Source organism: Arachis hypogaea, chromosome 15 (genome assembly GCF_003086295.3).
Source record: "Arachis hypogaea cultivar Tifrunner chromosome 15, arahy.Tifrunner.gnm2.J5K5, whole genome shotgun sequence".
Taxonomy (NCBI): Eukaryota; Viridiplantae; Streptophyta; class Magnoliopsida; order Fabales; family Fabaceae; genus Arachis; species Arachis hypogaea.
Genome location: NC_092050.1, coordinates 122,672,428 through 122,744,516, shown reverse-complemented (window position 1 = coordinate 122,744,516; position 72,089 = coordinate 122,672,428). Strand labels below are relative to the sequence as shown.

The following is a 72,089-nucleotide window of genomic DNA, read 5'->3' as shown; positions in this document are numbered from 1 at the left end:
ATGCTAGCTCCCAAATCACAGAGAGCTCTTTCTATAGTGATTTTACCAATGGTGCATGGAATTAAGAAGCTCCCAGGATCTTTCAATTTTGGGGGTAAATTTTTTTTAATTGTTGCACTACATTCTTTTGTGAGAACCACTGTTTCATCTCCTTCCAATTCCTCTTCTTTGCTATCAATGCCTTCATAAATTTGGCATAAAGAGGTATTTATTCCAAGGCCTCATCAAAATGGATATTGATTTACAATTTTTGAAACACTTCTAAGAACTTTAAAATTTATTGTCCTTGTTCTCCTTTTGAAACCTTTGAGGAAATGGGAGTTTGGGCTCATATTCTTTCACTTTTTCCTTCTCTAGTACTTTTCCTTTTTGAGATTGAATTGGAGAATTAGAACCTTGTGCATCGTCTAGAATGGAGTCCTCCATGGCTTCCTCATATTGCTTGTTGTTAGCATCCTCCATGACTTCTTTTCCCACCACCTTTCCACTTCTCAAATTAATAACTTTGCACGCTTCCTTGGGATTTAAAATTGTGTCATTAGGAAGAGCATTTTTGGGTTTTTCAATAAATTGCTTTGCAAGTTGACCTACTTGCAGCTCTAGATTCCTGATGGAGGCCTCTTGGTTCTTAAAAGTGGCTTTGGTTTCTTGCATAAAATTGGAAGTTTCTTCTATAAAAGTGGTGCTTCTTTGGATAAATGCGGATATATGTTGGGTGAGTTTCTCTAAGGAATTTTCCAAAGGGGAGTCTTTTGTGGATTTTGTGGTGGTTGTGTGGGAGGTGTTTGTGAAGAGTGAGGGTTGTTAAAGGTATTGAAGTTGTTAGTTCTTTGATTTTGATTTTTCCAGCCAAAGTTAGGGTGATTCCTCCACCCAGGATTGTAGGTTTTAGAAAAAGGGTCGTTGTAGGTCTAGCAGAATTTTTCATGTAATTAACTTGCTCTACAAGGGCTTGATCTTGATTGAAAGGCTCAAAAACTTCACTTTGATGGCCTTCATAGGCGAGGCCTTGGGTTCCTATTGCAAAAGCTTGCAAATGTCCTAGTTTCTTGTTGATTGCACTAATTTGTTGAGACATAGCCTCCTCTCTTCATTGTTATTTAAGAGGAGTATCAATATTGATTGTTATCCACAATCTCAGTCAATTCCAAGGCTTCTTCAGTGGTCTTTATATGCATGGATCCTCCAGTTAAGGAATCTAATAAAGTTCTGGAGGCGGGGGTGAGTCCATCATAAAAGATTTGGAGTTGCACCCAATCAGTAAATATATTTTGGGGGTACTTTCTCAACATTTATTTGTACCTTTCCCAATCTTCATAAAGAGATTCTCCATCTTTCTGAATAAAAGTTTGGATATCATGTCTCAGCTTCGCCAACCTCTATGGTGGAAAAACTTTGGTTAAGAACTTATTGATCAAATCATCCCATGCTACAATGCTCTCCTTTGGTTGAGATTCAAGCCTACTTGGCTCGGTCCTTTACAGAGAATGGAAACAACATCAAATGATATGCTTCAGCAGAGACACCATTGGATTTAACGGTGTTACATATTTGGAGGAAGCTAGAGATAAACAAATTGGGATCTTCTTGAGGGCTCCCACTGAATTGGCAATTTTGTTACGCAAAAGAGATGAGTTGAGGCTTCAACTCAAAGTTGTTTGCCTCCACAGTGGGACTCACTATGCTACTCCCATAACTATTGCTTATGGGGGTAACAAAGTTGCCAAGATTTTTCCTTGCATTGGTATTGTTGTTTGCCATGACTTCATGCTCAAGTTCCTCTTGAATTTCTTTCTCCTTAATTTCCTCATCTTGAATTTTAGATTTCTTCCTTAATTGCTGAAAATTTCTCTCAATTTCTGGATCAAACAAGAGGGGTTATTTGTCTTTGTTTCTATGCATGCAAAAGCAATGAAAAGCAAAGAGAAAAGGTGAAATTTCTAACGTCACAGAAAATTTTTTTTGGGTAAGATCAAAAATTAAAAAGATAGAAAAATAAAGGTCTCATGTAGGCAATCAATTAACCGGTTTGATTTCAATTTCGGTTAATCCCGGCAACGGTGCCAAAAACTTGATGTGGAATTTTACAAAACTACAACTCGGCAAGTGCACCGAATCGTATCAAGTAATACCACAGGAGTGGGTTATCGTTTCCACGAAGATTAATGGACTGAGCACACAAGAGTTGATCGATTGTTCTAATTAGACAATTGTAAATTAGGATTTCAGTAATATCAAATGGCAAAAGCAGAAGATTAAATGAAATCAATTTATAAATTGTTGAGAAAATGGTATGAATAGAATGCTAAGGTTTTGGAGATGTTTAAAACTTCAAGAAAAATGCTTTTTACTATCTGTCTTGATCATACATAGGTGTATCTTACGATGAACTCTAATTAACCAAACCTCAATCCCTTGGTAATCCGTTTTCCCTTAACTTAACTAATTGTCAATTTCTTGATCAATCAATTATGATAAGAGATAAAGCACACTTGCTAATTCATAAGCCACATAATTCTTAAGATTTAAACCCAATTGATTCAATGTCACTAATCAAGCCAAGTTCAAAATTTTCAGAATTGAGAGAAGAGATTTTCAAGCTTAATTCTATCAAACAAAATCTTCCAAGATGCATATAGAATTCAATTTAGATTCAAGCTATTTTTCAATAAACTTAAACCCTTGTAATGAAGAACGAAAATCAAATTCATAAGAAAGCATCAATGCATAAATCAAGAATAGAAAAATAATAACATTAATCAATGGTAATAAACAGAGCTCCTAACGTTAACAAGAGGAGATTAGTTGCTCATGATAAAAGAAAAACCAAATTCTAAATTGTAAAAACGGTTGGCAAAAGCTCACGTCTGTGGCTTCTTACCTTTTTATAATAACCCTAAAACAAATTCAAATTCAAAACTAATTTAAAAAAAAAACTAAATTAAATCAAATCTCGTTAATTAAGTTTTCTCCTAGATTTTTTCCTTCAAGTGCAATGCATGGCCTTTTCTTAGCATAGTTGGCCTCTGTTTGGATCCCCAAGTACAATGCGTGGGCTCCTAAGTGTAATGCATGGTTGGATTTGGTGCAATTTGTCTTTGTTTGCTCTTCACGTTGCACACACCAAATCCCACGTTGACAGCATGGCTATATAGGACACAATGGGTCTCTGTTTGGTCTTCAAGTGCTATGCATGGGCTCCCACATTGCACGCATGGCTTGCTTTGGCATCAATTGGCTTTTGTTTTGCTTTTCACATTGCATGCATGGGTTCCCACGTGCAACGCGTAGCTTCCTTTGGTGATTCTTGTCCAGAGAGCTCTCTGTTTTGTCTAGAGAACTCTCTGTTTGATTCTCTTTCTTATGCCTCTTCTTTATCATGATTCCTAGTCACTTCTTCCTCCTTGATTTTTGCAAATTTTCCTTCAAATTTTCTTGTAACCAATGAATTCAAACTAACTCAAACTGATGCTTATTAAATCATAATATCATTGCTTTTCTAATAAGAATCATTAGCTTATTGAGTGAAATTCTAAAGAAAAATAACTAAAGATTCGAATGCATCACTCACCTTGAGGTCTAGACTTAGAGGCATTGGTAGTAGTCACGGTAAAACTTTTTCCTGGTATTGGTGCCTAGAAGTCATATTCGTAATCCTCTTGCGGAAGTCTGTCGCCAAGCATCCCTCCTTAGTCCTTACTATAGTAGTAACATATATTTGTACCAAGCCGACAGGGCTTACCATCATGATTCTTCCCACACTTTGAGTATATGAGATCGTCCTAATGTAAGACCCGGTTAATTAACGGCTAATTAACCCATAAAATGAGAATTTATTCTAGAAAGCCAAAAATATTATTTTTATGGCTAAATGTGATAGAGGAGATTGAGACGAGAATTTCGGTACCAATTTTATAGAAATCGGACCAAGATTGGGCCGAACGGGCCAAACCGGGCCAACCGGACCCAAAGTGGGCCCTTGGCCCAACTAAACTAAAACAAAACCCTAGTTTTCAGCACTCTCTCTCTCCTCACTTATCACTCAAACACGCTGAAATTGGTACGGAGGGGGGAAGAACACTCTCTCAAGTTCTAACCCTTGCTTGATCTTCAAACCACCATAACTTTTGATCTAGAGCTCCGATTGCCGCTCCGTTTGCGGCCACGCGTTCACCATGGAGAGCTCTACAAAACCCATACAATCAATCTTGAGGTAAGCCACGTTTTGCTCTTCGAAATTCCAGCCTTGATTTCGTATTTCATGAGCAAAAATGTTAAGATTGTGGGTTCTTTGATGTTAGAGGACCCAACTCTCTTGAAGGAGAAGGTTAATCTTGTCTCCTTGGACCTAGGTGTGGTAAGATTCTCAATCCTAGTGTAATTTGTTGTTCTATGATGTTTGGGTATTGAGATGTTGTGTATGGATATGATGATTGTGGCTTAGGTTGTGTATATGTGAATATTGGAGCTTGATTGGTGATTTTGGAAAGCTTGGAAGAGGGTTTTGTATGATAAAATCTGTTCTTGGAGGTGTTGATACCTTGAGAGCTTGTGGACAAGTGGTTTGGAAGTGCTCCGGTTGAGCTTGGGAAATCGGCTAAGGTATGGTTTCGGTTTCCCGTATCTAATATGTAATGTGGTAGGAAATACTTAGGCTAGAAGCCCTAAGATAGGCATTGAATTGATGATGTTATTGAATAGTTGTGATATATGATGTGATCATATATGTGATTATGAATATTGATGCCTTGATTGTGTGATATATGAGAAGTGCATGTTGTGATATATGCTTGATGGATAGTTGAGGTTGAATTGGTGGGTGGTACCATGTTGATGGTGAGTATGATGTTAATTATGTATATTGATGGTTGATTGGAAATTGGTATTATTGGAAATTGGGATGAGGAAGGATGTATGACATGATATTGTGTTTGTCCTTTAGCCATTTGATTGAGAAGTGTTAAAATGATTGGGTGTGGTTTTGGGAACCTTGGTAAATTGTCAATGTGTGAGTTGAGGATGGCTTGATGTTGATTTTGGTACATTTTGATTGATTTCAAAGAAAAGGGATGAAATTGGCATGTTTTGATTGATTTTGAAAGAGTTGAAAGTGGTTTGTTTTGAAAATGGCACTTTATGGTTTTGTTTGAAAACACGGTTTTTGGGCATACTTTGACGGGACATAACTTGGACTACGGATCTCTGATTTATGCCAAATCTGTTTAGAAATGAAATTGGATCCGGGATGTCCATGCCGTTCGATAAACGGGTGAAAAATGATTTAAAATGAGGAAGTTATGACCGTCGGAAGATTGGGGGTTGAATCTGTAAATTTTGCAGCTTTTAACTTAGAAAATTTTTAGCAGAATGACCCCTTGCGCGTAGGCGCACTTGGCGCGTACGCGCTGTTCTTCCAGAAAGCGCCATCCACGCGTGCGCGTGATGTGCACGGTCGCGCCGAATGTGCTGCACCCAATGCCCAGCCATTTTCCCGAGAGTTGTCCCAGAGTTGTGCCAGTTTTGTGCCTGGGGCGCAAGAGCACCCACGCGTACGCGTGGCTGACGCGTGCGCGCCGTTTGGCTAATTTTCAATCCGCGCGTTCGCGCGTGTGACGCTTGCGCGTCAATGAGTTTTAAGGCCATCCACGCGTGCGCGTGGAGTGCGCGTACGCGTGGCCCTGTTTAATCCCAAAGTTGATTTTTGAGTTTTAAAAGCCAAATTTCATACTTCTAAGCCTCCAATCTCACCACTTATGTCTTAAATCATTATGATATGCCTAGCATGAGAAAAAGGGCTAGTGAATGTGGTAACTTGCGAGTGAAGTAAGGGAAAAATGAATGATCATTGAGGATCAAAGATGATTATGTGAGATGCGGAGGATGGCGGTGGGAGTGCTTGTTATGCCATGGGCCAAAGGGCCGTAATTGTTAATGAATTGGCTGGTTATGGATTTAACCATGAGCCGAATGGCTAGATTATTGCCGTGTTACGGCGGAGCCATGATTATGGCTATGTATAAATGCATATATGCTGTTGAATGAATTGTGAATGTTGCACTTCCACCATCGGAGATGAGGGTTTCCCTAGGTAGTAGCAGTGGCTAGCCACCACGTGCTCCAGGTTGAGACTCGAAGCTCTATTAACCCTATGTCGTAAGTGTGGCCGGGCACTGTGAAAGGCCCGGATGAGCTCGCCCCCGTAAATATTCACCAGTAAGGGTGATGGATATGGATCATGATTATGATCAAGTTTATGATGAGTATAACTCGAGTTGGGGATGCGCGACAGAGGGATAGTCCAATGGTTAGCTACCAGGACTTGTCGGGTTGGCTCTATAACTAACAGATGATATCATCAGCCACTAGGGACAGGCATGCATCATAAGCATACTACGTGAATTGTTTGAGATTGCCTATTTGACTGCATATTACTTGCTAATTGCCTAAATGCCTTATCTGTTCCTATTTGTAAATCTCTTGTCTGATATAACTGTGTTTGCTATATTATACTCCTGCTGGTGGTTGGGAGGTCTGAAGGAATTGGAAAGGGAAGTATTATTTAGACTGAAGGATCTTTAGCCAGTTGCCACTTACGATTTAGTTTGCTTATAAGCTTTGATATTATCTGGAGGAAGTTCTAGGATTGCCTTCGGCTTTTCTCTATAATTATGTATTATATATGTGGAAGCTGTTACCGTACTAAGGACCTCTGGTTCTCACCCATGCGGATTTTGTGGTTTTCAGATGCAGGACGCGAGGCTTCTCGTTGAGGCATGCTGGAGACTTCTGGATTAGCGAAGATCCTTTGTTCTCGGAACTCTGTTTTGGTTTATATATCTTGTTTAGATACTTTTATCTCCATTAAATAATACAAACTGTGATGACTCCTCTTATGGGAGGTTTTGGAGAATAGGTTTCTGTATTTGTGTCCCTTTGGGTTTTTCTTGGGGTTTTCCTTATTTTATTATATGTATATATTGCTATGCTCGGACCGGTTATCTTCGCATCCGGATTTGAGTTTTGATATTCCTGTTTTTGACTCTCTTTTGTATATATATAATCTCGCGTTCGCTTATCCTTTGCTCATTGCGTTATCGATCGGAGTGTTGCGCGTTCGAGTTACGGTTTTTGTTTACCCCTTTTTCTATAAAGGCTCCTAGTTATAATCAATCATTCATACTACTACACGTACTAAATTTTTATTTTAGAGGTCGTAATACCTTGTCATCTCTGACTTATGACTTAAGCATAAGACTCTGTATGGTAGGGTGTTACGTTATGGTATCAGAGCAGTTCGTTCCTGTAGAGCCTGAGGAATGGACTGACTATGCTTCTGTGCATTCTCTGTATGTGTGTTATGTGCTGTTAGTATATCTGCTGGATATAATTGGCATAAACGTTCATGAGTATGCATTTGGGACTTTGAAGCACTAAACTTCCGATATTGAGACTGATCAACTTAATATCGATTGTTTGGTGTGTATAGGAACCAGATGGCGCCTCGTGGACGCGGTAGAGGCCGTGGGAGAGGACATATGAATGCTCGTGCGCCGGAGACTAACCCTAATGATCCGGTGAACTTTATGACTGCGTTGGAGAACATGGCTGCTGCCATGCAAGCCACTGCTGAGGCTCTTGGCCAACAGATGAACAACCATGGTAATGACGGAGGTGGAGTTCAGGGCCCGATGACACTGGCAAACTTTTTGAAGGTTAATCCACCGAAGTTCAAGGGAACTACTAGCCCGACTGAGGCCGATACATGGTTTCAGGCTATGGAACGAGCACTGCAAGCACAGGTGGTACCTGAAGGGCAGCGTGTGGAGTTCGCTACCTATTTGCTCACTGGTGAAGTGTCACATTGGTGGCAGGGTATCCGACGCCTCCTGCAGCAGGGTGATGATTATATCACCTGGGTTATATTCCAAGAGGAGTTCTATAAGAAGTACTTTCTGACTTCTGCTAGGACAGCCAAGGAGCTTGAATTGTTGCAGCTGAAGCAGGGTACTATGTCCGTATCTGAATATACTGACAAGTTTGAGGAGCTGTTCAGATTCTCTCGTATATGTCAGGGGACTCCGGTGGAATATGAGGAATGGAAGTGCGTTAAGTACGAAGGAGGACTCCGGAGCGATATTTTCAGTTCAGTGGGACCAATGGAGATTAGGACTTTCTCCGAATTGGTGAACAAGTGTAGGGTTGCTGAAGAGTGTGTGAAGAGGGCAGCCACTGAGAAAAGGGAGTCACAAAGGATCATTTCCACAAAACCGAGGGAAGAGCTTTGCACCTAGAGGTCCGCCCTTCAAGAGGGGAGGTTCTTTTAGGAGGTCCAACAACAACAACTCCCAAAGGAAAAGGTTTGGAAAGCAGCCTCAGAATGACCAAGCTTGTACAAGGTGTGGAAGTCACCATCCGGGTGTACCATGCAAGGCCGGATGGGGTTTGTGCTACAATTGTGGAAAGGCGGGGCATAAAGCCGCAAATTGTCCGGATAAGCAGAAACAAGGTGCTGGAAAAGCACAACAGACTGGTCGGGTATTCACCACCTCAGCTGTGGGTGCAGAGGGATCCGAGACACTCATTCGAGGTAACTGTGAAATGGCTGGTCAAATTTTAAATGCTTTATTTGATTCGGGAGCATCGCATTCATTCATTGCATTCGAGAAAGCCCATGAGTTAGGATTGAAGATCATAACCTTAGGTTATGACCTAAAAGTATATAATGCTACCCATGAAGCCATGGTAACTAGGCTAGGATGCCCGAAAGTTTCGTTTAGGTTCAAGCAGCGTGATTTTGTCCATAATTTAATCTGCTTACCAATGATCGGTCTTGATCTTATCTTGGGATTGGACTGGTTATCTGAGAACCATGTCCTGCTTGATTGTTCTACAAAGTCGGTGTACTTTATGCCGGAAGATACAGAAGGGTCGGTCGTGGTAAATAATTATTACTTGAATTCGATGATGGTGAACTATTCTGGAATCGAATGTCAGGGTATCCTGTTGTTAACCGCTGGTGTTTCGGGTGATGATCAAAGGTTGGATCAGATTCCGGTAGTGTGTGAGTTTCCGGAAGTGTTTCTCGATGATATTGAGGAATTTCCACCTAACCGAGAGGTCGAGTTTGCTATTGAATTGGTGCCTGGGGCGGGACCAATCTCAAGTGCTCCTTATAGAATGTCACCATTAGAGATGGCCGAGCTAAAGTCTCAGTTAGAGGAATTGTTGGGTAAGAATTTTATCCGACCGAGTGTTTCCCCGTGGGGTGCTCCAGTGTTACTGGTAAAGAAAAAAGATGGAAGTATGCGGCTCTGTGTGGATTACAGGCAGCTGAACAAGGTCACCATAAAGAATAAGTACCCATTGCCGAGGATTGATGATCTCATGGATCAATTACAAGGAGCTGGGGTTTTCTCCAAGATCGATTTGCGATCCGGTTATCACCAGATAAGGGTGAGGGGTGAGGATATCCCTAAGACCGCTTTTAGGACTCGTTATGGTCATTACGAGTACACTGTAATGTCCTTTGGGTTGACGAATGCCCCTGCAGTATTCATGGATTACATGAATAGAGTGTTCCACCCGTTTCTGGATAAATTTGTTGTTGTCTTCATTGAAGATATACTAATTTACTCCAAGACTGAAGAAGAGCATGCGGAACACTTGAGGACCGTGTTACAAATTCTAAAGGAGAAGAGACTTTATGCGAAATTGTCTAAGTGTGAGTTTTGGAAGAGTGAGGTGAAGTTTTTGGGTCACGTGGTGAGTAAGAAGGGAATAGCCGTAGATCCAACTAAGGTGGAGGCTGTGATGGATTGGAAGCAACCAACCACGGTAATTGAGATAAGGAGTTTTCTAGGTTTAGCTGGCTATTACCGAAGATTCATCAAAGGCTTTTCGCAATTAGCCTTGCCGTTGACAAAGTTAACCCGCAAAGACACTCCGTTTGTTTGGACTCCTGAGTGCGAAGAGAGCTTTCAGACATTGAAGAAAAAGTTGACCACTGCACCTGTGTTAGTGTTACCTGAGCCGAACGAGCCTTTTGAGGTGTACTGTGATGCCTCACTAAAGGGTCTAGGATGCGTGCTGATGCAGCATCATAATGTGGTGGCGTATACCTCACGACAGTTGAGACCCCATGAAGTTAGTTACCCTACGCACGATTTGGAACTCGTTGCGGTTGTATTTGCCTTGAAGGTGTGGAGGCATTATCTCTGTGGGGTTAAGTTCCAAGTCTTCTCCGATCACAAGAGCTTGAAATACCTCTTTGATCAGAAAGAGCTTAATATGAGGCAGAGAAGGTGGATGGAATTATTGAAGGACTACGACTTTGAGTTGAATTACCATCCGGGAAAAGCGAATATAGTGGCGGATGCATTAAGTCGGAAGTCGTTATATGCGTCTTGGATGATGCTTCAAGAGGAGAAGTTGCTCAAGGGATTCAAGAGTCTAAAAATTGGTGCTCGAGAAGTATCTGGAACCTTGTGTTTGAGCCGATTAGAAATCTCAAGTGACTTTAAGTCCGAACTCCTAAAGGCTCATGAAAATGATGAAGCATTATGGAAGGTGTTACCGGCTATCGAGCAAGGAAAACAGTGGAGAGTGTCGGAAGAAAAAGATGGGTTATGGAGATTCAAGGGTAGGATCATTGTGCCGGATGTTGGCACTTTGAGGCAAGATATCTTAAAGGAGGCACACAAAAGCGGATTCTTTATTCACCCGGGAAGTACTAAGATGTACCATGATTTAAAGGCGATGTTTTGGTGGCCGGGTATGAAGAATGATGTGGCGGAATATGTTTCAAAGTGCTTAACTTGTCAAAAGGTAAAGATTGAACATCAAAGACCTTCCGGGATGTTGCAACCTTTAGAGGTTCCGCAATGGAAGTGGAAAAGTATTGCAATGGACTTTGTGTCGGGATTGCCAAGGACTAGGACTGGTTTTGATGCTATCTGGGTGATTGTGGACCGACTGACGAAGTCAGCTCACTTTTTGCCCATTTGGATGACTTACACCCTTGAGGAGCTAGCTCGGTTATACATGATGTGTATTTTCGGAAAATGAATTCCAAACACACAAATCTAACCGTCAAGTGCACCGAGTCGCATCAAGTAATAAAAACTCACGGGAGTGAGGTCGATCCCACAGGGATTGAAGGATTGAGCAATTTCAGTTTAGTGGTTGATTTAGTCAAGCGAATCAAGATTTGGTTGAGTGGTTTGTGATTAACAGAATTTAAATTGCATGGAAAGTAAAGGGAATGGGTAAATTGCATGAAATTAAAGGGAACAGAAAAATAAGATGCTGAATCTTAAAGAACAAGAAATTAAATGGCAGAAACTTAGAACGCAAGAAATGTAAATTGCAGAATCTTAAAGTGCAAGAAATGTAAATAGCTTGAATTGTAATGGGAATTGGGAAGTGGATTTGCAGAATTTAAACAAGGAAAAGTAAAATGCAATAAACAGAAAAGTAGAAGATGACTTGAATTAAACCGGATCTAAAACAGAAATGAGAGAAAGCTTGGTGTAGCAATGAAATAAAGAAATTGAAATTTAAAACTGTAGATCTCAAGACTCAAGAGACTAGATAACCAAGTCTAGATCTCACTGCCTTCCTAGATCCAGCAAGAACAATTGCAAAGGAAATTAAGAAGTGTAAATTGCAAAGAGAATAGAATAAGAAGCAATTAACTGAAAAGGAAATTCAATTAAGCAGAAAATTAAACAAGATCTCAAGGTGAGATTGAAACAGAAGTTCTTCAATTCTCCACCCAAGATCCGAAGCAAGAAAAGTAAAGAGTGCTCAAGCAAGAACAAGGAAGAAGAGAGATCAATTCTCCTTCCCAATTCTCTAGAATTCTAAAACAACAATTCAAAAATCTAAAGGTGAGTTCTCCACTGTAAGTCTCTAACAATTCTCTTCCGAAAAGCTCTAAAAGGAAAAACTCCCCGAAAACTTAAATCCTAAGCTATTTATACACTTTCTTCAAATGGTCTTCAAGCCTTGAATTGGGCCTTTGTTCTTGATGGAATTGGGTTGATAAAGGCCTTGGTTGATTGCTCTTGAAGTTGGAGAAAGATCCATTGTAAACCGGGTTGAAAAACATAAAAGCTTGAGTAAAAGTTTGAGTAAAAGTTTGAGTCAAACTTTTACTCAAACTTTTTATACCAGATAGCTTCACTTTGCTGCTACCAACGTTTGAGCCAAAGTTTGAGGTCAAACTTTTGCTCAAACGTTGGCCCCCTTGTAATTGTGTGTGGTGCCAACGTTTGCCAAAAAGCTTGAGGCAAACGTTGGCGCAAGCTTTTCTCCTCCAGGGTGTGCAAGTGTGGCGCCAACGTTTGAGCAAAAGTTTGACCTCAAACATTGGCGCAAGCTTTTTCCTCCAGAGTATTGATTTTGTGATGCCAACGTTTGCCAAAAAGTTTGAGGCAAACGTTGGCTCAAGCTTTTCTCCCAAAAGTTTGAGCTAAAGTTTGAGGCAAACTTTTGCCAAGCTTTTTTTCCTCTGGAGTGTTTTCAATTCTTCCAAAAGTTTGAGCTAAAGTTTGAGGCAAACTTTTGCTCAAGATTTTTTCCTCTGGTATGTTTTCAACTCTTTTAAAAGTTTGAGCTAAAGTTTGAGGCAAACTTTGGCTCAAACTTTTTGTTCTCTCTTCCTCCTAGCCATTCCTTCTTTCTTCAACCTTCTTCAAAACTCTTTTCACCTATCATTAATCAACCAAACACATCAAAGCTTTGCTCAAAATCATGAGTTTGTTATTCTTTCATAATATATGACAATTATAGCATAAAATCTCATGAAATTGCATTAATTCATACATGGTTGATTGAATCAAAGGAAACATGGAAATCTACCCAATTGGCTTGCTTATGGCTTAAGAAAGTGCATAAAATCAATTGAAAACAAAAGAAAAAGGCTAGTGAAACTAGGCTAAGACGACTTGTCATCACAACACCAAACTTAAAACTTTCTTGTCCCCAAGCAAGAAAGGAATTATGATCAAAGGTTCTTTCAATTAAGATGGATTGAAGAATAACTTGTAAGGTCCTGTGAGTGAAGTGACTAAGTGACAGTGGGGTGAACTCTAAATCATATGCTCATGCAAGGGCCTCAGTGCTTACTAGTCCTTACATATTGGAAGTCTTAGGTCCTAGGACTTTTATCCAAATGATATCATGGAGATCTCTCTATAGGTAATCACCTTGAAGCAGCTTATAGTTTCTGTGCTTTGGCCTTGACTCTAAGTGTCATGTCTCAAAGCGGCTCTTTAGATAAGCTTTCAATCAATACTCCTAAACCAGTTGGTTTTAAGGTATTAGGTGTTAAAGCACCCCTTAGGATTTACTTGCTCAAGCCTCTCTCTTTGACACACTTCGACCACAAGCATTTACTAGGATAATAACTCTTTGAGTTCTTGTTTCTTTCTTCTTTTCTGCCTAGTAATTGATGCTCAGAGCATTGGGCCATGTTCTTTTTGTTTTTATATTTTCTTTATTTTCTTTTGTTTTGTTTGCTGCTTCTCGGATCAATAAATTTTTGAGAATCTCCACAACACTTCTTTGAACTCTATGTCCCGCCTATGAGCTCCCATGCAAGTTTTCATAAGCATGCAACCTCAATGCATAATCACACAACCAGAACCACCACTTCTCCTAATCTTTTGCTTGCCTCAAAATGGTTTAATTCCTCAATCCCTCTTTTCAAAGAACTGTCCTGTGGTGCCCCTTTTTTTTTTTTTGAAATCTTGAGTGTATGCAAGTTTGAAAAGTATAGGGTTGTGTCTATTCAAGCATCTCAGTTATTGAATTACAGAAAAACTATACTATACAGACAGATAGACAGGGAAACAAAATCACTCTCAATCATAGCAGTGTTTGATGTAAAATAATCACTTAACAATACAACCTTTTGGAGTTCGCTTGCTTTACTCCTCATCATCATCATCACTGATCCACACATTCATCTTTCATCTCTTTGGTTGATGATGCTTAATCCTTCCAAAAAAAACTTGTATGGACCTCTGCAATGATATTGAAAGTTGCTTGTTCCCCAAGCACTTGAAAAATGGTTAGCATGCATGATTTATTTGTGGGCCTTTGAACTTACTTTGGTGTGGGAACACCAAACTTAGTACCTTGCCAATGGTTCTCATGCATCAGATTAACCATGTGTGAAACTCTTTTTCTTTTTCAAAAGTAATAAAACTGAAAACAGCAGAATGGTTAACTAGTTTGTTTAAATGCTTGAAGCTAGCATTATGCAGAAAGTGAAAATACGTTTTATGATGAAATTTTGGTGGAACACCAAACTTAGAATCTTTCATTCTCCTTTATATTGTTTTGGTGTGTAACACCAAACTTAGCTTCTTGCAATAGAGATGAAGTTAATTAACCTTTTTATTAAAATAACTATGGAAAGAAAATTACCTCAGGTTGGGTTGCCTCCCAACAAGCGCTCTTTTATTGTCATTAGCTTGACATCCTTCATCCTCTGATCATGGAAGTTGAGGCTTCTGTTGCCTTTGGTTTCCTCCTCTCACCGTGGGCTTTTCCTTGATGATTGTTTCTTTTCCCGTAGCCTTCTCACTTTTTTCCATAACTGCTTTCCCTTTCAACCCAGCAGCTTTTTCACTGTTCTTTGAGTCATCTTCAGTGGCTCTTAGGGATATATTTGCCTCTCTCTCACCCAATTCAGCAAGGTTTTGAACCAGTTGTTCCATGTGCCTTTCAACTCTTCTGAGTGAGGTCTCTTGGTTCCTGCTTATCATCTCTTGATTTTTCCTTATTTCTTCCTGCTCTATTGTTATCATTTCTTGAACTTTCATGAATCTTTCCATCATCATTTCTAGAACATAGAGTCTTTGAGAGTTTGGAATTGATTGTGGTTGTGTCAACTGTGATGGTTGATGAGAGTCATTTTGGGCGAGTTATGAGGTAGGATGGGGTTGGAAGTGTGTGCATTGGGGTGGTGCGTGATGGTTGTTGTTGTGGGGGTGGTTTTTATGCTGGTTTTTGAAATTGGGGTTGTTGCAGTTGAAGTCCCTTGGTCTTTGATTTTGGTTTTCAACCCCCCTCCAGTTGGATTGAGTTCTCCAGGGTGGGTTGTACACATCATTCTGAGTCCTACGTTGGGACATGCTTGAGGAGCTGTTTGGAGAGTGTGATCGCTCATGACTTTGTTGCTTATAGTTAATTACTCCAAAGCCGTTTTCAAGTTGATTCCAACAATAGGGATTTTGAGGTGAGTTCTGTGCATTTGCCACAGCATGTTGCAGTTCATCTACTTTTCTGTTAATTAGCTCCAATTGTTGCTTAAGCTGTTGATGTATCTGCTCACTTTGGGCCATGATTGCATGAATACCTTCAATTTCCTTCTCTTGTGCGAATGGTTGCACTCCTGCCTCTGGTTTAACAGTTCTTTGAGGTGGCTTCAACTTGACTAGGAGTTCACTCATTAGTTCTTCCCATCCGATGATGTTTCCTTGTGGGAAAGCTTCAAACCACTGAGCAATGTCATTCATGGTGATGAGTGGTTGCTTGTCATCTAAGGTGGAGATATTACTCCCCTGCTTACTGGCATTCATCGAGTTCCCTTCCATGGTCTGCACAATCACATACAGTCCAAATGAAGATAGCATATATTTATGCCAGAATTATGATTAAAGGACTAGTTAACGCAATGTGTCAAACAATTGGTAAACTTGAGATATTACTGATCGAAAAGCACTTCTCTCGTTGATTTATCAAACTATGAGAATCATACTCAGCAAGTTAAACCAAGAAAACTTCACTCTATTGCTAAAGTGAGGTTTAAATTAGCTCAGGCAAAAATTCAAACAGTTAGTGTGTTAGTCAAAATTTGAGAAACAGAAAATAAAAATGCTAGATCTAAATCTCCACTTCACTTAATCATTGTCAATCTATTTCAATCCCCGGCAACGGTGCCAAAAACTTGATGTGTATTTTCGGAAAATGAATTCCAAACACACAAATCTAACCGTCAAGTGCACCGGGTCGCATCAAGTAATAAAAACTCACGGGAGTGAGGTCGATCCCACAGGGATTGAAGGATTGAGCAATTTTAGTTTAGTGGTTGATTTAGTCAAGCGAATCAAGATTTGGTTGAGTGGTTTGTGATTAACAGAATTTAAATTGCATGGAAAGTAAAAGGAATGGGTAAATTGCATGAAATTAAAGGGAACAGAAAAATAAGATGCTGAATCTTAAAGAACAAGAAATTAAATGGCAGAAACTTAGAACGCAAGAAATGTAAATTGCAGAATCTTAAAGTGCAAGAAATGTAAATAGCTTGAATTGTAAAGGGAATTGGGAAGTGTATTTGCAGAATTTAAACAAGGAAAAGTAAAATGCAATAAACAGAAAAGTAGAAGATGACTTGAATTAAACCGGATCTAAAACGGAAATGAGAGAAAGCTTGGTGTAGCAATGAAATAAAGAAATTGAAATTTAAAACTGTAGATCTCAGGACTCAAGAGACTAGATAACCAAGTCTAGATCTCACTGCCTTCCTAGATCCAGCAAGAACAATTGCAAAGGAAATTAAGAAGTGTAAATTGCAAAGAGAATAGAATAAGAAGCAATTAACCGAAAAGGAAATTCAATTAAGCAAAAAATTAAACAAGATCTCAAGGTGAGATTGAAACAGAAGTTCTTCAATTCTCCACCCATGATCCGAAGCAAGAAAAGTAAAGAGTGCTCAAGCAAGAACAAGGAAGAAGAGAGATCAATTCTCCTTTCCAATTCTCTAGAATTCTAAAACAACAATTCAAAAATCTAAAGGTGAGTTCTCCACTGTAAGTCTCTAACAATTCTCTTCCGAAAAGCTCTAAAAGGAAAAACTCCCCGAAAACTTAAATCATAAGCTATTTATACACTTTCTTCAAATGGTCTTCAAGCCTTGAATTGGGCCTTTGTTCTTGATGGAATTGGGTTGATAAAGGCCTTGGTTGATTGCTCTTGGAGTTGGAGAAAGATCCATTGTGAACCGGGTTGAAAAACATAAAAGCTTGAGTAAAAGTTTGAGTCAAACTTTTACTCAAACTTTTTATACCAGATAGCTTCACTTTGCTGCTACCAACGTTTGAGCCAAAGTTTGAGGTCAAACTTTTGCTCAAACGTTGGCCCCCTTGTAATTGTGTGTGGCGCCAACGTTTGCCAAAAAGCTTGAGGCAAACGTTGGCGCAAGCTTTTCTCCTCCAGGGTGTGCAAGTGTGGCGCCAACGTTTGAGCAAAAGTTTGACCTCAAACGTTGGCGCAAGCTTTTTCCTCCAGGGTATTGATTTTGTGATGCCAACGTTTGCCAAAAAGTTTGAGGCAAACGTTGGCTCAAGCTTTTCTCCCAAAAGTTTGAGCTAAAGTTTGAGGCAAACTTTTGCTCAAGCTTTTTTTCCTCTGGAGTGTTTTCAATTCTTCCAAAAGTTTGAGCTAAAGTTTGAGGCAAACTTTTGCTCAAGCTTTTTTCCTCTGGTATGTTTTCAACTCTTTTAAAAGTTTGAGCTAAAGTTTGAGGCAAACTTTGGCTCAAACTTTTTGTTCTCTCTTCCTCCTAGCCATTCCTTCTTTCTTCAACCTTCTTCAAAACTCTTTTCACCTATCATTAATCAACCAAACACATCAAAGCTTTGCTTAAAATCATGAGTTTGTTATTCTTTCATAATATATGACAATTATAGCATAAAATCTCATGAAATTGCATTAATTCATACATGGTTGATTGAATCAAAGGAAACATGGAAATCTACCCAATTGGCTTGCTTATGGCTTAAGAAAGTGCATAAAATCAATTGAAAACAAAAGAAAAAGGCTAGTGAAACTAGGCTAAGATGACTTGTCATCAATACATAAAGGAGATTGTGAGACTCCATGGTGTACCTGCTACTATAATCTCTGATAGAGATCCTCGTTTCACTTCGAGGTTCTGGGGTGCATTTCAGAAAGCTTTTGGAACCCGGTTAAGCTTGAGTATAGCTTACCATCCTCAAACAGATGGTCAATCCGAGAGGACGATCTAAACCCTAGAGGATATGTTGAGAGCTTGTGTTTTGGATCAACCGGCAAGTTGGGATCGGTATATGCCGTTAGTGGAGTTTGCATACAATAACAGTTACCATGCGAGCATCAGAATGGCTCCGTATGAGGCATTGTATGGAAGGAAATGTCAATCTCCACTATGTTGGTATGAAGCTAGGGAGAAAGGCTTGTTGGGGCCAGAAATAATAGCTGAGACTACTGAATAAGTCAAGAAAATCTGAGATAGGATGCTTACGGCGCAGAGTCACCAAAAGAGTTACGCCGATCAGAGGCGGAAGCCCTTGGAATTTGAGGAAGGAGATCATGTTTTCCTGAAGGTTACTCCGACCACAGGAGTAGGTAAGGCGATTAAAGCGAAGAAGTTGAATCCTCGATACATTGGTCCATTTCAGATCCTGGAGAGGATTGGACCGGTGGCGTATCGGCTGGCTCTACCACCTCATCTTTCAAACCTGCACGACGTATTTCATGTGTCGCAGCTTCGGAAGTACACCCCTGATGCTAGCCATGTGTTAGAACCCGAATCGGTTCAGTTAAGGGAAGATTTGACGCTTCCAGTGGCTCCAGTCAGAATTGATGATACTAGTATTAAACGATTGTGTGGAAAAGAGGTTTCATTAGTCAAAGTGGCGTGGAGTCGAGGCGGTGTTGAGGAACACACTTGGGAACTTGAGTCAGAGATGCGAACGGATTATCCGCACTTATTCTCAGGTAATTGAATTTGAATTTTGTGGGCAAAATTCCCAATTAGGTGGGTAGAATGTAAGACCCGGTTAATTAACGGCTAATTAACCCATAAAATGAGAATTTATTCTAGAAAGCCAAAAATGTTATTTTTATGGCTAAATATGATAGAGGAGATTGAGACGAGAATTTCGGTACCAATTTTATAGAAATCGGACCAAGATTGGGCCGAACGGGCCAAACCGGGCCAACCGGACCCAAAGTGGGCCTTTGGCCCAACTAAACTAAACCAAAACCCTAGTTTTCAGCACTCTCTCTCCTCACTTATCACTCAAACACGCTGAAATTGGTATGGAGGGGGGAAGAACACTCTCTCAAGTTCTAACCCTTGCTTGATCTTCAAACCACCATAACTTTTGATCTAGAGCTCCGATTGCTGCTCCGTTTGCGGCCACGCGTTCACCGTGGAGAGCTCTACAAAACCCATACAATCAATCTTAAGGTAAGCCACGTTTTGATCTTCGAAATTCCAGCCTTGATTTCGTGTTTCATGAGCAAAAATATTGAGATTGTGGGTTCTTTGATGTTATATGACCCAACTCTCTTGAAGGAGAAGGTTAATCTTGTCTCCTTGGACCTTAGGTGTGGTAAGATTCTCAACCCTAGTGTAATTTGTTGTTCTATGATGTTTGGGTATTGAGATGTTGTGTATGAATATGATGATTGTGGCTTAAGTTGTGTATATGTGAATATTGGAACTTGATTGGTAATTTTGGAAAGTTTGGAAGAGGGTTTTGTGTGATAAAATCTGTTTTTGAAGGTGTTGATACCTTGAGAGCTTGTGGACAAGTGGTTTGGAAGTGCTCCAATTGAACTTGGAAAATCGGCTAAGGTATGGTTTCGGTTTCCCGTATCTAATATGTAATGTGGTAGGAAATACTTAGGCTAGAGGCCCTAAGATAGGCATTGAATTGATGATGTTGTTGAATGGTTGTGATATATGATGTGATCATATATGTGATTATGAATATTGATGCCTTGATTGTGTGATATATGAGAAGTGCATGTTGTGATATATGCTTGATGGATAGTTGAGGTTGAATTGCTGGGTGGTAGCATGTTGATGGTGAGTATGATGTTAATTATGTATATTGATGGTTGATTGGAAATTGGTATTATTGGAAATTGGGATGAGGAAGGATGTATGACATGATATTGTGTTTGTCCTTTAGCCATTTGATTGAGAAGTGTTAAAATGATTGGGTATGGTTTTGGGAACCTTGGTAAAGTGTCAATGTGTGAGTTGAGGATGGCTTGATGTTGATTTTGGTATATTTTGATTGATTTCAAAGAAAAGGGATGAAATTGCATGTTTTGATTGATTTTGAAAGAGTTGAAAGTGGCTTGTTTTGAAAATGGCACTTTATGGTTTTGTTTGAAAACACGGTTTTTGGGTATACTTTGACAGGACATAACTTGGACTACGGATCTCTGATTTATGCCAAATCTGTTTAAAAATGAAATTGGATCCGGGATGTCCATGCCATTCGAAGAACGGGTGAAAAATGATTTAAAATGAGGAAGTTATGACCGTCGGAAGATTGGGGGTTGAATCTGTAAATTCTGCAGCTTTTAACTTAGAAAATTTTTAGCAGAATGACCCCTCGCGCGTAGGCGCACTTGGCGCGTACGCGCCGTTTTTCCAGAAAGCGCCATCCACGCGTGCGCGTGATGTGCGCGGGCGCGCCGAATGTGCTGCACCCAATGCCCAGCCATTTTCCCGAGAATTGTGCCAGTACGCGTGCACCCAATGCGTTCGCGTGTGTGACGCTTGCGCGTCAATGAGTTTTAAGGCCATCCATGCGTGCGCGTGGAGTGCGCGTATGCGTGGCCCTGTTTCATCCCAAAGTTGATTTTTGAGTTTTAAAAGCCAAATTTCATACTTCTAAGCCTCCGATCTCACCACTTATGTCTTAAAACATTATGATATGCCTAGCATGAGAAAAAGGGCTAGTGAATGTGGTAAATTGCGAGTGAAGCAAGGGAAAAATGAATGATCATTGAGGATCAAAGATGATTATGGTCTTTATTTCAAAGTTGGGCATGAAACTTGGGCATCAAATTGAGCAGTGCGGTCTTTATTTCAAAGTCTGTAGCTACCGCTGGGTGATGCGCTTGAAATGGTTGCATTGTTAAATCAGGGGCTCCAGCCTCCTGGATAGTCACTCTCCTGGCTGCTGCCATGTTACCTGCACGTAAAACAACCAAATCAGTAGAACGGGGGCTGGTTTCTTTCTCGAGTGACGTTTTAGATCCGCCCTCAGAAAGGACTAACCGACGCCGAGCTTGCCTTATTCGTTAAATAGTCCTTTCAATCTCAGGATGGAGTACTAGCAAGCTTGGGTTAGGAAGCGAACGTGTCATCTAACAAAAGAAACAAGCAGATCATAGTAGCAAGATAAAATAAAATACAAATAAATAAAATCCAATTAATAACTTTAGCACTCTATTGCAACTCCCCGGCAACGGTGCCAAAAATTGATGTGGGCGGAAATTGGCGAGTTAAGAATGATTATAAAATATGCGTTGCAAGTATAGCTCTCAACCAACCAGAAATCCGCTTATCAATTTAGAAGGGTGTCACAGAAATTAAAATTAAAATACTGAGAGTATGAATCCCAGGTCATTTCCCAACGAGTTGCAGAAAAGTGTGCTATTTTATTAATCAGATGTTTTCAAAAAGGTTTGAGTTGAATGGCAGAAAATTAAATTGGAGAATTTATATAAATTTAAATAAAAGCCTTGACTGGGAGTTGATTAGCTGGAAGTCCTATTCTTGTCGGAGTACTCTCAAGATTAATTGACAATTGGGGGTTATTATGTTTAGTTGCCCCTTACTAAGTAAGGGAAAGTTAAACAAGTTGGAATGCTGTTTCCATCCACAAGTTCCAATCCGCTCTTGGGAGGATTGGTGTTAGTGACTAGAGAGCAATCCAACAATAAACCCAATTACAATCTTTCTCTTGAGCATCCCAACTCAAGGGTTTCTTTCCATCAACTCCCCATCAAGTTAGGGAGCTACTCGCTCATTGTAAATGTAAAATTCATAACATAAGAAAGGGAATTAAAGAAAGACATGATAAATAATGATCAAAAGATTAATTAAAAATAAAAATAATTCTTGTATTAATAAATGCTAAAATAATCCAATAGTAAAATTAAGTAAATTAAGGAACATGAAAGAGTAAGAGACAAGTAAAGAGAACGAACTAGAATGTCAAAGTCTTGATGAGGCAATAACTCTTCTCAATATCCCAATGCAAAAACAATGAAAATAACAAATCCTAAAAACTATGAATGTGTAGAGAGAAAACATAGAGGAGAAGAAAACTAGATCTAAAAACTAAAAACTATGCGGAATGAATGTTGTTTTTGGTTTCTGCATGTTCTCTGGCTCTAGTCTGCTTTTCTGGGCCGAAAACTAGGTCAAAATAAGGCCCGAAATCGCCCCCATCGATTCTGCAGATTATGCAGATCGCGCATGTCACGCGGACGCGTCATTCATGCGGACGCGTCATTCGGCGTTCTGCCTTGCCACGCGGTCGCGTCATCCATGCGGCCGCGTCACTGCGATTTCCTCTTCTTCGCGCGGTCGCGTCATCCATGCGGCCACGTCGCTTCTCGCTGGTCATCTCCTCAATTTCTTGTGTTCCTTCCATTTTTGCAAGCTTCCTTTCCAATCTCCAACTCATTCATGCTTTATAAAGCCTGAAACACTTAACACACAGATCACGGCATCAAATGGAATAAAGGAGAAATAAAATACATAATTAAAAGTCTCTAGGAAGCAAGTTTTCAATCATGCAATAACTTTAGGAAGGAATTATAAATGCACGCTTATTTAATGAATAAGTTGGTAAAGATCATGATAAAACCACATAATTAAACACAATATAAACCATAAAATAGTGGTTTATCAATTTACCCCAAACATTGGGGACAAAAGCGATACTTTACTCTAAAATTAATTTTTGTCCCTCCTAAAATTATTCTAGCTTTTGCCCATGCACAAATCCTTATCTTTTTTCTGAGATGGATTTTTTTTGTATTCGTCTGTCTCTACTTTCAAATACTTTTTCTGTCTCCAACTTTCAATTTTTTTTCTTCATACTTTCGTCTTAAGAGCATAGTTTTAAAAATCAGACCGAACCAACCTGTCCAACCGGTCTAATTGGGAACCGACAATATTAACGGTTTGGTTTCATGCTTAAAATTGTTGATAATAGAACTGGCAAAAAACTATTGAATCGGCTGAAAATCACCCGATTGGATTGGACCGAAAACTGGCCGGTTTACCCTAAAGGACGCCGTTTTGTTGAATTAAAGAAAAAGGAGAATGTGTTCCTTAGTCCCCCTGTTCACTCCGTTCTGTCTCAGCTCGGCGTCCATCCTCCATCCTCCCGTGGCTTCTTTGTTTGTGCTGCTCGCTGTCGTCTCGCCGCCTTCATGCCACTCGCCGTTGTCTTGCTCTCTGTCGCGCTCAACCCCTGTCGAAGGTTAGTTGCAGTGCTCATAACAATACGTTTTTCTTTTTATTCTCTATTCTAATTTCTGAAAGTAAAATCATGGATAAGGCTACAGAGATTTTGTGTTTTTGTTGAAATTATTGATACAAAATGGCTTTGCTATGTTGCTGCTGCTGTTTTTGAATTTCTAGCTCTGTTGCTTTTGAATTTTTGTTGATGATTTATTGATTTCATAGTTTTTGTTGATTATTTGTTGCTGTTTTTGAATTTGTGTTGATGATTTATTTGATTTCTGGTTTTATTGTGCTGCTAGTGTTTTTTATTGTGTTTATGAGAGCTATTGTTTTTGAATTTATACAAATACTTTTCCTTTATGAAAGCTTATGGCAGGAATTGTGTATATTGTAATTCTTCCTCAATGTATTCTAAAGGCCTTTGCTTCAAATTTTAGAGCTAATATTTCTTACTTTGTTAGGTTTTTTTTTTTCATTCCTTATAATTGTTACTTATATCTACAAAGAAAGAAGGAGAATGTATAACATATTTTAAAGTTATGTTGATTATCAATGATTATATTTATTGTATTTTTTTGTTTGATATTAATTAATCTTATAAAATTTAATTTTTCTATGCTATCTTTCTAAAGATAGTTTACACGATTTAATTTATAAATTTTTACCATTATCTAAAAACACATTTATAAATCAATAATTAAAGCGTTTCTCAGAACCTTGCTTAAAACTGAATTCAATGAACGAAAGAGACATCTTGATACAGCACATGTTTTGAAGAAAAAGTGAAAAACAAAAACATAAAGGATGTAGTACGTGTAGAAATACTATAATTTTATTTAGAAATTTGAATCCATCACCTTAACATTATAGAAAGGTAATTAAAGGGTTATTCAAAATCTATTTTAAAAGAATATGACAAAATCATCTTTAAATTTTAAATCTTAAAATTTAAAGTTTAAAATAAATAAATAAAAACATGATGGCAATTGATCTCATTATTTCAGCATTGATCTCACTATCTCAGCATGACTTTAAGCATACTAAAAGAAAAAATGACTATAATGGCCTAAAAGAAAAGCAACCGATATCACTATCTCAGCATTGACTAAAAGAAAATGACTATAATGTCCTAAAAGAGGATGTATGAATGTACGATCACTTTCAATCATGCATCATTATGATGGGTCATTTAAATATATCTATACTATAATATTTATAGTTACTATAATATTTTAAAAAATATTATTAAAATATAAAAATAAAAATATAACTTCATTTTAAAAATATTTTATAATTATCACCATAACCACTCTAAGTACAAGCATATTAGAATTTTTTTTATTATGATAAGTATTACAGTATTGTTTAACATTCTAACCCAAAAACATAAAGTCAGGTTCAATAAAGATAAAGATACACCAAATAAAATGACCCCTTTCTACATGTCTGACCTCATAAGAGATCAGGTACGACGGCATAGGACCGACTTTACTCATTTGAATAAGCAATCGAATCCTAAAATATCTCTTACTATCTCTCTACTCTATCTAGAAGAGAAATCTTAATAAATTTTCAAGATAAAGAGAACGGTTATCCACCAATAAAGGTAGAATTACTCAAAAAATTGGTTATCTATTCTACTATAAGTACACTGACACTCCTCAGGTATATTCAAGGCCAATATACTTAGACCTGCTCAACGTCCTTGCTAATTTAAGTATCGGAGTCTCTTGCAGGTACTATTCCCCACCTCCTCACGAGTAACTTGGACGGCAGCATCTCGGCTCCAATACAAGTCGGACGCTACCCCTAAAAAAGCTTGAACCTCACGTTCAAGCCCAAAAACAACCCAATTTTAGGTAACCCTCTGAACATTGGTGCCATTGCCAGGGACCTAGAAGTCTACATCCACGTATGGCGAACAACCAATATGAAACGGCCACACGACGTTTGAGTCAGCCACACCACGACGTTTTACATAGAAAGTGAAAGTATCATTGGTGAAAGAGACTCTAGACTGGTTACAGAGAAGTCTAGTAGGTGGAACGATGAGGTTGTTGATTATAACTCCTTGAAGGAAATGAATGAGAAGAACTTGCATTAAGTTGTCTAAGTACAGGAATTGGGAGCGTATAAAGCTCTTTTGACTTTTGATTGTGTATTGAATGCAGAAGAGGCGTATACATTTGAAATGAATAGCCCTTTGCAATCTTTCTGTAGTGTATGGATATGGGAAGAGACAAAGCAAAGTGAAACCCGAAGAGTGTAGTTAGAATGCTTTGGAGTTTTGTTGCATGCTTGGTTAGGAGACAATTTCAGTGCAATAGGAGGCCAATTGGGGGGAAGTAGTCGGATGTGATAAATGATTGGGTTCATATCACAATAGGCACCAATAGATTTGATGTATTGGTAAAAAAGGTGGGATGTAAGGCATATGGATTGAATTGCAACTTGGAAGCTGATGGAGAAGGTAGGCATAGCTGTGAACAACGAAAAAAAGTTATAGTAAGTGATAAACCCATATTTTATGATATATTTTGTGCTTAGTTTGAGTGATTTATTCAACCCTTCACCCACTTATTCATGTTAATTGCATGGTTTTACTTTCCCTTCCTTATTATGTGATGTATGTGAAAAACATGTTTCCTATGCTTTTAAATTAATTATTTTAATCACTTTTAATTCCATTCGATGCCGTGATTAGTGTGTTGAGTAGTTTTCAGATCTTCTAAGGTAGGAATGACTTAAAGGATGGAAAGGAAACATACAAAATGGAAGGAAAGCACAAACGGAGCTTCTGAAGAAACTGGCATCCACGCGATCGCATGGGCGACGCGGACGCATGCCAAGCGCAAAGAAGCAGCGACGCGGCCGCATGACTGACGCGACCGCGCGCCTTAAGCAGAACGCACATGACGCGATCGCATGAATGACGCGACCGCGTGGCAAGGAAAAGCTCCGAACGACGCGACCGTGTGACCCACGCGGACGCGTGACCCACGCGGACGCGTGACAGAGGCCACGCACCAGAAATTGCAGAAAATGCTCATAGCGAATTCTGAAGCTCTTTTTGGCCCAAATCCAAGTCCAGAAGGCATAGACCAGAGGTTATGAAGTGGGGGAATGCATCCATCCAGGGAGAGCTCGCCAATTTTTACTTTCCATGATTTAGATTTAGTTTTGAGAGAGGTTCTCTCCTCTCTCTCTCGTAGGATTTAGGACTTCTCTTAGTTTTAGGAGTAACTCTCAATCCTAGGTTCTTTATTTTTATTTATTCTTCCAATTTAGTTTATGAACTCTTCATGTTAGATTATAATTTCCCTTATTAATGTTATTTGAGGTATTTCAATTCATGATTGCTTTCTTTAATTTATGTTATTGTTGCTTTACATCTGAAGGCATTTTTATTCCAGTAGATTTACTTTTCCCTTTTGGTTTTGGTTAAGAAATCAGTAACTCAGGAGTTATCCAATTCAACAGCATAATTGATAATTGTTATCTTGCCAATTGAGTTGAACTTCAATAATCCCAATCTTTTCTTAGGAAATAAATAGGATTCGAAGATCAACCCAATTGGTCCCTTGACTTTCCTTTGCTTTAGTAAAGGTCAACTAAGTGGAATTAAGATTCAACTTTCATTGTTATTGATAAGAATAACTAAGCCTGGACTTCCAATTTCTCATACCTTGCCAAAAGTTTGCTTTACAGTATTTATTTATTTATTTTAATTGCTATTTAAATCAATTGTCATATTTGTTCCTCATTCTTAAAACCCCGAATTTACAATCTCCATAACCAATAATAAGAACATATTTCCCTGCAGTTCCTTGAGAAGACGACCCGAGGTTTAAATACTCGGTTATCAATTTTAAGGGGTTTGTTACTTGTGACAACCAAAACGTTTGCACGAATGGATTTCTGTTGGTTTAGAATCTATATCTACAACGCGACTATTTTTATAAAATTCTTTACTAGCAAAAATCCCAACGTCAGTAAGCAAGCATCCGATTATGGATATAGGGTGTTCACAAGAAACAACCATGGAAAATTATGGAGATCATGCGGCTAAAGTTGTGGTGGGGGTGCCAAGGAAGGAAGAAAAAGAGAAGGGTAAAATGTTGATTCAAGAAATAATTTTGAATGAGTGGATTAATGACCATTCAAAATGGAATCACAAAAAAAACGTAACATATCAATCACAAAAAATGATAATATGATTAATAAAGCTGATTCTGAAAATACAGTGACATGGATTTATAGTGGCAAGACTAGTGGACTTGAAAGAGTGGCCGTAAGAAAAAAAAAATAAAAACTGTTGTGTGACTGGTGCAAGGCCCAATAACAGAAGAATGTCCAAAAGAGTGCAAGAGAACTCCTTGGGCTCGAGATCTTGAAGTACTTTGGTTGGAGATACTGGAGTGGGTTTAGAAGCCGAGTCAAGTATATTAAACATGGAGCGGGTAATTAAGACTAGAATGGGAAACTGGGTAAGCCTGGAAGAAATTGTAACAACGATGCCTAGTAGGGGTCGATATGATTTGAATTTTTAAAAATCCAAACTGCATCCACTTCAGAACCAGTTTTATAGTTCATGAACCCAAATTAAAACTGGAATGACAAGGAAAACTGATTCTAAACCAGTTTGGAAAAATAAAAACTGATTTTAAATCATTTTTAAAATTGAAATCCTGTTTTACTTCCAAATTGGTTTCAAATCCGATTTTTCCAAAAATCCGGTTTTAAATATTTTTTTCTGAAAATCCAATTTCAAAACCAGTTTTTTAATTAAAAATCCAGTTTTAAAACCAGCTTTTAGAAATTCAATTTCCAAAACATACTTTTCCTACCAAAAATCTAGTTTTTAAATTATTTTTTGTTACAAATTTTGAAATTTAATATTTTAAAAGGTAAAATTAATAATAAAGTCTTTTTAAATTATATAGGTTCATTACACCTAAGATTTTGTTCTTTATAAATCTAATGACAATAATTAATGCATATAACATTTAATCATCATAAAAATATCAAAAGATGCCACCGAAAAATTTCTCTAAAACAACCACCACAAAATATCAAGATGCTCAGATAAAAAATAATACCATTGACTCATCATACTCTCAGTCTAAATCAGAAGTTACATCTCTCCTTTTTCCTCCACTCATCTCTCATGTATACATGTTGTCTTTCAATGCAAGCAACTCAAATGCTTTACAATGTTTCAAAGCAACCTCTAACATTTGAAAGGTAGAGTTCTACCTAGTCTCAATATCCATATAAGGCAAGCCTTTATACTAAATTTTTTTTATTTCAACACACTTTTAAAACCTAGTGGCTTTAGATGAAAAGATCTGACATATTTTACTGTACTATAAATCCTCAAGACTGATTCATCAATCTCTTTTAACCCTTCTTTTATAATAAGTTTAGAATATGTGCACAACACCTCATGTGAATAAATTTACCATTCAAAAGAATGCTATTCCAAGAACTTAATTGATGTTTCAGATATTTAATTACAATATTATTCGACGATGCATTATCAACTGTCACACTAAATACCTTATTCAAATTCAAATTACTTAAATAAGATTCAAATGTCGCTCTTATGGCCTCTCCTAAATGACTTGTCACTTGGCAAAAATTAAATATTTTTTTATGTAATTTCTATTCCAAATTTACAAAGTGTGCTGTCAAACTCATATAAGTAAAATTTTGAATTGAAGTCCAAGTGTTAGTTGTTAGACATACTCTACCGTAATTTGTCGAGAGAAAATCCTGCAACTTCATCTGTTGTTTAGCATAAAAAGCTCCAATGTCACGTGCTAATGTAGTCCATGAAAGAACTTTGAATCTTGCTTGCAGGGCATGCACAAATTTTTAGAATTTCGGGCTCTCAACAAAGTGAAATAATAGCTCTTCCCCAATAAGCATTTTCACAAGTTCCCTTCAAGCCTCCTTTTGGTCAAATTTGAGAGCAGTAGGTGAATTTAAAATACCATGCTCATCTATAGTCGGTGTAGTTGTTTTTCTTTTTTGTTCGAATCATTGTTAGGATTTTATTTGCATATTCTCAAATGACTACCTATTGAGCTAGTTTTATTCCCATATTGTATTAAACTACCACAACATTTTCATTTAGTCTTTTTCTCGGTAGCTTTCTTTACTTTAAAATGATCCCAAATAACTGACCAATTTTTACAAATATTTGACGGTGAAAAAGATGATTGAGTACTAGTGGATCAGATATTCTTGCTGCCTCAATATTATTATTATTAGTCATCATCCTCTACATATAATATAGAGGCAATATTAATATTAGAATACTAATCACTCACTAGTATAAATTTTCTTTTACAACTGTTATTCAAGTGAAAAACAATAAAATGTTTTTCCCTTAGGGGTTAAATTTAATTTTCTTGTCCATTAGTTTAACTCTGATGAAAAGATAAACCATGTGAATTTATTTTGTAAATGTCATTTATCATTTGTCATTTATCATTCCTCTAAGATTAAGCAATATTACATAAGAGATTTTAAGCAATATTACTAGAAATGCTTTCCTAGAATTTAAACTTGTACTTCTATTCATGTTCAAGATTATTGTTTACTATCTCAACCAACCAGTACTTTAGAGAACAGAACAAAAGCTATATTCAAAAAATGGAGACTCAAATTAAATTAAACTCAATAATGTTTAGGTGCGTACAATATTCATATCTCAAATTCTCAATTCAAATTCCGTCCCTAATAGTGATAAGAAAACTCACCCAAAAAAATAATACAATATTCCAATATAAAGACATAACAAATCAATGAAATTGATTAAGAACAAATGCAAATTTCACTAAAATAATCCAGTAAAGAACAAAAGAAATTGCAAACTCACATTTAAAACTAGAACTAAAACAAAAAAAACAAAAAAAAATGCAAATAAAGAAACACCCAGCAATATACCTAAACTTCGGAAGGGATGGAGCTGGAGGCAGAAGACGATGACAAAGTGACAATAGAAATCACAGAATGGCGGACAGTAGAACTCATAGCTTCAACCTCTGGGAGAGGAAGGGGACGCACCGTCGAAGATGAGGAAGGGGACGCACCATTGCAGGTTCAAGCTCTAGGAGAGGAAAGGGACACACCGTTGGAGATGAAGAAGGGGATGCACCATCGCAGCTTCAAGCTCTAGGAGAGAAAGGGGATGCACCTTTAGATATGACGAAGGGGATGCACCGTCACAGCTTCAATCTTCCTGCTTCTGGGCCGGCTGTGGCGGTGACAACAAACACCGGCGGCAGAGATAACACGTTGAAGAAGGAAGAGGACGAGACCAAGAAGGAAGAGGGAAAGACCAAGTGTTCAGCTTCCTATGTATATGAACCAGACTCTCAAATTAGCTATGATACACGGACACAGGATACGACACGACACAAGGCACGTTGACACACGAATTTTAAAATCTGAAAAGACACGAGGACACTCATATATATAAAATATAAAGTATCTTTTAGATAATGATATTTTGATATTTTATTGATATTAAAACATAAATTAATTTTTAAATTATTTGTAGTGTCTTATTTTAATTATATAAAGTATTTAAAATATTTTTTGTTTTAATAAATAATAAGATATACTATTTCTAAATTTATTTTAAGAATACATGTTAATAATAAGGCTGGATACACTGACACGTGATGGTATTTAGGTGTTTCCAAGCATGTCCAGAGAAGAATTATTATTTTTTTATTAAGACACGATTGGACACAGCAGACACACGTGTCAGACGAGTGTCAAAGAGTGTCGTATCCAAAATGTGTCTGACACGCGGACACAGTAACTCAACAAAGTATCCATGCTTCATAGGAAATTTGGATTTTTTTTAAAATTTGGATCTTAATTTGGATTTGGATCTGGATCTGAGATTGTTTAAATGGTTTGGAATAAAAAAAACCCAAACTATAAAATAGATACAATTTGGTTTAGATTTTTTATTTAAAACTGATTTTTTCAAATGGTTTCGTTTGGATTAGGTTTAAATCCAAAATTAAATTTTTTTTTTTGCACAGCCCTAATGCCTGGAGGAGGTGACGGTGCTTTATTGGTCCATGGAGAAGGAAGTCGTCTTGACGAAGGGGGGCAATGGGTTAGCCATGGCAACGGGAGTTTAGTGTGGCCGAGAAAGAGATGTGCACTGACGTCACCTGCGATAGAATGTGATAATGAAGCGGTTATGGAGACATAGAACCAAGCTGGAATACACTCAGTGGTGATAGTGAAAGCAACGAAGGGTGGACTTGATGGAACTAGTGCTGATGATGATGCAGACAACATTGGTGATAATACGGATGATGGGGCTGAGGTTGCGGATGGTTATAGCATGGAACCCATTACAAGGGTTTGTGTTGATGAAGAAGAAACGAATCAAGGTGGAAGAACATTAACGAAGGAAAATGGGGTGGTCTCTACACGTGATTAAGATGACAATGAGAATTAGAGGAGCAGATGGTACCAAAGAAGGGAGCGAGGGTACCAAAGATAGTTAGGTTTTTAAATTATAGGAGCTGATGCTTAAAAATAGAAAAACATGAGATTTAGCAGTGGCATCAAGTGCAATGTTGTACAATGAAGAAGATGACATCATGGCAATTTTTTAACCGCAGAATAAAAAAAATTTCTCAAAAAAAGAGATTGGCAAAACAAAAAGAGAAAGCAAGACATTGCAAACCCAAAAATCACAAAAAAAAAGTGTGTGATATTTGCTAAGTACCTACCAGAGTCGGTCTATGGAAGGATATTTGCCAGCTATAGATTAACGAATAACATGTGAGGGACAAGATGATTACTAGTCAGTCTATGGAGATAGGTGATAGAAGAAGAACTCAATTTTGGGAAGATGTCTGGCTACAATGTGGGTCTTTAAAAGCTTGATTCTCGATACTCTTCTCAGTTTCAAAACAAAGAGGACCTGCCATAGGGAATTGTGAATTTTTGGATGGGTTAGAGTGGATTTGAAACTTCCAATGGAGGCAAGAGTTATACCAATGAAAGTTGGACCTAGTGAATCAGTTACATGATACTTTAAGGCCGGTTAAACTAACATATGGCAGAGAATATAGAGTTGTGTGAAAGTTTGACATAGAATATATTTTTTTCTACTAACTCTTTTATGCAGGTGTTGTAGACAGAAACACTTCCGGAGAATGTAACAAGTTATAGTTTTACTAGAACTGTTTGAAAAAGCTTAGTTCCACCAAAGGTAGAGTTGTTTATTTGGTTTGTTTTGATAGACAGAGTAAAAACCAAGAAAAGATTGAGTAAACTAGGTGTTGATAATCAGGATGATAATATCTGTGTATTATGTGAAAAAGATGTTGAATATATTCACCACTTATTCTTTGGCTGTAAATTTATTTGACAGGTATAGTCCGCATGGTTATCTGATTTTGGCAGGTTATGGTCCATTCTAGCCACGTTAAAGAAACATTTTGACAGTTGGATAGGAGTTCACAATAAGAAGAAAAAACATAATAAATGGTTGATGTGTTTTTTTACGATTATTTAAAATGTCTCAATAGAAAGGAATAGAAGGATTTTCCATAACAAAAAAATAGGTGTGGAGGAAATAATCATGAAATCATTTCAAATCTATAAAGAGTGAAGTGGTGTGGATAGCTCTTATTGTTGATGATAATATTAGTGATGACAATAAAATAATTTTTTTCTTTGTTGTTGTTTTTATCTTGTTATTTTATTAATCTTTTTTCTATTTTTATTGTGTTGAGCTTTCTTATTTTTTATTTTTTTTTTTTAAAACTTACGCATAAGTTTTACGAAACTTACTCTAAAACTTGTTAATACCATATAAGAACAAGGGACCAAACACAAATCTTTTTGTTTATAAAACTTAAAATCAAGATATAACACGTTGATAATATAAAGACAAAAATCATATATTAAGGAAAAAGAAACAAGTTTAAAAGAATAAAAGTAGCAATAATTGTCGAACTTTGGTGTTTTTGGGGGGTCAACAATAATTGTTGAACTTAAGTATCGTGCTTACGCATAATGAAATGGACGTGGACCTAACTGTGCGGGGTTTGCGTCTGATGCCTCTCATGAAATAGTCGTACCAAAACGATGATTACTTGTTAAATAAAGGATTTGCTTTTTCATTTATGTCCCTCGTTCCTTTCTTCATTCAACTCGTTCATATTATGAACAGAACCTTCTTTGAAGGTGCATGGCGACTCAGACGCCACACTTCATGTTCTTTTCCTCGAAATGTTACCAACCGCGTAATAGGCATTTAGAGCAGGTTCCCTCTTGGTTCCATTGTTCCCAATACTTCCTTTCTTCTTTGCTAAGAAAGCCCAAATGACCATAATTGCAAAATGAACCATTTCGAAATTATTGAATGCATTCCATTAAGCTTAACTCAGTACAATAAAATGATACAATATAGAGACTTATTTACACACAAAAAAAAGGAGTTGGGATTTTATTGCCTATAGAGTGTTGAGTAGGGAGTTCAAAATTGCTACAACCCGAAAGAAAATCTCTATAAATGAGTGAAAGAATAGAGTTTAAACAAAAAAAAATCGGACAAAGAAAAATTGATTAATTTGTAAAATTTTGGACATTAATTTAATTAAATAAAAATTTAAAGAACTAATTTGACTTGAACATTTACTCAATTTTAAATATAAATTGATTTGTATTTTTAGGACATTACGAGAACTACTAAATATACGAATTGGCTATCAATAGGTTTTGTGGTATATATTAATGTGGTATCACTTATAAAACACGCTTAGTTGTTGAAAACTTGAAATATGAGTCACACTAAAGGATAAAGCATTGGTGTGATCTGTACTAACATGGAACACAAGAATTTAAAAGTAGATTTGATTTGAAAAATGTTTTGTTTTTATTTTTAATATTTTAGTTTTAAATTTTGTGAAGATAAAAATGAAAAATAATAAAATTTCGTTTTCTCTTTGATTTTTGTTTCTAAATTTTTTTCCGAAAAATTCTAAAGTTTAAAATTACAACTATATATGGGTGCACAAAAAATTAACCACCAAATTAGTAATTTATATAAAATATATATTAAAATTAAAATATACATAAAAAATAAATAATACATATATATAAATATATGATAACTAATTAGTGACTAATTTTTTATATATACGTAGTATTTTTATTAAACATATTTAAAATGAAACATGAAAAACTAAACAACACATTTAAAAAATGAAAAATGTACATTTAAAAAATAAAAAATTTTATATATATTTTATATTTTAACATCTACTTTACATATACGGTAAATTGCCTGATTTTTTCCATGTATATAACATGATAGTTCAATTTTTCAATTTTACAAAACCCAAAACTCATTAATCCGGTAATTGGCCTTACCAATGAGAAATAAGTATATTGTGTGTACTTCTCATAATCAAATTACAAATAAAAAATATCAAAAGATTATGATAATTTATTATTTTTTATTATTATTTTTAATTATTAATTTAATTTTATTATTTTAATAATTTAATAATATATTTTTAATTCACACTTTTAAATATTAATGATTAATTATTAATCAAAATTAATAAATTCTACCATTTTTGTAGTATTTTTCATATAAATAATATCTAAAACACAGAAAATAGGTAATAATAAGTCAATTTTATGGTTTCTATAAGTTGGTGCTTAAATTTTATTTAATTTATCTTTTGTAATAAATAAATATTAATTTTTAAATTTTTTTAGGAGGTCTGCTACACATACAAGTCTTTTTGGCTTAGAAGTCTTACAAGTTGGCACAAACCCAACAAAAAACACGCATTACACTCTCACATTCAAGAGTAAATAAACGCACGTTATTCAACCACTTCCTGTTTCCAAAGCGCGCTACTCACCATGCATTATAAACGACTCTTCTTCTTCTTTCTCTCTGAAAACAAGTTTCTTACCAAATTTGAAGATAATGGAACTTCAGAAATACACCCAAATGATTACAGAAATACACTCAAATGATTACAGAAATATACCTAAAGGATTACAGAAATACACCCAAACGATTACAGGAATTCACCCAAACGATTATAGAAATATACTCAAAGGATTACAGAAATACACCCAAAGGATTACAAAAACTACACCCAAAGGATTTAAGAAATACACCCAAAATTCGTTGAAGTACATCTTATGCATAATTCAGAACTCTTTCTCTTTCTCCTCCTCATCTTCTGTTACTTCTTCTTCTTCAAAAACGATTTCAGAGCTTGATGTCAAAAAATAATGAAAATCGAAAATAACGAAGAAAGAAAACAGAAAGAAAAACACGTAAATGAAGAAGGAGAAAGAGAAGGCAAGAAACGAAAGAAAAGAACGTGCAGCAAGAAGAAGAAGAAGGTCAGTGAAAACGTGCAGTAACAGTTGAAGAAGGAGAAACAGAAGGCAAGAAATGAAAGAAAAGAAGAAGAGGAAGAGGAAGAAGAAAGTGCAGCAAGAAAAAGAAGGTGCAGTGAAAACATGCAGTAATGGTTAAAGAAAAAGAAAGAGAAGGCAAAAAACGAAAGAAAAGAAAAAAAAAAAAGAAAAAAAGGAAGAAGAAGATGTATTTATAAAGACTTGTATAAAAAAACACTTGTACATGGAGAATTTCTCATTAAGAATATGATGAAAGCATTTAAGGTTTTACGGTTTTACCTCATCTCTAAAAAATAAATATAAATAAATAAATAATTGAATGACGAATTAGTTACTTGCCGACTGGTCCTCTGGTTCATTCTTAAACTAGCGTTTAAAAGATCCATTCTCTATAACTGGCATGAACGTCCTCAAGTTTGCGTGTTTCCAGAGGTTGGTGCCTGCCATAGTTGAAATTATTTACTCCGCTCCTCCTCTACTGTAAGATGGGTAAGAAGCTCGATGCTCTGCTTGGAAGAACTTTCAAGGCTGCAAAGTTCAGGCCTATCATAACGTTAGCCATTTCACGCATTGCTGTGCTCAAGAACCAGCGCCAGGTTCGCCTTAAGCAAGCCCGTTGCGATGTCCTTCAACTCCTCCAACTCGACCACCATGAACGAGCTTTACTTCGAGTAAGTTTACATGTATAATATTATTAATTGTTTTATAAAAGTCATACTTTGATCATTTTTCTTCTCATAGGTTGAGCATGTTATCAAGGAGCAAAATATGTTGGATATGTACGACAAGATTGAAGGATATTGCAACCTTGTGATCGAAAGGATCCATCTCATTGAACAAGAGAGGTTAAATTTATTGCTCTACACTTCATAATTTGCAATTTTACTTGATGAATTTTTTTTTTTTTTACTTATTAAATTCACGAGCTGTGTTTTGTTCTTTTCATAGGGAATGCCCTGAGGAACTGAAGGAGGCAGCATCCGGGTTACTCTATGCGGCTTCAAGGTGTGGAGATTTTCCAGAGATACAAGAGATTCGTGCAGTTTTGACATCTCGGTTTGGCAAAGAGTTTGCTTCACGTGCTATTGAGTTAAGGAACAATTGTGGAGTCCATCCTCAGGTACGTATCTTATATGATAATCAGTTATTTTATCAAGTCTCAGATTGTCATCTTCCCATTATTTTGTTATGGCTGCTTTAGACACTAGCTTGATTTATAACTGCATACCAAATGCTAATAAATCACATTAGTTTTCTGAGTAATTTTTCTTTTCTGTATTCATCATTTTTTTATGTGGCTACTTATAGATGGTACAAAAGCTGTCAACAAGGATGCCAAGCTTGGAAAGCAGAATGAAGCAACTCAAAGAAATTGCTTCTGAGAACAATATTATTCTGCAACTTGAAGAATTTTCCTCTGTTTCGGTTGAGGTAAATATAAAACCAAAGGAAGCAATATAGTTTTTTCTAGACAACAAATAATGGTATCTGATGGGATATATGCAGGAGCAATTCAATGCGGAAAATCAAAACCAGAACAAGCACGGGATAGGGGAAGAGATTTTTCATAATTTCCCTAACAGAGGAAAAGATGAGGAGTTATCCAATTCATTTAAGGCAAGGAAAAAGTACAAGGATGTAGCTGATGCAGCACAAGCAGCTTTTGAGTCAGCAGCATTTGCAGCAGCTGCCGCAAGGGCAGCTGTGGAACTCTCCCGATCTGAACCCCATGATCCTGATGATCATAACACTTCAAGCCCCAAACCGAGAAAATTTTCTCATGGCCATAAACCTCAACTGGAAGAGACAGAAATCTTTAATGAAACTCTAGGAGATAACAAGAATATAAACAGGTTAGAGAAACCAAAAGACAGTTTAGGTTCCAATTCAATTGATGAGATTTTGAAGGTGTCAGTTGATACAGAAATTGAGGCTGATACTTTAAATAAGGAAGTAGTTTTTGATGAAAGTGATGACGACACCAATAATAAAATGAACATAAATCAATATTCTATGCCGATATCTCCAAAATATACTAAGGGTAAGGCAGTTGGATCAGGCTCTCAGAAAGATGAATCTAATAAAAAAGTGACAAGAACCAAGATGCAGAGTGGACCTCAGTTGGATTTGGAGAAGAGGCCAATTTCTGTGAGGACTAGATGAGTAGACAAGTACAGGTTGCTATTGAAAATGAATGTATGTTGCTTTCCATACTGCATTTTGGATGTGAGTTTTGCTAGTAGCTTATCTAAGCGTGTAATTATGGATTCAATATTTTTTATTTTTTTATTATCAAGATATTGTTTTGGATTTGCAGTGTTGTAACTTGTAAAATTAGTTTATTTAGGTGGAATAAAAATGAATGAAATCATCTGCAGTTGTTGCAACAGTGTCATAGAAATAGGCACCCCGTGGACATTTGCATAAGAAACAGAATGATATTTGACAATACATATGATGGAAGAAAAAAAAAACAGATGATCTTAAGAGACTTCTAACTGAGGTTGCCATTCATAATTAATATTGTATGGGCTATGTCAAGTTAATATAGATTAAACTCATTGTTAACCATTATGGTATTTTCTAGCTTAGAATTGTTCAATTTAAACAGAATCTGTCATACATGGCAAAGCAATTGTAAGAATCTTAACATCGTGCTTAAGAGTTATTCTTGGAATCTATTAGATGTCAATAGTGATTCATCAGCAGAAATGATGCTGAAATCAAGTAGGAAAATGCTTCATATTGATAATTTTATATGACCTTGAAACATGTACATTAGTGAAGTATGCTATATTTCTGTCAAATGCAACTGATGTTAATGCCTAAAAAGATATAAACAATAACATTGCAGTGAGTCATGCTTGTAAATTCACTAGGGAACAAAGGCAACAACTAGGTCTGAATTGTAAACAATTACATAGGGAACATAATTTTCAAACATGTTCAGGGAGGTCAGAACCCCAAGGAATATTCACACCTAATTGTTTATTAGGAAGAGCAGACATCTGAGACTCCGTCCTTATAAATATATCAGTAACCCCTTGGCCTTTTCTTTCCTTGTTGGATAAGGTCATTGTATGATTGCAAACTCACTCCAACATCTTCATCATATTCTATTCCAAGCTCCTCCTGCCAAGTACAAACATGTATCAGTATTAGAACAGATACATAAAATAAAACAAAATCCGTGATCATGATGACCCAAAACAATACCCTTAATTCCTTGGGATCCTTAGGTGAATTCTCAGTAAGAGTGTCCCATATATCCTTGAACATTCTTTTACGCTTTCTCCACTGACTTATTTTCTCTGATAACATGGTCTCCACAGCCATGCGTTCTTCAGGACTCACCAGGGTAACACCTCCGCGTAGCTTGGTCAACTTGTTCTCCATTTCTTGAACCTGAAGCAGAAGCCAGAGATGGAAACAATCTTAGTCAAAATCTGCACAATTGCAAATTCTTTTATCAACAATGAAATTCAGCACTAAACATGCACACTAGCTACCTCCATCCTCAGATCTGCTTCTCTACCACAGATCTGTTCCAGTGTTAAATTTGACTGCAATGATTTAATCTCTGCAGTTACAAGTTACATTCATAAATTTCAGGATTCAAAAGGAGCTTTTTTAAAATCTCAAATTGATGAAAACTATCAACAAGAAGGTTTTTGATAACATTAATCAATGCGATGGTTTGATGATCACATAATTCAGTGTACCTGCTTCAACCTCATTAATAGTCTTTTTCTGTTCTTCAAGCTGCTTTTGCAGTTTGGCATTCTGTTCTTTCATCTGATTAAGCTCTTCACTGTTCAGGATGTTGAACTGATCCTGCCGGGCAAGGTATATCTTCTGCTTGCCATACTCCTTGAAAGAAATACGGCCACCATCAGCAAGATTGTCCAGTGCTTTCTGTATGGCTGCCTTCTTGAGGTTGAACTTTTGCAGAGCATCCGCCACATTTTGAGCATTCAAAGGCCTATTTTGCTGAGAAAACAAAGTGAAAAAAAAAAAACCAGAAAATAAACGAATTTTCCAAAGACCCAAATCAACATAAGTTAAATTATTCAGCTCAGAAAAGTGTGCTGTTTTCAATTACTTTGGTGGCAAAGAAACTGAAAAGACCATAAGCAAAATATGGAAACCTCAATGAATTTCACCAAAGACACTTATCAATATAAGCTAAAGTATATAGTTCATAACCGTATGCTAATTTTTTTAACGCATAGAAACTAAACTGGCAAAAGAATAATAATAGAAATTGATTAAAAAGAACGTGAGGCGATTCATGAACGCTACTGTTCGAAGAAGACATTACTTGTGAAGAACAAGCGCAAACAACCATTTAGCATCAAAAGTATATGACTACAACATAGGTTACCTCATTCACGAAGTTCAACACGATCGCTGCGAATTAAACGAAAGCACAAATAAATAAATAAAATAGATGAAATGTTCAGTTCAGAAAAGGAAATCGCTAAAGCAAAAGCTGATAACAGAAAGGGGAAAACAGAGAATAGAGAGCTTCAATCTGAATCTAACAATCAAAGAGAGCAAGGGTGGAGGAAGTGGCGGCGCCGGTGATGGATTTACCTTCCGCGCTATCCGATTTTGGAGCCATTGTTTGGAGTATGAAAAAATGGGCGGGAAAATTTACGGAACTCCCTTTTCTCCTGTTTCAGTGTCAAGTGAGGATTGCCTGGCAAGTATACTGGAGACTTGCGAAGATGGTAGTTTACGTCTTTACGACATCGTTTTACTTTTCTAGCTACAATTCACAATTATTTTTAGCTTAGATAAAATTTTCAGTCGTCTATTTCTTTTTATTGTTTAAAACTTTAAATTTCTTAATCTGGGAATCTTAGAAGTTACACTCTTCCTTGTTTCCATTCTAATATGAAATTCCAAACCGAGTAACTATTTTGCATCTTAAAAGATTTAATTTTTTATGAAATAATTATTTAAAAAAAAATAAAATCTTGATCCTCTAAAGATAATATCATTTTAATAAAATGCTCTGTTTTTATAAGGGTGAAATATTTCATACCTTTGATTCATTTTTTTATAAAATTACTTGAAAAATTATTTACGAGATAAATACTTGAAAAAAATTATTTTTTTTTTAATTTTTTTCATTCACAATAAAAATTACTAAAAAAAATTCTCTAGGCAATAAATTTGGAAGATGAAAAAAAATCAAATTTTTCCAAGTAAATTTTAAAAAATTGCATCAAAATATGTAGCTATATTTGGTGCATTTTTTCAAATTGAAATTATATTCAGATAAACAAAATGCCAATTTTTTTTAAAAGTTATTTTATCCAAAATTAAAATTTTTAAAGGTCAAAATGGAAGTTTATTCTTCCAACTCACAGACACACTTTACAACTTTTACGGTTAAAATATACGAATAGATTTGGAAGTTCATTATACAACATTGTGATGCATCACAATAAAATATACGGAAAAATTCTACATCCATATAAAAATTACATGAATGTTATTCAAGTACCTTCCACTATATGCATTTTATACTCGTTTGTTTTACACGCGTCTCATATAACGTATATAACGTAATTCTTCTTTTGCGTGATCAACCTTTCTCAAAGTAAAAACCTTGTTCTCTTCTCGCGTTTTCTTTCTTCTTGTTCTTCTTCTCTGTTCGCGTTCTTCATCTTGTTCCTGTTCTTGTTCTTCTTCCTCTTCTCCTTTTTCTTCTTCAACCTAATTAAATTCGTTGTTCTCCTTTGTTCGCATTTTTCTTCTCTGCATTATGGATCTGGATTGACTTCAACATAATTAGCTTCGTCGTTCTTCTTCTTCTACTTCGTTTTCTTCTTCGATCTGCACTTCTAAATTGAAACAATGAATGAATCAATTTTAAATCAGTTGAATGCGTGCAATTTGGATAATTTTTTCGAAACGCATCAATTCGATGAGATTTGGATTATTGAATTTTGAATCAAATTCAATGGAATGCAATTGCTAATTTTATTTGAATTGAATTGAATGGACTGAAGTGATCTGTATCTAAATTGAATTGAATTGATAATATGTAAATTGTAGACAGAGTTGTTTCGAATTTGGTTTTGTATAATGGTTTCGTTCACTATGAGTAACTGTTCGGTTCGATAAGTACTATAGAGTTGTTTCACCATGTTCATGTGTTCGGTTCGGTATGCAGAAAGAAGTCTAAAAAAAATTAGACGAATATATTCTGTTTTGTTCCCTAAGCACTATATAATTGTTTTACCGTAATTAAGATTTCGGTTCACCGTATTTAAGATTTTGGTTCACCGTGTAGACCAGCTGTTTTGTGGATGAAAAATTTGTCTCAAAGGTGGGAATGATTTTCAAAACACTAGAAGAAGCTAGAAAGTTCTACAAACATTATTCCAAACTTGCTAGTTTTTCTACGAAAATAAGGAACACGACTCGAGACGGAGACAAGATTAAGAATCAATTAATTGTATGCACCAGAGAGGGGAGGTGAAAATCTAAGATATCTCCAACTTTGAAGACAAACCATTCAGCTGGGTTAAATTGCCCGGCTAGAATTTACGTACATATAATGAAGGATGTTGGTCTTTGGACAATTTCCAAAATTATTTTGAATCACTCATATCCTTGTTGTCCAGATCAGGTTGAGATACTCAAACAACACAGGGAGTTTAGGGTGGTTTAGGGTTTAGGGTTTAAGGTTTAGGGTTAGGGTTTAGGGTTTAGGATTTAGGGCTTAGGGTTTAGGGGTTCATGGTTCAAGGTTTAGAGTTTAGGGTTTAGGGTTCAGGGTTTAGGGGTTCAGTGTGTTTGCAACTTTCGGTTCGCCCAATGTATTAATTTCGGTTCACTGTGTTCTTTTGGTGTTCGTAATGTATTAGTAAATACAGTCATTGCAATCACTGAGAATCTGGAACAAAACAGCAGGCAGACAGTTCCAACAGATATATAAATTAACATCTCAGATGAGTAATCCATCTTGAATCAAATATAAATATTAACATTAACATTTACATTAATATTAACATATATACATTTGAAGTAAGCATTTTTTGCTTTTTAAACAAGTTAAACAAAATATTGTTAATTACAACCGGTCAATCATAGTATATGCCATTTACTATCTAAATCTCCATATGTGAATTTACTATCATAGTATATGCTATTGATTTCTTTCACTGTATCTTTCTTTTCTTGACTCATATCCCTGTAACTGTTGCTATTGCTTTTGTTTGGCATCTGCAATAATAAGTTTTCTGCAAGTTTTGAAACAAAATGTGAGAATATATTTATAATACAGAATAGATATTATTCGAATGAAAACGGATAAATATATTTAATCTACTTACGTTATAGTGCGGCTTCTCCTTCATTGTTGCTATTGTCTTGTTCTGTTTTGTTGTAATAAAAAATTTTGGTTAATACTTCTATCAATACATCAACAAGCACAAGCATGTATATCTTAATCAAGTCAATTAAAATGCCACAGGCCACCGAACAGAAAAACATTCATTTGGTGAACCAAAATCACAAAGGCCACCGAATCAAACAACGTTCATGTGGTTAATAAATGGTGATCAACTTTCAATCAAGAAGAATAGTATTCCTCCATGCAAAAGAAGTACTAAAGATAGTAACAACCAATTTCAAAACTCTACTTAAACTATCCACACTGATAAGAACAAGCACGTATATCTTAATCAAATCAACATCTTCCAAAAGAAAAGTTTTTCAAATTTCATGAATTAGGTGTTCTTTCAAAATGACATTTGCAAATTGGCTTCTTTAAAAACTCTTACTGAAACTTGATATCTTTCTTTTAAGTATCAAGGTTAACTACCATTCATGATAAAATCTATCCAATATAATGAGACAATTTTACAGTAGTAGTATGACTTATCAAAGTGAAAGAGTTGTCTCTAATGTCAATTGTCCTAAACAAAACTCATTTACATCAAATCTCGAGATATTGTCAATTTTTCTGCTAAAATTGCTGACAAGTGTAACTCATGCTTAAAAAAATTGTAGAATGGAAGAAAGACAAAGTTATTCAAGAGCGATACATTTGGACAATATATTATTTGCTTCTCAAAGGGATCCAAACTGAAGATTCTTACAAGCATTATATAGGACAACCTTAACGAAACTCATTCATGCACAGAATTAAACATTATAAATAATAAAACAGTTAGGAAATGATTTGTTGCATGCTATCACAAAAGGAACCCACCGAACCGAAATACATTCACTTGGTGAATCAAAATTACAAAAGCCACCGAACCGAACAAATCTCAAAGCCCTAGTTACACTATCCACTGAATTGAATGAAAATAACAACAAATTTCATTCCAAGACCTATTTATACTGTAAAAATGCTTTCACAGTAGTTCGATCTACTAAACGAAGCAAATCAATCCAGTAAACCTAAAATGCAACTAGGAGAAATACGACATTGCAAGATTTCAAATGAACAGTAGCTTTCTCATACCTTTGGTAGTCTCTGTTGCAATTTTTCTTCATTTCTGGTTGTTGCTTGCAAAATCTTCTCCCGATTCCTTTCCAGTAGTGGTTTTCGCAAAGAACTTGATTGAAGTTTGAGTGATGTTGAGAGAGATTCGAAGAGAATGAGTTGTTTCGTGTATTGGTTTTGTGTTGAAAAAGATGTAGCGTTTTTTTCATAATGAAGCGCGAATGAAAAATGAGGGGTTTCGTTCGTCTCTAGCGTGTGTTTTCACTCGCCATTTAATGCGCTTGATTCTATTTGGACTTGGGTCAACTTGGTTACATGATTATATGGATGTGTAGCAACCAAGGTTCAAAAAACCGAACCGATCATTAAACCGCTCTAGTTACTGGTTTACTGGTCTAACCGGTCTAACTAGTGGTTCAACCGGAAAAACCGTTTTAGAATAGAATAATAAAAAAATTATAAATACACATCCTAAAATATAGTTATAGTCTAATATAAATCTTAAAATATCTTCGAAATTTAAAACACTACATAAAATATCATCAACCAAATACATATGATCTTATCAAAATCAAAACTCAAAAGTTAAATAGTAATAAAAGGATATCTAAATATTAAATCCAACATCATGGTTTATCAATTATCAAAACCTTAAAAATCAGCTAGTGTTGACCGTGAAGTACGCAGACACCAGAAACAGCCATCATTCAGGTTCAACAAGTCACAAACTTGTAGACGGTCAAAGATTGCATGACCTCCAGCTCCAACAATTTATAAACTCAAAATTTGATGGTAAAGGAGTCAAGACAGGCTGCTGCCCACATCTTTCTAAAACCACCAGTGCCCATAGCCCCATACCCTAGTTCTAGTTGTGGCTCATTTTAGCAACTTATTTGTCAGTTAATTTACAAAATGGAAATTAAATTACAGAATGGAATCATTGAAATTTGAGTGAAGAGCTCGTCTCAAGTTGATGGACACTTAAAAAACTATAGCAAGAGACATTTCAGTAAGCAAAATGCCACAACACAATCTGCCACTTGACACTATCTTAAGCTCAAGGGCGATCCTTAGGTTCCAGAGCGGCAATTTCCTTCATAACTTCTGCTTTGTCAGCTTCAAACTATTCGTCCTCTGCACAAAATTCCAATAAATGTGATCATGGGAACATGATTCAGTAAAAACAAGTGCTGTAAATTCCCTACTATACCTTTTAAGTCACCCAATAACCTCAGAAGCTTGCTTCTGTTTGTAACAAGTATGCCCACGATGTCAGCTGGTTTCTTTTGATTTGCAACAAATAGCTGTTACAACAATGGCACATCAATACAAAGAAGAAAAACTTGGCAAGAATATGGTTACAAATAAACATTTAAAAACGTGTGCCTTTGTATATAATTATATGACCGATCATAGAATTAAATTTGCTTTTCTTTATCCCCTCACTGCAACAACCATGTCAGCATGGAACAATCAATCATTTACTAGTTCATTGTACTTTCAAATGCAAACTCACATGGTTATCTCAACTACTGGAAGCTCCGATATCGATTCCGCTGAGTCAAGCGAATTCTCCACGAGCTCTCTAACAGTAGTATAAAGAGATTTTCCTGGCTGATATGAAATCCACATAATATAAATACAAACAAATCACAAAGTCAATAGAAACATAAAAATCAGACACGCCACTCCTACATTATCAAATCCTGCAATGTTCTTGTTCTCAGCAAAGAATTCCGGGGACATTATGCAAATTTGAACAAAGACACAAAACCCCATAATCAATATAATCATTCAATGATTTGTTGATTTCAGAACAAAGAGTCAGAGAATAAAACGAAAAACGAAGAACAAGTGCACACCAAAGTCACTAACCATCAAGAGGGCGACGAGCAGGACGAATCCAATGGAGGATGGGGAGAACTTACTTTCCCATCAGGCAGTGAAACAGCAGACTCAGTTCCAGAACAAATAATCACCCTAACCTTCAAATCAATAACTATTTCAACAAAAATTCAGAAACATCATACTCAAAAATTAAAAAATGGCAGCAGCAGGCCAGCAACATAACAAATCCATTTCAACAACATAATTTCAACAACACAAAACCAATGATTTACGTCATTTCAGATTCAGAAATCACTAATTATCAGACATTCAAGTTTCAACACAGACTCAACAGAGCATAGGGAATCATTAAACAGTGCCACTAACCTTCAACTGAGAGCAAGACGACGACGGCGACACCACGGCAAGCATCTCGAACTCGAAGCCTTGAACAGCGAAGCTAGAAGACGACGCGACGACGACGTGCCGAGCTAGGGATTTGGTTTGGAACAGGGGGGAGGAGGAGGCCGCGGAGGCGCCTACAACGACGAGCGGCGGCGTCGAATCCGTTGAAGAGGCTAGGTTTTTGGTTTGGGTTCTGAATTCTTGAAGAAGCTAGGGTTGGTGAGTGGTGAGGGACTGAGGGCATTTGATTCGCGAAGGCGTTTGGGGGAGGGGGGTAAGTGACACGGCGTGGGTTTGTTTTTTTAAGAACCGGCCGGTTTCCGGTCCGGCCCAACCGACCGGTTTTCTGCCGGTTTCCGGTTTTCCAACAGTTTTGAAATTGGCAGTTTTAGGAGGAGGACCGGACCGTTTCTCTCACCGGTTCCCGGTTTAACCGGTTCAACCAGCCGGTCCGGTCCGATTTTCAGAACATTGGTAGCAACCCGTAAAATATAATGAGATGCGTGGAAGCAAGGTTGCGAGAACCGGACCGGTCATCAAACCGGTCAAGTAACTGGTTCAATGGTTCAATGGTTCAACCGTGGTTGAACCGTGGTTGAACCGGTTTAATATATAGAGTGAAATTATAAAAAATTGAATACATAATTTTAAAAAGTTAAATTCAATAATTTTGAAATTAATAAAATTCAAAATTTAACAATTTCACAAAATCTACAATACATAATTTATCATTAAAAGGTCATAAACAACTTCAAATGACAATATTCAAAACGCACATAAATGACAAGGTATGACAAGGTAATTGCAGTAAGGTAACCATTGCTACTTAAATCTCTCCTTTAATAAACAAAAACTTCCATAGAAAGTTATATCACTTACGACTTTTCATCCCCAAATTTCCACCATTCAGGCTCATACCATGCCTTGCCCCTGAAAAGCAACCAAAATGATGCTTATAAGCTTAATCCAAAACTGGCAAGATTCAACTTGTATTTGGTTACATATTTAACATTTGGTGAAGGAGAACCAACAACAAACAGAAGCATAACCATAGGCAGGCAAGGGGCACGGATAACTTATCATGAAATAAAATATATGAAATCATAATTCACAAAGTACTCTTCTGATATCACTTCTCCAGATTTCATGCATCCAATATATGCCCCATCCTGACCGCGGCGGCGGTTAAGAAGGTCAATTAATCCCTCTGTTAGGCCAGTCAACATATAAAAAAATGTGTCAATAATTTCATATTGGAAAAAAAACAGTTAACTGCTTATCAAAAAAAAAACACACACACACACACACTATATAAGGAGATCAAAATATAAACACTCTTTACCCAGATCAATGTCAATACTGTCATCAACTTTCACATAAAAGTCAGCATCCCAGTTCTGAACTGCAGTACTAAAGAAGATTTTTGCTTTCTTAGGCAACTCTTCTTGAGCTTCCTCATGACCTTCCTGATATAATGAAAACAAATTATCAATCTCTACATTTAGCTTGTTTAACAATATCCAAAGGCAAGTAAGCATGTCAAGATAAATCAATATCAACAATATCTTTCACATAAAATTGTGTCTATAAATAAATGTCCCTCAAGGGATTACCCATTGTGCATCTATACTAAGTCAAGTGCATATTATATAATTCATTTCTTCCTGTTTGATAAAACCACCCACCACAGTAAAAAATATCAAACTAATTTGAATTTTAGCAAATTGTAACCAGTTTTTGGTGCCTATTTGAAAAAATTTTCACTTACAAGAATCAAGAAATCCTTTGTATGCAGGCATGCAGCAGCTCCAGGGGAAGAGGAAGACGACGGACGCTCGAGGAAGAAACAGCGTGCCTGCGACTGGTGAGTCTGAGAGCGAACAGGGGTCGGTGCGACGAATGGCGCAGCGGCAATAGAGGCACAAGGCGGTGGTGGAGGCTAGGCTTGGGGGCAGGCTTCCCGGATTAGTAGATTAGGAGGAGGCGAGTAACGGCGAGGACGCGGTGTCGGCGACGACCAACGAGTAGGCGAGCTCGGCGACGACCAAGGAGGAGGCGAGCTCGGCAACGACGGTGGTGGTTGCGGTGGTCAACATCGTCGCTGCTGTGGCTGCTCGTTTGGTGGTGGTGGGCTGGTGGGTATGCGACTGCGAAGAGGCTGATGGCTGTGTGTGACTGGGTGGTGAACTGTGCTTGGTTGGTTTCTGCCTTCTGGAGCTTGGGGCCGTGGGTGATCTCTGGAAGGTGGAAACTGATTAGGGGATTTAGGGCTTCCTTTCGTTTAGGCGTTTTCTTTTTTTTTTTTTTTTTTTTTTTTTTTTTTTTTTTTTTTTTTTTTTTTTTAAAAAAAGAGCCAAAACGATGCCGTTTAATCTTTTAACTTCCCTTCCAAAAACCGCAAAAAAACCGGACGGTTCTCCCGGTTCACCGGTTAACCGCCGGTTCGACCGGTTTTTCCCCCGGTTTTTTGCCAGACGGTTTCTGGCCTTACTCGGACCGGCTAGGTGACCGGTTCCCGGTTTTTCCGGTTGAACCGGCCGGTCCGGTTCGGTTTTCAGAACCATGCGTGGAAGGAAGCCAAGTGAGCTGTTGAAATTGGTTTTATTGTTTGTTATTATTGTATATAAGTAGGAAAGGGCGCTGCACTTGAGCTTTAACCTTTAACACACCCAAAATGAAAGCAAGCCATAAATTTTTGGGTCTTATAGCAAAATGGGGGAGAGCTCCTTGCTCTGAGAAAATGGGGGTTCAAATAACTTTATTGGAAGATGCTAGTCATTCTTATACAATTCACCTGGGTTCTAACCTCTACGAAACGTTTCAAGTTTTGAAGAAATTTTATCGACGAAAGGGATCAAAAAAGAGGTAGCAAAAGTTGTGTTTGCTCAGGTGAGCCAGCAAGTGAAGGCTTAGGACCATAAAGCTACATCTTATTGCTCCAATAAAGTTGCCTAAAATTTCAAGAGATTACAAATATCCACAAGAAGGAACTGACAAAAGTGCACTTGATTTGCATATTTTGTAATCAGTAACACTTAAAAAAATGTTCAAGACTCCTTCGGCTGAGAAGCTCTCCATGCAAGATAAACTGATTAAACACTTAAACTTTTTTGGGCTCCAAGCAAAGGAGATAAGCAATTATCCCAACCACGGGTATATACCTAAGATAATTTACCAAGACAACCTTGTCTTCCTGAACATTCTGGAGGTTGTCTCCAAGTAACCATGGCTGGAAAATCATGTAAAGACATATGTCCCATATGAAGGCATAAGCCAACCTTTCTGATCCGAAGAAACCGACCAGGAATTCCCATCTATCTGCTATGCCACCAAAATTTGCATCTGTTCTGCCATATAGAGCCCACAATATAGACACAATACATGTAATCCCACCAATGAGTCCAACATATGAGGCACCATTGGTCATCAAGGAACCCAGTTCCGACCTTTTGCTTGGACCACTGACATTGTCAGCATTGTTCAATCGGATTGCCATATATGGGATCAAGAATGCTGCCATCATGAATATGTAAAGAAACTCAATTAATTGAACAAAAAGGAAAAATAACTTGGGAATAAAACATAGTTTAAAGTTTAAACAGAAACTTGCACATAGAGAAAAATTTTACATATACATCCAATTCTCCAATCACGAATTGACAACAGAAAAACGTGTTTAACTAAACCACTCACTATCTCAAAGTTCATATAAATGCAAGTATCTAATTGGTCAACAGCATAAATCATTCTTTTAACACTGTCGGTACATTGTAATTAAATTCTTCAAACATATAGGGACCTCAATTGGCGGACAGCCACCCTTTTGTCTAGTCAAACCCCAAAACATTACCAGCGCTGAGTTTTCCTAATCACTATGAACCAGAAAATTCTTAAACCGCTTATGAATAGTGATGGCAAGAGTTGTAACTTTGGTAACCATGTTAAACATTAGTGGAGAAGTGGTGGAAATAATACAGAAGTAATTAAAGACTCTGTTGGTTGGTGAACTGTCTTACCCAAAGAAATTGCGGATCAAATGCCACAGCTGGCATTTGACCGCTGACCAGTTGAGTAGGATTGCAGTTACACCTTTTAATAAGGTAAAAGAAAATTGAATTGAATTCTTGCATTTAATCCTGTCAGCCAATTATATGAAGAGCATTACTTTCTTAAGTATATGAAACAGGGACAACTGTGAAGCAATTTAACTATATTTCACTAGTTTGCTTCTACTGAGAGAATATACTTGTGGTGAGTATATGATCATAGAGAATATTGACACTGAGCGTGACCAGACTATTCATCACTCCTTTCTGTTCTGAATTTAGCAAATAATCAGAACAAGATAACAAAAATGCATGTCACGCAAAGAGAGTCGAATGAAACTTACTGTTTGTGAGGAACATTTGAAGGCCCCAGAGTACATCTAAAGAACCCTTGTATCTATCTCTCCTACAATCTGTGTACAGCACTGGGGCAAACATAAATGTCCAGGCAATCACAAAGTTGAACAGGCCTTCAGCCATCTGAAGCAAGAAAATTCTGAACATCATGGAGACTTTCAAATCAAATAATGTAAAATTTGGATCCAATAATATGTATGTTGTTCAATAATACTTACGGGATGAAGAACTGGGGCCTCAATCAGATGAATGCCAACTACTCTGCCAGAATGTCGTGTGAACGAATCATTAAAGAGAAAGGATAAAAAAAAATGCATACAGTATATGTTCCCAAACTTATTTTTAAATGTCAGGCTGCAAGTTCCACATGTTGCCTTTGCCTTTGTATTAAATAACCTTACATATCAAGGAAATATGACTAGACTAATTAATATTATTGATCAAGTTGAACACAGAGACTGCAATTAGGGGAAAGATACCAGTATGATTTTATTTGGTTTAGTAAACTTACCAGAACACAAACCTCAACGAAGTATAAGGTCACTCATGCATGGACCTATAAACAGAATAATATAGTATACAATATTTTCTCGTAGAAAATTTTACAGGAGCATATATATTAATAAGCCTGTTGTGTAGTGGCATGGCAACAGGAATGACCATATAAAGGAACGGAGAAAAGGATTCAGAGAATAAATCTTATCAAAACCAACTGAGGCTACATTGTAGCACAAAGCTGCTGTAATCCAAATATCCACAATATAAACAAAGTAAAAAAGGATCCATTTCAATAATCAGCAATGGTAGTATAAAAATTGTGAAAGTATTTCTGGTGATTATGTCAAAGTTCCAAAGTTAGATTTTGTGTTTTGTTGGGGAACCCCATATCTATGACCGCTATTGGCCTTGGTGGCTACCTCTGTTTTTTATCATTACAACTGTCATTGATACAACAGTGCTTTTGATCATTATAACTATCAATGCTACAACCTAACTGTGAAATAAAAAATAAAATAAAAAAAAACCCGGAATATTAGTTATTATCATCTGACAATGCAATTCTTGAGTCTAGAAGCTGCAAGAAGATTCATCAAGAAAGAACAAGCTACAACTCATTCATCATTTATGAGTGTAATCAACAGCAGGTATTAAGTCAACATACCAAAGTTCATGAAAGGCAGGATGAAAAAGAAATTGAGCGAAAGACCCACAAGATTGTTAACTGTTTCAGAACTGATTGCCCATACAGGATCTCCCTGTTGCAATACATGTCAAATTTTAGATTCGCAAGTCAAATCAATCTCACCAATATAAAATTTTCAGGAACAATAATCACGCATAATGCAACAGGTTAAATCGTTTACTTTCCCACCAGAGCAGAGTAAGCATCCTGGGATGATATAAGCAACTTTTTGATACAATCATACCGATAGACATGGAAAGCCATCAAACAAAGAAATCCAACTGGATTTCAGCTCCAAAATTATACATCAAAAGTTTCAGATGGAAATCCCATAATAGAGAAATCCAAAGCTTTCTTTCCTTTCCACTTCTTTTCGCTAATTCCATAATATTTTTAACCTGTTGCTTAAAAATATTTTAATTAATATATGCAACCCCATCTAGTGACAAGATATTTTTGTAGTTATTATTATGATTAAGTATTAATCATCAGAGATCTTTGCCCAAAAGGTCAGCATTCTTTCCCTCTATATTGAACCAAACATATATACCATATAACATCATTGAACATCCAGCAGAGCCTACAATGTTACAATTGTGACTAGAATGTGCAAAACACATTTGATGTAATAAGCTTTAAATTGTTCACTCAACAACTAACAGAACATTCATGCCAAGCATCATAATTTCGTAAAGTCTGAAAATGAATTTCAAAAATTATATTTTCAAAAGTTGACTCTTCCACAATAACATTAATTGTCTCTCCATTGATTAGACACTTATTCCATACAAGTCATTTACTCTATATTTATCAAATGCTCTTCTAATACTACTATCATTAATATAAAGATACAATTTTGTAAATTAGCTTTTGTTTTACTTTTCCTATTCCATGGTTCCCTACTAATCCTAAAGGAGAATGCATCCAAGTTAGCAGTGAACCAAAAATTCCAAAAAAAATGTCACCATGTCAAAACGGAAATATAGTGATAAATAATTTAAAAGTAGTGACAATTTAAAACAGGTAATAAGTTCAAGGAAACATGGCAAAGAGCGATTTTAGTCTCTAATTTTTTTCACTTAATTGATACCGGAAGATAAATGCGGAAAAAATCAAAAGGTGTACACACAGGGGCATAAGGAAGCAAGAAGAGCCACAAAATGTAGACGGCCTCTGCAACCCACAATGCTATTTGAAATATTCTCCTGAAATTACCATCGCTACCTGCCTCCGGCGAGGCTTCGGCTAACTCAACCGGTTTTCGGCGACTCGCGAAGCACAAAACGGTCCTCGAATTGGTGCTTCTCGCTTTGGAGACAGGTGGTTTTGCGGAGAAAGAGTTGAGGAGCGGTTTTGATTTGGGAGATTGGGGAAGAGAGAGTGAAGGTTTTAGGAGCAATTGTTTCGGTGCGAGGAAGGAGCACAGAAGTGGTGGAGACGACGTCGTTGTGGTCATCGTTGTCATAGTTTGAGAGTAAGTAAGGTTGGGCATCGAGTGGCTTAACTGAGTAAATTCACGCTTCAGACTTCAACTACTTCACCAACGAACGAACCACCCACCGGTCGTTGGTGAGTTATGCTCCACGTTAATTCCTTAAAGGGATTCCCGAGTTACACTTTTTTTTTTTTTTTTTTTTTTACCAAAGATAGAAGACTCGAACCTGCAACCTCTTAATTTTTTTTTGGTGACTAAATAGAAAAGAAAGAAAAAAAAAGATACAAAACCAAATTAATTGGCTAGGGTCATATCTAAATCTATTAGATGTTGAAGCTCACTCCATGGTTGGCTCCAATTCGAGTGAATGTCCGCGACAGAAGCAGCTGCTTTAGCCATACAATCTGCAACACTATTTGCAGTCCTCTGAATTAAAAGAATAGAGACTCTCCAATTCCAATTCATAACCTCCTGTATATGCTTTGCCAAATCCCATTCCGGAATATCCTTACCAAGCATTCTTTGGTTTACCAAGAAAAGAGCTTCTAAACAGTCTGTTTCACAAATAACCTCACGAAATCCACTCTCCCAAGCAAGAAGTAAACCTCTCCAAATTGCATACAATTCAGCAAAAAGAACACTGCACACTTCGACTTTCCCAGTGCAACCTTTCAACCAACATCCATCAGGATTGCGAATGATACAGCCAAAACCAGCATAGCCAGAAGGAGCAAACCAACTAGCATCACAATTCAATTTAACAGAATAAACTGGAGGTGGAACCCAATGCAAACAAAGTGAAGGAGGAGACAGAGATTGATGCATAGCAAAAATAGTGTGAAACTCCCTTACTGAACTACGAATCAAACTCACCACTTTACTAGCACTCCATGAATCATCTATATTAAATAAGTCCTGATTCCTGCTTCTCCAAATCCACCAGATGGTCGAAAAGAAAAGAAAAATATTTTCACTCCTTGCACCTCTGTAGAGCCAATCATGTAAATTCGAGTTATTTGAATACAGGCCTAAAAGGTTCCAGACCTCCTTGGCACTAGGGCACTCCCGAAGACAATGAAGAATTGATTCAGAACCATTCTGACACCGATGACAGGTGCTAGATAAAGCTAAACCACGACCCAAACGAAACTCTGCCGTAGGAATAGCATTATGAAGACTGAGCCAAATCAAGAACTTGTACTTCTCAGGAATATGCAGTCGCCATACCCACAACCAATTATCATGCTCATTCCAGTCAAACTTTCTTTTGGCTAGCCAACTGTACCCACTCCTAGCTGAGTAAAGTCTAGAAGATGCCACACCCCACGACCAACCCGAACTCTCTTAATTGAGTATGAGAAGTCTATGCCATGCTATTACTCATTGGCTTAAATTTGGAAAGATAGGAGACTTGAACCGGCAACCTCTTAATTGAGTATGGGGAGTCTATGCCATTTGAGTTATACCTCATTGGCAAAAATTTGGAAAGATATGTGACTCGAACCCGCGACCTCTTAATTTGAGTCTATGCCATTTGAGTTATACCTCATTGGCATAATAAATTAATGTCATGTGTCACAAGATGATTGATTGACGTATGAGGTTATTGACACCTAGCAGCCACATGTCACTTAACATATAAAAAAATTATTTATAATCAAAATAGTCCCTAAAATTTAGAAGTCATTTTCATCCTTAAAATTTTAAAAATTAATCAAATTAATCCTTATATATATATTTTTTATTTTTTCATAATATTAAATTTAAAATATTTTTTAATAGTAATAATTTTAATATTATTTATTATATCTTAATAAATAAAATTTCTTTACATAAAATAATAAAAATAATTGAATTATTATAAAATTATTTTGTCATTTGTATTTAAAAAATTTATATTTTCAAATTGTAATTTTTTATAGTAAATTTTTTTTATTTAAATGATTTTATCAAATTATTGTTAATTATATATTTAAAAATTTAATATTTTAAATCATACTAAATAATATAATAGTTATTTTAAAATTTAAGTCTTTAAATTTTTTAAAATTATAATTTTTATTATTATTTAATTTATATGGTAGAACTCAATAATTAAAAAATTGATTTGTGGAATTACTTGTTGAATCTTAATATTTTAATATAATTTTTTTTAAATAACTACTATATTTATTTAGTGAGATCTAAAAGATTAAAACCTTTAAATATATTAAATTTATTTAGTAAAAATGTAAAATCCAAAATATTAAAACTAGTTATTTTAAATGTTTTAATCTTTTAGATCTCATTAAAAAATATAGTAGTTATTTAAAAGATTATATTAAAATATTAAGATTCAACAAGTGATCTCACAAATCGATTTTTTAATTATTGAGTTCTATCATATAAATTAAACAATAATAAAAATTATAATTTTAAAAAAATTAAAAGATTTAAATTTTAAAATAATTATTATATTATTTAGTAAAATTTAAAATATTAAATATAATCAAGAATAATTTGATAAAATTATTTAAATAAAAAGATCATTATAAAAATTATAATTTGAAAAAGTAAAATTTTTAAATACAAATGACAAAATAATTTTATAATAATTTAACTATTTTTATTATTTTATGTAAAAATTTTATTTATTAACGTCTGAAAAATATTATTAAAATTAGTACTATTAAAAAATATTTTAAATTTAATATTATAAAGAAAAAATAAAAAAATATATAAGGACTAATTTGATTAATTTTTAAAATTTTAGGGATGAAAATAACTTACGTCTGGAGTTTTAAGAACTATTTTGATTATAAATAACTTTTCTACATGTGAAGTGACATGTGGCATGTTAGGTGTTAATGACTTGACACGTCAACCAATCATCTTGTGACATGTGACATTTACCTACCACGTTATCATGTCACGTAGCATTTAATGTGACATGTCATCATCTAACTAACGGAAAGACCAATTTGACTTACGTTTTATCTTTCAAGGATTAATATGACTAAAAAAATCGTTTTAGGACTAATTTGAAAAATAAGTGATCTTTCAGAAACGAATTTGAGTATTAATCCATTAAATTAATCTCTTAAATTTAGAAAAATACACTCCGTTAGATAATATGTCAAAAAAAATATTAGTTCTAATTTAGACTTTGTTTTTTTATAATCTAGATTTCTTTTTTTATTTTTTCTTTTTATTTTTTCTAATTTTTTTGTGCACTTTTTCAATTTTAAGATTATGCTTATAAATGAGAGCCAGAATTCCATTCAGTCAAACACAAAGACTTCAGTCGGAGTAGAATATCGAGAATTCCAAAATAGCGTGGATGTCGTTGTTACCTTGATCTCCAGTGATCCACAATAGAGTCCAACCTTAACAAGTCATTCTTTGGGGATGATTTTATTTCAATGTGTTTAAAATTGGTGTCTAGTAGTATTGAGTTTAAGCCTTTAAGGCATAATAAGAATAATTTGATAATATCTAAACATTATAATAATGGGCCAAAAGTTCAAAGTGGTATGAATAAGTTGTTTGGTTACTGTGCAGGCAAAATAAAAAAAAATAGCAACAGCCAAGGCTCAATAATGGTTCAGGTCCATGATCATAGCATTCAACTCATTCACTCACTAATGGCCCAAGGATTAGATGCTAATCACTAACGTGGAAAGAAGTAACTCATTTTTCTCTGAATCAAAGTTAAAGTGACCGAACTCATTCTCTCTCTTCTCTAACCCACGTGAATTAGCTCCAAGAGAAAGCAAGAAAAGAAAGCTTTGATTAGAGTTCAAATCAAAGAGAAAAAGGTGATTACCAAAATCAAGAAATAAAAAAAAAGCAGAAGAAAGTCAGAGGCTAGGACACACAAGCAAAGATCAAATCCAAAGGTGAATCCGAAAATCATTTTCTTCTTTGAGCTTCATTGTTACTTGTTAAAGATACTTTTCTCCTACATGCACCGAACAGAAAACTTGAAGAAAATAGAGCTTATAAAGCTCTGCTATAAATTAAGGGTCAAAAACAAAATTTGGAGCCAAAGTATTGATGAATGGCTCAGATCTTTGAAGAAGATGGAAAAAAGAAGAAAGAGAAATAGCTAAGTAAAAATGCATGACAATTTTGATCATTGTTGCTTTCTCATTTCTTCTCTATGTTGCTGCTGTGTTATTTGGGAAAGAAAAAGTCAAAGCTGTTCAAGTCAAGTTCAAGTTTTGGAAGCTTTACTTGTCTATTAAATAGGTAAACAGCCAAAAATTGAAACAAGGAGTGAGCACATAAGTTTGGGTCTTCATAGCTTACAAGCTATTCCTTCTTTTCCTTCATTAGTTTACATTAAATTTTCTATTCTTCACTGTTCATTTTTTTATTTATTTTCAATGAAAAAAGGTATTAAGTGAGGAATCAGTAAAAGCCATTGAGAGAAAAGTCAAAAAATTGTGTCAAACTCTTTTGTATATTTTTTTGTTTTGTACACATGATCTTGAGGGAATTTCCTCGCTAGGTTAGATGAGCACTTAGTGGTTGCAAGTCTAAGGAGTAAATATAGCCAAATCTAACTTGGATAGAAGCTGAGTTTGTCCCAGATAGGATTGGGTTGAATCCTATGAAAATTGGTGATGGTAATCATTGTGAATGATAGTGAAAATTTTACCACTGTTGTGAGGGAGACTAGATGTAGGTCACATTGCATATGGTGACTTAACCAAGATACATGGCTATGTGATTTTTTCTTCTCTACTTTTCTTCTGTTTTTCTTCGATATGAGACAAAATAAAAGTGTCTTCTGCATTGCCTATTTTACAGAAATCACAGTTATTCAAAAGCAAAGAGACTGTTCCTGATTGCATTGTGACGCGACAAAATAAAATTATCTTTTGAAATTTTAACTTGACAGACTTAACAGCAACTAAGTTCCAAATCCAGTTAGAAACAAAAAAGCAAAAGAAATTTAAAAAGGAGGCCATAAATTCAATTTTTCCTTTTCTAGGCCATTCACAACCTTCAACTGGTATCAGTGCTTGATCTCAAAGAGATCAAGCTTCACAGCCTGGAGAAAAGATCCAATGGCCAACAACATGAGTTCGAATGTCGTGGCTTACACACTCGCTGAAGGTCAGTCCAACAACAGACCTCCCTTCTTCAATGGCAAGAACTACAACTACTAGAAGGAAAGAATGCGGATATTTGTCCAATCTGTTGACTACAACATCTGGACGATCGTCATGAATGGTCTACAAGTTTCAACAAAAATAATTGCAGAAGGAGTCATGACACCCAAAAAAGAAGCTGAATGGAATGATGAAGACAAGAAAAAGGTGGAGCTGAACGCTAAATCAATCAATATGATACACTACTCGACTAGTTTTGAGGAGTATCGGAAGGTGTCAAGGTGCAAAATAGCAAAAGAGATTTAGAATAAAATCCAAGTCACTCATAAGGGCACTGAACAAGTGAAAGAAACAAGGATCGACATGCTGAGAAAAGAATATGAGATGTTTGCTATGAAGGAACACTACAAGAAAAACACTAAATACCGTTGGATCTACCGTCGGATTTAGCATTAGATGTTAGCAGTGGATTTATCGGCGGATTTGGCAATAAATTCATCAGATAAAAAAATTTTCTTTCTTAACACCTTTTCAAATGTTTTTAAATACCATTTTGTGTTTTCAAAAAATAAACATTTATGGTAGTAACTTAAAGAAAATCGCTCATCTTCTTCTCTAACTTCCATCATTTCTCAAAATTACATTCATTGAACATTCATAAAGATGAGAAAGAAAGTGGCTACAAGAAGAGGCTCTGGTGTCTATCGTGCTCCAAGAAACCCTCCACCAACAGGTCATGCACACACCTATATCCCTATACACTCTCATTCCTCTTTGCATTCCTCTCCCGTTCTAGATACCATTGTAAGGACGAAGACAACCTCTCGCCGTCCATCATGGCACCCCTAGAGGCTAGGACATTTATGGCTAATGCCACAAAGGGAAGAAACCCATGGCCGAAGAAGAGCTGATGACAAGTCATCATATGCTAGCTTTGCAAGCATTTTTTACTTGTTTCATTAGGTTTTATGCATTTTCTTGCATTGTAAGTAAGTAATTTGGAGTGGAATTGCATGGTTTTGTTGAATCAATCAACCACCCTTTAATTGATACAAAATCATGAGGTTTAAACTAAAATTAATTGGCTTTTGAATGAATCTTAAACCTTGTGAATTTGGTGATACTTTGATTGGTTGTTTTGATTATTTGTAGGTGAAGAAAAGAAAAAATAAGAAAAGCGTGGCCTAAGGAGCGTGCCCAAGGGAAACAAGAAGCGTAGCCATAAGAGGAGAAAAGCGTGGCACACACAAGGAGCAAGAGCCTAAAGCTCTTGCCAAGAGCCTAGAGCTCTCACAAGGAGCGCTACTCCAAGGGACCAAGGCCAAGCAAGGGAAAGCTAAGCTCTCCATGAGAACCGAGCGCTACATCAACAAGGAAACAAGGCCAAAAATTTCAAAGCTCAGCTCTCCCCAAGAGCTTTATCGGGCATGCCTCAAGAAAAATCAAGGAAAAAGAGTTTGCTAGTGCATGCTACAAGGTTCGAACCCATGGCCTAAGGAGCAAGGAGAAGCGCTCCTTGCAAGGAAAACAAGCCAAACTTGGCTGAAATGCATCCCCTGAGAGTCGAACCATGCACATCAAGAAAGCAAGGAAGGAGGCGTTGCTTTGTTGCACAAAAGAAAGGGGCCAGCATGCTCTCTCAAGGGTTCGAACTTGGGACCTCACTAAGGACAAGGAGCAAGCTCAGCTCTTGCCAAGAGCTGAGCGCTACTTCCCTTATTTCTTGAAGTATGATGCGCGCTTGACACGGTCAGGGGGCTGTGCGCACAACATTTTGGCCAAAGCAACATTGAAGCTCAGCTCTTGCCAAGAACCGAGCGCTAGGGAGTGTGACATGGCCAGGGAAGCTTGGTGAGCAATTTGGCACGGTCAAGGAGCTTGGTGCGCAACACACAAGCAACACCAAAACTCAGCTCTCCCCATGAACCGAGCTTGACCCTGGGAGCAACACATGGGCTGAAAATTCAATTAAAAATCCAATTTAATTCAATTCTTCACTAAATTAAAAAGCCCACTCCAAATTCTAAAATCCAAAAATAGGAAGTGTATAAATAGAAGCTAGTTTGATTTAGAGAGGACTTTTACTTTTACCCTCATTTTTAGAATTTTCATTTTTAACTTTCTTATGAATTATTACTTTGGATCTCTGAGAATTGGGAAGGAGAATTGATCTCTCTTCTTCCTTGTTCTTGCTTCTGCACTCTCTACTTCCTGTCTTGGATCTTGGGTGGAGAATTAAGGAAATTCTGTTTCAATCTCACCTTGAGATCTCTTTGTTTATTTTTCTGCATAATTCTAGAAACTGTGATTTAAATCCAAATTCCATTTACTGCTTTCATCTTCTACTTCTTCTGCAATTTACTCTTCTACTTCTTTTGCAATTGTTCTTGGTTAGATCAAGGAAGGAATTGAGATCTAGACTTGTTCTCTAGTCTCCTCCAACCCTGAGATCTTCAACTTCCCTTGAGCTATTGCAATTGAGCTACATTTTGCTTTCTGTTTGGATTTTCAAGCAATTGTTCTTTTCTGTTTAGATCTGTTGCATTTTAATTCATACTTTATTTCTCTGATTAAGGCCATTTTACTTTCTCTTGTTTAATTTCTACAATCCCAACTCCCGAATCCTTTTATAATTCAAGCCATTTACATTTCTTGCACTTTAAGTTTCAGCTCTTTACGTTTCTTGCAATCTAAGTTTCTGCAATTTACATTTCTTACACTTTAAGATTAAGCTCTTTTAATTCTTTTGCACTTTAAATTCTTGTCAATTATCCCTCTCCTTTTAAATTTCATGCAATTTATCTTCTGTTGGATACAAATCACTCAAATCAACTCTTGTTCGCTTGACTAAATCAACCACCTAACTAAAATTACTCAATCCTTCAATCCCCGTGGGATCGACCTCACTCATGTGAGTTATTATTACTTGATGCGACCTGGTCCACTTGCCGGTGAGTTTTGTGTTGGATTGTTTTCCATACATCAAGTTTTTGGCGCCGTTGCCGGGGATTGATTAGATTGACAATGATTAAGGAAGGCGGAGGTCTAGATCAAGCACTTTTTCTTTTCTGTTTCTTTAATTTTTGACTAACACACTAACTGTTTGAATTTTTGCTTAAGCTAACCAAACCTCACTCTAGTAATAGAGTGAGGTTTCACTGGTTTTCTGGTCTTGTGTTTCTTGTGCTTTTTTTTGTATGATAGAGGCAAGAAGAGAGGTTCCCAACTCTGGTGATCTTGACGAAAGAACTTTGAGGAGAATAAGAAGAGAAGCCAAAGGGAAGGGAGTCATAGGTGAAGAAGTTTTTGAGGAAGAATTCCAAGAGATGGAAGGAAACACTTCCAATGCTAATCAAGAAGGAGTGGCCAAAAACAACAATCTACCTCAGAGAAGAGTCTTGGCCTCTTACACGTTCGCTAACCCAAGGCATTGTGGGAGTAGCATCCTTACCCCAAATGTCAATGCAAACAACTTTGAACTAAAGCCACCACTCATCACCTTGGTTCAAAACAACTGCTCCTATGGAGGAGGACCACTTGAAGACCCAAACCAACACTTATCCACTTTTCTAAGGATTTGTGATACTGTCAAAACCAATGGTGTGCATCCTGATATCTACAAGCTGATGTTATTTCCATTTTCCCTCAGAGACAAAGCTACTCAATGGTTGGAGTCATTTCCAAGAGATAGCATCAACAATTGGGAGGATCTAGTGAGCAAGTTCCTTACCAAATTTTACCCACCTCAGAGGATTATTAGATTGAAAACTGAAGTACAAACATTCACACAGATGGATGCTGAACCTCTCTATGAGGCATGAGAGAGATACAAGGCTCTAATTAGGAAGTGCCCTCCCGAAATGTTCAATGAATGGGACATATTGCAGAATTTTTATGAAGGCTTGACATTAAAAGCTCAGGAGGCACTAGATCACTCAGTAGGGGGCTCTTTACAATTGATGAAAACTACAGAGGAGGCCCAAAATCTTATTGATATGGTGGCTAACAACAAATATTTCTTTGTTCACCAAAGACAACACCAACCATCACAAAGGAAAGGAGTGATGGAGTTGGAAGGAGTGGACTCAATCCTAGCTCAAAACAAAATGATGCAGCAGCGAATTCAGTAATAATTTGAGCAAATAGGCCAAAAGGAGTGATAGCCTCCAAGTTGCAGCAGTAAATACAAGCCAGCCATCAACCACATGGGGGCAAGACAAAGAAGCTTGTGAAGATCAACAGCAAGAACAAGTGAATTACATGCACAATCAAGGCTCTGGACACAATGAGGTTTATGGTGACACTTACAACTCCTGGAAGAACCACTCCAATCTCAGATGGGGAGACAATCACACTCAGACTCAGCAGCCATTACGAAATTCAAACCAAAACAGTTGGAAAAACACAAACCACAACAACCAGCAGAATAACAACCAAAATCCATATAGAAAACCCCAAAACACTCACCCCAACTCTAACCATTATCCATCTAATAACCAAATTACCAATCTAAACAACCATCATTCACCCTCACCAGCTTACACCCAACCACAAATTCCACAAGACTCTCAGAGAATCTCCTAGTTGGAGATGATGATAGAGAAAATGATGAAGCAGCAAGAACTTATAACCAAGAACAATGAAGCTTCCATCAGAAACATAGAAAGGCAGATTGGACATCTTTTCAAGCAAGTTATAACTGAAAGACCATCAAGCTCACTCCCAAGTGGTTCCGAAGGAAGAGTATAAAGCTATACAGCTGAGGAGTGGAAAAATTTTGGCGAAAGATGAAGGAGCAACCAAGAAGCCAAAGGAAAATGACAAGAAACAAGCTGAGAAAGAGGAAGCCAACGACAAGGATGTAACAGCAAGCAAGCATACTCCAGAGAAGCTCAAAAAGAAGGAAGACCAGCCACAAATCTCAAGAGAAGGGAAGGAAGCAAGGGAAGAACCAACCAAGGAATAAAGGCAGGGAGTGAACTTCACACCTCCACTGCCATACCCCCAAAGGTTCAACAAGGAGACTAAGGACTAAAACTTCCCTAAATTTCTTGAAGTCTTCAAGAAATTGGAGATCAACATCCTCCTGGCTGAGGTATTAGAGCAGATGCCCCTATATGCAAAGTTCTTGAAGGAGCTTATCAACAAAAAGAGAAGTTGGCATGAGAAGGAAACTATACTGCTCACTGAAGAATGTAGGGCATTAATCCAGAAAGGACCTCCCCCTAAACTTGAAAACCCTGGAAGTTTCTTTTTGCCTTGTACCATTAGAAGTATGATCATCAATAAGGCAATGTGTGATTTAGGGGCGAGTATCAATCTAATGTCCTCTTCTTTGGTGAAGAAGTTGTGCATAGAGGAAGTGAAGACAGTACAGATGTCTTTAGAATTTGTGGACAAGTCAGTGATATGTCCCAGGGGTGTGATTGAAAACCTTCTAGTTAAAGTGGACAGATTCATATTCCTTGCAGATTTTGTGGTCTTAGACTCAAATGAAGATGGAAGTGATTTCATTATACTGGGAAGACCATTCTTGGCCACAGCAAAGGCCATTATAGATGTGGAGTAAGGAGAGCTGACCCTCCGAATGCATGATGAACGCATCACCTTGAATGTCTTCCCAGAAACACAACACATTGATGAAAAGAGAAACCAGATGGAGACTGATAAAGGAGATTTTTAATGGAAGAAGAAAACAAACAAGACAATCATTGATTACCTTCCAGAGCAAGAAACAAACAACACAGTAGGGCAAAAAGAGAGTGAAACTGTGCAGAATTATGTAGGAAAGCAAGAAGAACTTGAAGTGGTATCTACTGAGAAGGAAAGTCCTAAAATACATCCCATTGCCAAAAAGGGGAAAGGATCCACACACAGAAAGAAGAAAAGCAAGAGAAGGGTTAAAAAGGGGTGGAAGAACAAAAAGATCCCAACTGAAAGATTCCAAAAAGGGGATAAAGTGTAGTTAATCTACCAACAATTAGGGGCAAGCCAACAGGCTGATGACTACTATACTGTCAAAAAAATACTCTCACTAGAGCATGCTGAAATTGAGCATCAAGGCACTAAAAGGAAGATCACAGTAAGGGGAGACAAGCTGAGACACTACAGTCATCAACCACCCTAATGAGGGACCAATGTCAAGCTAGTGACAATAAAAGAGCGCTTGTTAGGAGGCAACCCAAACCTGAGGTAGTTTTCTTTTCATAACCATTTTAATAAAAAGGTTAATTAGTTTTATCTATATTGCAAGAAGCTAAGTTTGGTGTTGCACACCAAAACAATCTAAGGGAAAATGAAGGATTCTAAGTTTGGTGTTCCACCAAAAATCTCATCATAAAATACATTCTCACCTTCTGCATAATGCTAGCTTCAAGCATTTAGATAAACTAGTTAACCAATCTGCTGTTTCCTAGTTTTTGGTTCTATTACCTTTAGCAAAGACAGAAGGGTCTTACATATGGTTAATTTTTTGCATAAGAAGCATTGGCAAGTGATGAGCGGATAATTTATATGCTTTTTGGCATTATTTTTAGTATGTTTTTGGTATGTTTTAGTTAGTTTTTATTATATTTTTATTAGTTTTTATTTAAAATTTATTGTTCTGGACTTTACTATGAGTTTGTGTGTTTTTCTGTGATTTCAGGTATTTTCTGGCTGAAATTGAGGGACCTGAGCAAAAATCTGATTCAGAGGCTGAAAAGGACTGCAGATGCTGTTGGATTCTGACCTCCCTGCACTCGAAGTGGATTTTCTGGAGCTACAGAAGCCCAATTGGCACGCTCTCAATTGCGTTGGAAAGTAGACATCCAGGCTTTCCAACAATATATAATAGTCCATACTTTGCCCAAGATTTGATGGCCCAAACCGGTGTTCAAAGTCAGCATCAGAATTCCCAGCGTTAAACGCCGGAACTGGCACCAAAGTGGGAGTTAAACGCCCAAACTGGCACAAAAGCTGGCGTTTAACTTCAAGAGAAGTCTCTACATGAAAATGCTTCAATGCTCAGCCCAAGCACACACCAAGTGGGCCCGGAAGTGGATATTTACGTCATTTACTAATCTTTGTAAACTTTAAGCTACTAGTTCTCTATAAATAGGAACTTTTGCTATTGTATTTGATGTCTAATCTTTGAGTAGTTCTATGCTACCTTAGATCACGTTTTGGGGCTGGCCTCACGGCCATGCCTAGACCATGTTCTTATGTATTTTCAACGGTGGAGTTTCTACACACCATAGATTAAGGTGTGGAGCTCTGCTGTACCTCGAGTATTAATGCAATTACTATTGTTCTTCTATTCGATTCAGCTTGTTCTTGTTCTAAGATATCACTTGTTCTTCAACTTGATGAATGTGATGATCCGTGACACTCATCATCATTCTCACCTATGAACGTGTGCCTGACAACCACCTCCGTTCTACCTTCGATTGAGTGGATGTCTCTTGGATTCCTTAATCAGAATCTTCGTGGTATAAGCTAGAATTGATGGCGGCGTTCTTGAGAATCCGGAAGGTCTAAACCTTGTCTGTGGTATTCTGAGTAGGATTCAAGGATTGAATGACTGTGACGAGCTTCAAACTCGTGATTGTGGGGTGTTAGTGACAGACGCAAAAGAATCACTGGATTCTATTCCGACATGATCGAGAACCGACAGCTGAATAGCCATGCCGTGACAGGGTGCGTTGAACATTTTCACTGAGAGGACGGGACTGTAGCCATTGACAACAGTGATGCCCAACATACAGCTTGCCATGGAAAGGAGTAAGAAGGATTGGATGAAGACAGTAGGAAAGCAGAGAGACGGAAGGGACAAAGCATCTCCATACACTTATCTGAAATTCTCACCAATGAATTACATAAGTATCTCTATCTTTACTTTATGTTTTATTCATCTTTTAATCATTCATCATCCATAAACATTTGAATCCGCCTGACTGAGATTTACAAGATGACCATAGCTTGCTTCATACCAACAATCTCTGTGGGATCGACCCTTACTCGCGTAAGGTTTATTACTTGGACGACCCAGTGCACTTGCTGGTTAGTTGTGTGAAGTTGTGATAAAGAGTTAAGATTACAATTGAGCGTACCATGTTGATGGCGCCATTGATGATCATAATTTCGCCTACCAAGTTTTTGGCGCCGTTGCCGGGGATTGTTCGAGTTTGGACAACTGATGGTTCATCTTGTTGCTTAGATTAGGTAATTTTATTTTATTTTGTTCTTCAGAGTTCTTAAGAATGAATTCTAGAGTTTCAAGGTGATGTTCCCACCATCACAAAAGCTGATTGATTCTCATCAATTTAGCTATTGAATGTAATGTCCTGCTGAAGCTTGGCCAAACATGTCTAATCTTTTTAGACTGAAGCTTTAGACTAACATTGCATGATTCCTGGAATTCTCATTAAGAATTTTGAAACCCTTATTTTTTGTTTTCCACATAATTTTCGAAAAATCCAAAAAAAAAAAAAATTACAAAATCCTAAAATCAAAAATAATTTTATGTTTCTTGTTTGAGTCTAGTGTCAAATTTTAAGTTTGGTGTCAATTGCATGTTTTTGTTTCTCTTGCATTTTTCAAAATTTCATGCATTATGTTCTTCATTGATCTTCAAGATGTCCTTGATGATTTCCTGCTCTGATCTTTAAATTCTCCTGTTTTGTGTGTTTTGTTATTTCTCATATGCATTCTCAATTTGTTAGTGTCAGTAGTATACTGATGAGCGGATATTTTATACGCTTTTTGGGGTTAATTTCATATAGTTTTGAGTATGTTTTAGTTAGTTTTTAGTCTATTTTCATTAGTTTTTAGGAAAAATTCATATTTTGGGATTTTACTATGAGTTGTGTATTTTTCTGTAATTTCAGGTATTTTTCTGGCTGAAATTGAAGGAGCTGAGCAAAAATCTGATTCAGGCTGAAAAAGGACTGCTGATGCTGTTGGATTCTGACCTCCCTGCACTCAAAGTAGATTTTCTGGAGCTACAAAACTCGAAATGGCATGCTTCCAATTGCGTTGGAAAGTAGACATCCAGGGCTTTCCAGCAATATATAATAGTCCATACTTTGCACAAGGATAGACGACGTAAACTGGCGTTCAACGCCAGTTCTCTGCCCAATTCTGGCGTCCAGCGCCAGAAAAGGATCAAAAGCTGGAGTTGAACGCCCAAACTGGCACAAAAACTGGCGTTCAACTCCACAAATGGCCTCTGCACATGGATTGCTTAATTCTCAGCCCCAGCACACACCAAGTGGGCCCCAGAAGTGGGCCTCTGCATCATCCATCATAGTTTACTCATTTGTTGTAAACCTAGGCTACTAGATTAGTATTTAAACAACTTTTAGAGACTTATTTTGTATCTCATGACATTTCAGATCTAAACTTTGTATTCTCTGACGGCATGAGTCTCTAAACCCCATTGTTGGGGGTGAGGAGCTCTGCTGTGTCTCGATGAATTAATGCAAGTATTTTTGTTTTCTATTCAAACACGCTTGTTCCTATCTAAGATGTTCATTCGCGCTTAACTGTGATGAAGGTGATGATCAGTGACATTCATCACCTTCCTCAAACCATGAACGTGTGCCTGACAACCACCTCCGTTCTATATCCGATTGAATGAGTATCTCTGAGATCTCTTAATCAGAATCTCCGTGGTATAAGCTAGAACTGATGGCGGCATTCATGAGAATCCGGAAAGTCTAAACCTTGTCTGTGGTATTCCGAGTAGGATTCAAGGATTGAATGACTGTGACGAGCTTCAAACTCCTGAAGGCTGGGCGTTAGTGACAGATGCAAAAGGATATTAAATCCTATTCCAACCGGATCGAGAACCAACCGGTGATTAGCCGTGCTGTGACAGAGCGCGTGAGCGTAGTTTTCACTGGAAGGATGGAAGGTAGCCATTGACAACGGTGATCCACCAACACACAGCTTGCCATAGGAGGACGTGCGTGCGTGAATCAGAAGACAGAGGAAAGCAGAGATTCAGAAGACAAAGCATCTCCAAAACTCCAACATATTCTCCATTATTGCACAACAAGTAACCTTTAATTTATGCTCTCTTGGTTATTCACAATTCATCTGATAAACATAATTGACTTTCTGACTAAGATTTACAAAATAACCATAGATTGCTTCAATCCAACAATCTCTGTGGGATTCGACCCTTACTCACGTAAGGTATTACTTGGACGACCCAGTGCACTTGCTGGTTAGTGGTACGCGTTGTGAAAAGTGTGATTCACAATTCGTGCACCAAGTTTTTGGCGCCGTTGCCGGGGATTGTTCGTGTTTGAACAACTGACGGATTATTTTGTTGCTTAGATTAGGAAAAAATTCTTTCTTTTTGGTTTAGAGTCTTTTATTATTTATCCCTTGTTAAAACACTTTAAATTTATAGCTCAGTTAGTTAGAACGTGGTGTTTGTGTTCTTGGTAATTGGGTTAGAGTCTTTTATATTCTTTTCAAAACCTTCTTTTTCATAAATAATATTTTTTCTATTAAATCTTGTGCCAAACTTTAAGTTTGGTGTTTTCTTGTTGATTTCCCTTTGGTTTTCGAAAATTTTGGTTTGGTTTTCTAAAAATTTTAAGTTTGGTGTTCTTTCTTCATGTTCTTGTGTTCTTGTGAGTCTTCAAAGTGTTCTTGAGTTTTCCTTGTGTCTTGATCTTAAAATTTTTAAGTTTGGTGTTCCTTGGTGTTTTCCCTCCAAAATTTTCAAAAACAAGGAGCATTAGATCTAAAAAAATTTTAAATCTTGTACTATCTTATTGTTTTTCTCTCTCCTCACTAAATTCAAAAATATCTTTTCAAAATATCTCTTCTAACTTCCTAACTTCTTATCTTTTCAAAATTTGTTTCAACTAACCAACTAACTTTTTGTTTGTTTCTTAACTTTTTCAAAACTACCTAACTAACTCTCTCTCTCTAATTTTCGAAAATATCTTCCCTCTTTTTCAAAAATTTCTTTTTTTTAACTAATTAATTTTTATTTTCTTTTACGAAAAAAAAATTTATTTTCAAAATTCAAATTCTTTTTAGTTATTTTATTTTATTTAAGTATTTACTTCTTATAAAATAAAATAAATAAAAAGATAAATCAGTCCAAGTTATATCCATATATCCATCATGGACATAAGTGGAAACGAACAGTCCAGGAGGACTCTGGGGTCATATTCTAACCCCTCTACTGCTTCATATGGGAGTAGCATATGCATACCCTCCATTGGAGTTAGTAGCTTTGAGTTGAATCCTCAGCTCATTATCATGGTGCAGCAAAGTTGCCAGTATTCCGGTCTTCCACAGGAAGAACCTACAGAGTTTCTGGTACAGTTTTTACAAATTGCTGACACAGTACATGATAAAGAAATAGATCAGGATGTCTACAGACTATTACTGTTTCCATTTGCTGTAAAAGATCAAGCTAAGAGGTGGTTGAATAACCAACCTAAGGCCAGCATAAGGACATGGAAACAGCTGACAGAAAAATTCCTGAATCAATATTTCCCTCCAAAAAGGATGACACAGCTAAGGCTGGACATCCAAGGCTTCAAGCAAGGAGATAATGAATCTCTTTATGATGCCTGGGAGAGATACAGAGAGATGCTACGAAAATGCCCCTCTGAAATGTTTTCAGAGTGGGTTCAGTTAGACATCTTCTACTATGGGCTTGCAGAAGGAGCTCAGATGTCTCTAGACTACTCAGCTGGTGGATCTATCCATATGAGAAAAACAATTGAAGATGCTCAAGAGCTCATTGATACAGTTGCCAGGAATCAGCATCTGTATCTAAGCAGCAACCCTTCCATGAATGAAGAGGTTAAAACAGTAACTGCTGAATTCAGTACTGTAAAACAAGCTGCTGAATTCAATCAGCAATTGGATTTTCTAACAAAGCAGCTAGCTGAATTCAAAGACAGGCTACAGGAGACAAGGATAGCTAATATACATATGGACGAACAGTTTAAGCAGACAAAGCAGCAGCTATCAAGGCAAATAGCAGAAGAATGCCAAGCAGTTCAATTAAGAAGTGGGAAAACATTAAATACCCCACCTCAAGGCATCAAAAATTCAAGAAATGAGCGACCCACCAAAGATTCACCTGAGGACAGTAAGAGCCCAGGGAAAAATAATTCTGGCACTAAAACGCCAGAAAATGGGTGGAAGGCTGGCGCTGAACGCCCAGACCATGCCCAAAACTGGCGTTCAGCGCCAGAAACAAGGCAGGATTGGCGTTCAACGCCAGAAATGGGCAAGAATCTGGCGTTGAACGCCCAAATGGGGCAGAATCCAGCGTTGAACGCCCAAAATGGGCACATTTCTGGCGTTCAGGCGCCAGGAACAGACAGTGAGCTGGCGTCTAACGTCACTCCAGCTTCTGACCCTGGCACTCAATTGCCAGTGAGGGATCAGACACACACAAGTGCTGATAACAACCCCTCTAAAAAGGCTTCTTTAACCACTAAGGTTGAGGAATATAAAGCCAAGATACCTTATCCTCAAAAACTCCGGAAAGAGGAGCAGGATAAGCAATTTGCTCGCTTTGCAGATTATCTAAGGACTCTTGAAATAAAGATTCCATTTGCAGAGGCACTTGAGCAAATACCTTCTTATGCCAAGTTCATGAAAGAGATCTTGAGTCATAAAAAGGAGTGGAGAGAAACAGAAAGAGTTCTCCTCACTGAAGAATGCAGTGCAGTCATTCTGAAAAGCTTTCCTGAAAAGCTTAAAGACCCTGGGAGCTTTCTGATACCATGCATATTAGAAGGTGATTGCACCAAGACAGCTTTATGCGATCTTGGGGCAAGCATCAACCTGATACCTGCATCCACTATCAGGAAGCTTGGCTTAACTGAAGAAGTTAAACCAACCCGGATATGTCTCCAACTTGCTGATGGTTCCACTAAATACCCATCAGGCGTGATTGAGGACATGATTGTCAGAGTTGGGCCATTCGCCTTTCCTACTGACTTTGTTGTGCTGGAGATGGAGGAGCACAAGAGTGCTACTCTCATTCTAGGAAGACCCTTCCTAGCAACTGGACGATCCCTCATTGACGTCCAACAGGGGGAAATAACCCTGAGAGTCAATGATGATGAGTTTAAGTTGAATGCTGTCAAAGCCATGCAGCATCCAGACACATCAACAGACTGCATGAAAGTTGATCTCATTGACTCTTTGGTAGAAGAAATCAACATGGCTGAGAGTCTCGAATCAGAGTTGGAAGACATCTTTAAAGATGTTCAGCCTGATTTGGAGGATTCAGAGGACATGAAAGAGCCTCTGAACTTTCTTCTGAAAGAGGAAAAACCTCCTAAACCCGAGCTCAAGCCACTACCACCATCCTTGAAATATGCATTTCTAGGAGAAGGTGATACTTTTCCAGTGATCATAAGCTCTGCTTTAAATTCACAGGAAGAGGAAGCACTTATTCAAGTGCTAAGGACACACAAGACAGCTCTTGGGTGGTCCATAGGTGACCTTAAGGGCATAAGCCCAGCTAGATGCATGCACAAAATCCTATTGGAGGATAATGCCAAGCCA

General features: G+C 36.9%; 3 protein-coding genes and 2 long non-coding RNA genes across 5 annotated transcripts; 1 reads left to right on the top strand and 4 right to left on the bottom strand.

Annotated features, from left to right (window-relative positions):
* The first annotated feature begins 35,941 nt into the window (after nt 1-35,941).
* LOC112750562 (uncharacterized) lies at nt 35,942-38,093 on the top strand. The gene is made up of 5 exons (XM_025799348.3): nt 35,942-36,393; nt 36,464-36,567; nt 36,671-36,842; nt 37,031-37,153; nt 37,229-38,093. The coding sequence occupies exons 1-5, from the start codon at nt 36,208-36,210 to the stop codon at nt 37,883-37,885; spliced, it is 1,242 nt and encodes a 413-aa protein (XP_025655133.1). The 5' UTR covers nt 35,942-36,207; the 3' UTR covers nt 37,886-38,093.
* A 357-nt stretch (nt 38,094-38,450) lies between these two features.
* LOC112750563 (homologous-pairing protein 2 homolog) lies at nt 38,451-40,452 on the bottom strand. The gene is made up of 6 exons (XM_025799349.3): nt 40,319-40,452; nt 40,107-40,132; nt 39,445-39,712; nt 39,232-39,302; nt 38,939-39,127; nt 38,451-38,854 (listed from the first exon to the last, which is right to left on the bottom strand). Exons 1-6 carry the CDS (start codon nt 40,344-40,346, stop codon nt 38,756-38,758), a joined length of 681 nt encoding a protein of 226 aa, XP_025655134.1. The 5' UTR covers nt 40,347-40,452; the 3' UTR covers nt 38,451-38,755.
* A 4,228-nt stretch (nt 40,453-44,680) lies between these two features.
* On the bottom strand, nt 44,681-46,703 carry LOC140178963 (uncharacterized). Its single transcript, XR_011872196.1, has 5 exons — nt 46,410-46,703; nt 46,071-46,194; nt 45,712-45,809; nt 45,406-45,499; nt 44,681-45,329 (listed from the first exon to the last, which is right to left on the bottom strand). It is a non-coding gene; the product is annotated as an uncharacterized lncRNA (long non-coding RNA).
* A 746-nt stretch (nt 46,704-47,449) lies between these two features.
* On the bottom strand, nt 47,450-48,680 carry LOC140178964 (uncharacterized). The gene is made up of 3 exons (XR_011872197.1): nt 48,196-48,680; nt 47,770-47,893; nt 47,450-47,634 (listed from the first exon to the last, which is right to left on the bottom strand). It is a non-coding gene; the product is annotated as an uncharacterized lncRNA (long non-coding RNA).
* Nucleotides 48,681-49,336: 656 nt separating this feature from the next.
* Nucleotides 49,337-53,600, bottom strand: LOC112750558 (uncharacterized). The gene is made up of 5 exons (XM_025799346.3): nt 53,143-53,600; nt 51,993-52,086; nt 51,049-51,086; nt 50,818-50,953; nt 49,337-49,940 (listed from the first exon to the last, which is right to left on the bottom strand). The coding sequence occupies exons 1-5, from the start codon at nt 53,503-53,505 to the stop codon at nt 49,528-49,530; spliced, it is 1,044 nt and encodes a 347-aa protein (XP_025655131.1). The 5' UTR covers nt 53,506-53,600; the 3' UTR covers nt 49,337-49,527.
* Nucleotides 53,601-72,089: the final 18,489 nt, after the last annotated feature.

Bases quoted from the DNA above. Each gene is read 5' to 3' on its own strand.
- LOC112750563 (XM_025799349.3), bottom strand. From the start codon at position 40,346: ATGGCTCCAAAATCGGATAGCGCGGAAG. The intron at 40,133-40,318 runs GTAAATCCATCA...TTTAATTCGCAG, and splicing joins AAAATCGGATAGCGCGGAAG to CGATCGTGTTGAACTTCGTG. The intron at 39,713-40,106 runs GTAACCTATGTT...TTGTTTTCTCAG, and splicing joins TGTTGAACTTCGTGAATGAG to CAAAATAGGCCTTTGAATGC.
- LOC112750562 (XM_025799348.3), top strand. From the start codon at position 36,208: ATGGGTAAGAAGCTCGATGCTCTGCTTGGAAGAACTTTCAAGGCTGCA. The intron at 36,843-37,030 runs GTACGTATCTTA...GGCTACTTATAG, and splicing joins ATTGTGGAGTCCATCCTCAG to ATGGTACAAAAGCTGTCAAC. The intron at 37,154-37,228 runs GTAAATATAAAA...GGATATATGCAG, and splicing joins TTTCCTCTGTTTCGGTTGAG to GAGCAATTCAATGCGGAAAA.
- LOC112750558 (XM_025799346.3), bottom strand. From the start codon at position 53,505: ATGCCCAACCTTACTTACTCTCAAACTATGACAACGATGACCACAACG. The intron at 52,087-53,142 runs GTGTGTACACCT...GTATTGCAACAG, and splicing joins TCTTGCTTCCTTATGCCCCT to GGAGATCCTGTATGGGCAAT. The intron at 51,087-51,992 runs GTATGTTGACTT...CTGGCAGAGTAG, and splicing joins CCTGCCTTTCATGAACTTTG to TTGGCATTCATCTGATTGAG.